General features: G+C 48.0%; 1 protein-coding gene and 1 long non-coding RNA gene across 2 annotated transcripts; both read right to left on the bottom strand.

Moving 5' to 3' along the window:
* Positions 1–32,790: 32,790 nt before the first annotated feature.
* LOC122369447 (piwi-like protein Siwi) lies at positions 32,791–35,576 on the bottom strand. Its single transcript, XM_043344210.1, has 2 exons — positions 33,980–35,576; positions 32,791–33,948 (listed from the first exon to the last, which is right to left on the bottom strand). Exons 1-2 carry the CDS (start codon positions 35,459–35,461, stop codon positions 32,791–32,793), a joined length of 2,640 nt encoding a protein of 879 aa, XP_043200145.1. The 5' UTR covers positions 35,462–35,576.
* A 1,354-nt stretch (positions 35,577–36,930) lies between these two features.
* LOC122369446 lies at positions 36,931–71,172 on the bottom strand. Its single transcript, XR_006254400.1, has 3 exons — positions 70,716–71,172; positions 70,230–70,347; positions 36,931–37,881 (listed from the first exon to the last, which is right to left on the bottom strand). It is a non-coding gene; the product is annotated as an uncharacterized LOC122369446 (long non-coding RNA).
* Between the last annotated feature and the right edge of the window lie 917 nt (positions 71,173–72,089).

The following is a 72,089-nucleotide window of genomic DNA, read 5'->3' as shown; positions in this document are numbered from 1 at the left end:
GTCAAGGTATTTTGCCGCTGCACTTGCTCACCATGCGAAAAACGGCAGCTTGAAATAGAATAGCCGTGTTCTTTTGATCACAGTATGCTTCAACAACAGCGCCGAACGCAAGTTGGCCCGTTAAATTCCACGGTTACTCGCATGTGTGATAGATAGTTCATGAACCACTGTCGAACAGTGCACACCTGAACACTGACCCGGAGCAGCGTTCATAGACTGTCTAGGAATTTCAGCAATTTTAGGCATGTCCTGCTGACGCACATCAGATGATGTCACATCACAAGAACAGTCTGTCGATGAAATCGCCTCTGCAAGGGAACATGTACTTCATGGCTCATGCAGAGGTTCGATACACGACGAAAAGACGAAAGTATGACGCTTTGCTATCAATCAATGACTGGTAGACTTTTGTTAGCAATCGTTCATTTCGTTGTTAATCACGACAGCACAACAACTGAGGGCATCGCAACATCTTACAAGCCCCATATAGTGCCGTTAGCAGATATTGTACCCTTGAAACAAAGATAAGATATATAGAGAAAAAACGTAGGACATGATCGCTTGCCTTTTCTGAAACGCCATAACTCCGTGAAAATAGCTGTTATAAAGATGCGTCGTTCGCTCTAACCATACCACAGCCACAGACCACTTCTAGCGTTGGACAGAACACATTCCAATCAAAGCAAGTAACCTAAGATAAAACACGCATACTAATTCCCAAAAGGATGACTCTAGCCATGGACATCTCTAAATCGAGTATGCCCCAAGTGTATCGGCTGACTGCGCGTGAACAAAGCGACGACTTGAGAGCCGACGGTAGGCCTTTCCACCTGCAACAGGTCCCCAGAAAAGAATCGTGACTCGGCCGCCCATCTCCCGATCGCCGTCATTACGTCTCTGTCTCCTCCGTCTATGTTCCAGGCGTGGGTGCGCCCAGATGCAAGCTCCGTCTTCTCCAGAAACTTACGGGACCAGCGACAAAGTCTCCCAAGTCTCCCAGCGTCCCGTTTGAGACAGCTCGCAGTAGCATCTAGAGTAACAGACCACCCCCGCCTGATGGCGACACACCCCAACACACTCATCTACTGTTCACGACAACAACGAAAGCGGTCAAAGAAACTCTTTTCCACGTAAAAAACGCCAAGCTCCGAAAGAACTCGAGTCACGAGAGCCAGCCGCAAAACAGCCACTGGGGGTCTTCGAGAGAGCGACCAAGCTGGAAACCGTACGGAGTTCTTATCTGGGAGAGATAAACATCCTAAGCACTCAGGCACGACTCGTTGCTAAGGAGCCATGGGCGCGTAACAGTACGGACAGCTCGGCGAAAGCGGTTGCTGCTTACCAACGCCAGCTGTGCAACCTTCGGTTATAAGAAATGGCTGTACTAGGGGAGAAGTACATATATCATGACAGATCCCTGCTGGGCTGGCCTGTGTTACCAAGGGGACACCTCACTGTTGCTATTTTGTGGAGGATTCTTAGTGCAACTTGAAACAACATCGATGGATGCTTGGTACTAAGAAAGCTTACATAGTAAGCATTTGAAGTAGCCAGGAAAGAAGCCTCGGGAAAACTTGAACCGCTTTGAAAAGAAAGTAAACCGTTAACGTCATTAGTTTTGCGATCATGCTCATCTATCAGTAGGCACGTTGCAAAGTGATGTCCCAAAATGTTCGCCCAAAGTGATGTCCCACCTAATGGGCCTCTGGGAAAACAAAACGAGCGAAGATAAACTATACAATGTAGAGCAGATAACTAGTCGTATTGACGTCAAAGTTGTCCCTGATAGCTAATAAAAAGTAAACCGCACATCCCTGGAAAAAGCTTGGTTCCGCATCGAGCAACAAGCAAAAATTGGGATCTTCGAGAACGCGGATACCACGGACGTCATCTCATGAGATCAATCTATTCAGGAAGAAAGGAGAAAAGGACCCAATAAAATGCAACGCTTCTTTCGGATGCGTTCAACAATGGCCGTCAGAGATTACGCTTCGGCGACAGGGCGACATCCCGTTTGCATCTGAATGCCAAGAACGACGGTGACTTGGTTTTGAGTCACTTTGGCCAAGACTTTGGCAACGTCAAGGCCCCATATCTCGCCATCATCGTAACAACAAAAAGGAATCTTGCCACGCTCCATCTCTGTTCGGAAAGCTTTAGGTGTGGCCAGTTCGAGGTTTTCTCAGTACAAGAGAGGTCTTCTGGGGCAAGCCAGTCTCGCTGTATCGTTATCGCCACATAACGCTACGAATGATCTAACTGTTCAGTCCAACCAGAGGAATTATGACCTTCTATAAAAGGAATCCTGTAAAACAACCAAACACGTTACCACAACGCTGCAAGATCGTTGTCGTTTTTCAGTTCACACACCCATTTTTCTGTGCAGTGTCACCATAAAGAGATGCCGACATAATATGAGTACCACGCGAGCCACTAAACAGAAAAGCCGGCTAGAACGCGTGTTGAACAGACATTTTTAATCTCCAAAATCGCCGCACAAAGTCCCACCTGGCCAGTCTTGCCCCCTCTGCTCGTGCATAACGTCCTATATCGCTTCACCCTCCCCAGGGCCGGTGAAACGCCTTGTTTGGCGCAGTTTCAACCACTTGTTCAGCTTGCCCTACTCCTGGTACTGATCCGCTGCCAGCAGAAGCTCTGTCAGGCTGAGCCCTCTGACACAAGCTTCGCCGGCAGGCCGCTTAGAGAAAAACGCAAACAAAAACTGTGCCACACCTTGAGTAAGAGCACGTTTAAGGCGCCTTATATACGCTATTATGGCTTGTAAAACCCCCTAACGCGGCACGGGAACAGATTAAGACTACCTGAAGTTGATCCTTGATATCGCCAGATTGTTGATATCAATTCCTGCAGAATTAGATCATCAGCCATTTGAACAGGCTTAACATTTAGTCTAGCCCCTGTTTCGGCTTCCAAGACGATTTTGGGATCACGAATCACGAATGGGTAGGTCCACGCCATATCTATTAAACAAGATTGCGGTTTGTTAGCTGTCCAGGGAGCACAGACTAGGCTAATTCCAATCCAGCGGAATTATCGTGTTAGGGATTACATTATTCGGTACCATGGAGTGACAGGCCATCACGGGTCCAAGGTTTGAACGACTGACGTCATCTTTACGTCACTCGAGATGACGTTAGGTCAGATTCCAAAAAAGGCATTTTTGAGGTTGAACATTCGAAGTCTGTGAGCTTGCAGCATGTAACCAATGTGATCGATACGCATTGAATTTTCATAAATCGAAACCGGAACCAAAGAATCACTGGAACCACTCAGATGGTGGTTCCCCAAAGAACACGCCCAAAAAATGCCGATGACGCAAAATGACTCAAACAACGTCACGGATTGAACAGGAAGTAGCATCATCCACGTATATCCTCTGGACCAATCAGCTCGTCACACAAAACACACTACCGGTGAGCTCCACTTACGCGGCACACCGGTGATGACGTCATAGTGACGTCACCCCGGCCAGCCGCAGCCGCACCCAGCACTGACCGTACAACCCAATGACGTCACAAGCTGGGATGTGGGTCGGCGACCGGTCGGCTGACGAATTCGGCATCGCCCCAGGATGGCCCGGCCAGTTTCGGCGGTGTAATGACGTCTTCACGTCTAGGAATAGGCCAACTTTGCATACCGGGAGGTGGTCTATAACGCAGCAGCTCAGAAAGTCCAGAATAAACTGCCAGTGCCCAGAAAGCGTTCGTTACGATGTGAGTAGCTCGAAGCGGAAGACGGTCACCAGCTTGGAATCGAGCGATAATTTGTGTGTGCCACATGAGAACTCTCATCATGGTGCAAGTTATTAGACATCCCCCGAGAATTCAGCATCATGAGGCAGAAACATGCAACGGCAAAATGCTTTCGAACAAAACGGAACATAGAGGTATAAACTATCATGTCTTAGAGAGCCACGATAATCTAAAACACTTGACATCGAGCTTTCAGACAGCTTACCCCACGCTCCAGCTAGCAGCATCAGCAAGAGGACAACGTGGACCAATGATTAAAAGGACCATGGAGAGTCAGGAGTTGGACCAGCAGAAAAGAGGTCTTAATTTTCGAAACGGGATAACGTTTTTCTACACAGATTCAAACGCCAAAACGGTGCCGTATAGACGTTCTGCCTCAATTACGTATTACATCCCGTGACTTCACGAATTTCGCTAAATAGCAACATAGAGAATTTCTGAAATTCGACCACCAAGCATGTATACACAATGGTACAATTCGTAACGAAAAAATGCCAACCACGCCATGACACAGCAAATATGGCCTCAATTCAGCGAGTCATCACTCTAATAAAATGCATAAAGAAGACAGATGACAGGAGATAGGCACAAAAACAGTTTTGCATAGGGTGATGTGAATAAATTCATGTCAAGATCCAGCGGTTGCCCCAGGCTGTTGGCAATGCGATTTCTGTAAAATTCATGTACAGTTTAGCCTGAAGAACAGTGAAAAATTCTGCCCAACATCATAGCACGTGCTCCCATGGGACTCCAAGGTGACAGCACTAGCATGTATCTGGAATACGGAATTGTATTTATTTGCAAAATGTATATAAATCAATATCAAGCACCTGGTCTGAATCGTTTCCCCTTCCCTCAAAATTCAAATTAGCATTAGCGTAAGCTTGCATCGTCCGATCTGTTCAAGCGTTACCAAGTTCGTTGTGCTTAAGGTCACACTCACTTCTTTTGTAAACATTAATTCTTAACCATATGATTAGGCAGTGTTAATGACTATTAATGCCGGTGTTAAGTCGTCAACGCTCAAAGAAAGGAAGCCGACTTATGAGAAAGATGTATGCAAAGTCTTGGTCATGTCTAGGCGATCCACATGCTTATTGCTTAGCATGTTTTAATCGTGAGGTCAGTGACCGCATGGCTTGGTTACTGAGTGGAGTATTTTCAGAAGGGCATGGCTGCTACCGTATTTATCTGGTTTTGTACTATAGTCGCACCATCGGTTAATATTTTTAGAGAACAAAAATGAAATATTTTCGAAGTGACCATATTTCAAATAACGAAGAGCAAACTGAACCATTTAAACCAGATAAATCAGAAACCAGAAGAATCATCTCTGTCTCATGCTGTAGTGTCTCAGGGTGAGCGGATAATTCAGACTTCTTTTCTCCAGGTTCTAGCGGAGGCACTGCCTCCAATTTTACCCGACAAGCAACGTTGTACGACAACCGACACTAGGCATCGAACAGAGATTACACTGGTAAGAGCACAATGCTCAGAAATTTAGCTCGATCCTGGGAAAAGTTTCCGGGACAATGGAGCAGCGAACATTAGCAAGGAAAACATTTTATGTTAACATATATGCAAACATAAAATACAGGGTACAGTCAGCTGAAGATGACCCAGCCTTCATTCGGTGAGTCAATACTTGCCTCTTAACCTCAATCGATCATATTGGAACAAGTAAAACATATAAAAAATAAACAACACAATCGGGGGAGCAGGCTAGCATCGCTGACAGGTGATGTGGTCCATTCAAACGTAGAGGAAAACGAGCCAAAATAATACCCACTTATTGGTATCATCCACTGACTTCTGAAGGTAAACCATGTTCGATACCAATGTAAACACTGAGTTTTCGGGGAAGCGCAGGATACCTACAAATGGCAGAAGCATTATAACATCTCAATCACTGAGTGTTATACAACCTACGTATGTTTAACATAGCACCAAACCCTAATTGCCTATTTATTGTTTTATGCTGTTACCAACCAGAACCGAAAACTACGAGAGAAACGAGTGACAGAAGGAAGGAGAGCAAGGGCAAGAAAGATAACAGAAGAGAGAAAGACATAAATCCAATATATCAATGACAGTGGTGAAAAATGGCAATCGTTTATTTGATTTACATGATACTACCGATGCTATTCTTGAAGACAAATCGAAAGCTCAACGTTTCTTACAAAAGTCGAAAATGATCAACGCCGGGCGCTAACCGCACCTGTAGCGAACACCGGTCGCTGACATTACAAAACAAATAGTGTGCACCTGCAGAAATCGCTAACAAGAATAAAAATGAGCTATCTCCGATCCCAGCTGGGTGCCAGCGACCTTCGCTCTCTGCCAGACGGCATGACTCTACAACTCGCGCTGAGTATGCCCCCGCAGTAATTGCATGCCTCTTCACATACCCGATGGCGTGCTCGCCAGACAGCATGCCCGTTGCCGAGGCGATCAGTAAGTAGTTGACGCGGTGCACCGCGATATATTGCACGTGCCAAAGATCGCATAGCCAGACTGCATGTCAGGCATGCCATGCATATTTAGCAGATGATCTGAAATGCTAACCACGAAAGGCAGTTGGGGGAAGGTCATCGGTTTTAGACTATTTTGGAGGTACGCAGCGCACCTTACGACGTAGCTGGACGGGCGATCTGAGAAAATACAGACCGAAAAGGGCACAGGTTCTCACGTCACAAGTGAGGAATCACGGGGTCGCAAAAGTTCCGAGAATTAATGTTACGCACAGGGCGAAGTCCGAAACAGGAGCACAATCATGATTCTCTCGTGGATACCTTAATAATGTTTTGATAACTCACGAAACCGCATAAATACCATATGCAAAATGACCTCTTCCAGCATTCCAGAGTCCAATCATACGCTCGGTCACTGACACAAGTCCAGCCTCGCGCAGTTTTTCTAACCACCTCCACTCGGTGGCGCAGAAAGTTCTCGAAGCTCCGCGGCTGTTGACCGATTAGTGTGGCACTCTGACTCAGCGGGCTGCTTTAGCGGTCAGCCAGCAGAGGATCCAGCGGTCACACGGTGTTCGGTGAGCCTCGTGCGCGGCCGGGCATCCGGACCTGACCGGCAGGAACCGGTAGTCGCAGATACCATTCGTCGACCAGTCACAGAGGTGGAGGTTAGAGCGTCCCCGAAGACCGGCTCGCCCACGCCTTTGACCGCGACAGGGTGACGCAGCGGCACGAGCGAGCCGGCGAACAGGAAAGGAGAAAACAAAATATTCAAAATATTGTGAGCTGAAAGTATAAGCAGGGTGCGCAATACTGGGGGTTTACCTTTGATACGATAGCTGGTGCGTGTGAGAACAAATGGGCCGCCGCGATTGCGCTTCGATATGTGGCCAAGGTTGAATCTAAAATGGTCAAACGTCACTATTTTTCGAACGGTTTTGGAGCGGGGCCGATCAGGGTGATAGCGATGGGCCCGAAATATTCAGCGTCACGATCGCCTTGGCGCGGAGGTAAAAGCTCACCGAGTTCTTAGCTATACGTGGCATCAGAGACAGCAGGTTTAATACAGTGTACCGCAAGGAAGCGCCATAGGGCCGGCGCAATTTGTCAAGATTGTGATGCGTTATGAAAAAGGATGTGATTGGTCGGCTCGGAAATGGGTTTCACACAGAGTGCAGTGTACGAAGTAAGCGAGATGGGAGAAAGGTAGCGAAAAAAATATGTTTTGAAACAGTTGAGGATCTAAGCGTAAACACATTTTCAAAAGGGAAATATGTTTTTTTTGCGAAAGTATCTTTAATTACAGTGAAACAGCTGTAGGTTGTTTTATCGTCAAAAGGTTGCTTTCATTGTTCAAATAAGATCAAACGGGGAGATAAAACATATCAAAATAAACGCTGTTAAATTTGTCAAAACAAACGGGAGACAATGTTCAGCAATCAGCTCTCCTAAAAATATTTTCACATACTGTCATCAAGTGACGAAAGCTGAAGAAAATGCGGGAGAGATACACAGGATTTGCATTCTTCTTTATTCCTCAGAAACCTGTGTAAATTCTCCCAATCGCATGTATCGCGAAAGCACTCGACATACCCTAAACCCTGTAAAAATCTGATGTCCTTGCAAAGGCTGCCCTTCCTCTTCCCATATACTTACAGACGAACCTAATGGCAGACAAATTAGCATCCAGGATGCACACAGGACAGGCTGGAGAGATGCTTTAACGTCAAACAAGGGATATATACCTCAAGGGGTCTGTCATTACACTAACGGAAACGCTTATTACGGAGCGAGCGAAGCGAGCGTAGTCTTTCCTTAGATTAACGGAAATTTCTGAGTATGAGCGGCCGGCCGGCCGGCCGGCCGGCCGTGGTCACGCTTTTGCGAGGCTTATATCTCAGCGACCACTTGACCGATTTACATGCGGTAAATTTTGTAGGGTAGCCTCATTCCTTCTACCAAGTATTACACTATTCCCGATGCATGTGGGTGACCCCTTATGCACGTGCCACGTGCAAAACGAAGAGGTGTCACTTTTGTAATTGTTGCAATATCTCGGTAACTACTGGGCCGATTGCGCTGAGAGTTGGCATGTAGGTAGGCACCTACTAGGCAATGCATATACATGTGCCAGAGTTGGGGTGCTGCTGCACGTGCGCACGTGCAGGGGTCGATTCCAGATCTCGAGAACGGCTGGACCGATTGCGCTCAAATTTGGTACACGGCTACGGAGCAGTTAGTAGGGTGCCGTGCACAAGTCAGTTGGGACCCATTTTGCACGTGCGCACGTGCAGGGTGCCGCTTCCAGATCTCGAGAACGGCTGGGCCGATTGTGCTCAAATTTGGCACATCGCTAGAGACCGGTTAGTAAGGTGCCGTGCACAAGTCAGTTGAAGGTACCCCCTCGCAATTTCGCACGTGCAAGGCCCACCCTCTCGCTCGCTCCGTTAGTCGCCACAAAAGGCGTTATACTGGTCGGGTACTTGTACGACGTCTACTTGATGACATTTATTTAGCTGTTTTTTACAACAACAAAGCATTCTCAACCATTTTGGGATCAAAAGAAACATATGCTCAGTGCTCCTTTTGAGAGAGAAAAAAAAAACAGGGCCCCACAAAGCCTGCTTTCAATCGTGGGGTGTCCAGCTCCCGGATGCATTCGCATCACAGTATTATGTGATCCGAGTTTGTAGCAAGCGAGCCATTCGCTTCTCCATGCCTCCGGTGAGAGAACCACCACCGCCACCTCCACCGCCGCTCCGTCGCTATTGCCGCCATCGCCCCGGGCGGTTCAGTGTGTGGCGGTACAGCCTAACCCCGCAGAGCGTCGCCGAGAGACGGAGAGGGGAGTGTCAGCGACTCAGCAGTCAGCACCAACCTTCCATCCAGTGGGGTTTCTAGACTCTCCCCTAGACTAGACAGCTCCCTAGACTAGACTCCCTAGACTCTAGTGGGGTACCTAGAATAACCTCCTATTTAGCCCGTGGGAAGATCAGTCATAGTTAACTTATGTCAAAAGGAGTCAAAACTATTCCACTGGGAAAAGTTCGCTCTGTTATGAGCCCTTCTCGTCCCACTCATATCAAACGGTCAAAGAATGTACCTAATGACCTCATCTGTTACAAAAATTTGTTCCTGCGATTCTATAACCCGACACGGTAAAACATTGCGCCGATTTCTGAGAGCTTACCAAACCAAACTATTCCAATCCAAGTCGTTTATGCAAAAAAGTTCAAACAGTTTATACAACCGTCTCAGCTTTTGCACCAGCCTCGTCTGTCCATCGCTCCGGTCCTCGTTTCCTTACAACTCCCTCCCTCCTCCCCACCCTCCCACTGCACCCGCCAGCCCGGTCCCCACCCCTCCCCTCCCCATCTGTCCATCTACCCGTCCTTAGCTCATCGCTGCACTATTGCAGTTGCCATCCCGATTCTGAAAGCCACTGGGCTAAGGTCACCGGTCACTAGGTTAAGGCCACCAACTCGTCCCTGCCGAGCTAAGTTCAGGGAACTGCGGCTCAGGAGTCTGCACTGAGACCGAATAAGGACGATGTCTTTGGGTAGCCTGGCATGGTCGGTCGTACGCTGCTAGGGCGATGTCATCAGATCAGCACGGCGGAGAGATGGCAATCAGGAGGAGGGGAGGGTGAAGAAAGGCTGGAGACGAAGGAGGAGACAGAGAGGTAAGGATATGGCAGAAGAAAGGAGAGGAAAGAGTTACAGGCAAAAGAATAAGAGGAAGAGAGGTGACCGTGTAATAGAGAATACCTAGAAAGAAGAGCGAAGCCTGGTGCAGATAGAAGAGTGAAGAAATCAACGAAAGTTAGAGACAAAAGAGAAGAGCCAGCAGACGGAGGTCGCGTAAAAGAAAAACGGTGTCACTGCAGGCAAAGTTAGCTGAGTGGTTAAAAGAGATACAAAGAGCCTTGGCTAATGACAGGGACAACACCAGCCAGATTTGACCAGCACGGTCAAGTTAGTCGATATAAAAATGCCATAAAGGAGTCTGTTTTTAATTCTATGCTGGATTGGTGACCGTTTTTCCAAAAATTGTGGTGATGTAATGGTAATAAACTACGTAAGCTTGCTTCCTGTCATATGATGGCGCATGTGAGTTATCACAAGTGAGCGAAAGGGTGGATGAACTTTCAAATAAATCACTGAATTAGAACCAGTTACTGAGTCTTGAGTGTAGTGGGTTTGTCAAGGTGTTTTAGGAAATGTCAAAACTACTTAGCAATGACGGCGCAGAGATTCGACAATGAATATGTCCTTGCCGTGCTGCAACTTTTTTTCAGCAAACCGCACGTGCTAAAGAAGTAATGGTAATACATGTTGCTTCGATCACGAAACTCAAGTGACCAAGACGAAAAAATGCGCTCGTGACCTTCAGGAACAATAATTCGTAAAGCACCGAGCTAAACGACAACAAAACGACAAATGACTGCAGAAAACGAATGAGTCGAAAGTCATTCATCATCTGCAAAGTAGTTCTCCCCTCGCCCTCCTTAAGTGACCTCTATTCTTGGACACAAACGACAAACATCCTATTTCGTAACTGAAATTCCACATCATCCTATTTCATAAATATTAACTACGGCATGTCCTTTCTGCAATCAAGCCGTCGTAGCCCCTTCACGACATAGTGAGTTGGGACTTCACCCAACTTATTGCAGTTCGCAAAATCACGCAAACCACCACAGCAAAGCACAATAACACATTAACCTATTCACTTACTCCTCCAAATTCTTCCACCAGTCCGGCGTTGTTCGTAGTCGCGATTTATGAGGCTGCCCCGCGCACCAGACTACGACTAGGTTGCGTAAGTCCCGGTTACAATACCGGCCCGAATTTGGCGCAGGGCATCCATCCAACGCGCAGCACGCACCTAGAAGCGTCGCACATCGTCTGCGCGGCATCCCGTGCAAATACACGTGACTGTTTAAACGTGCTGTTTGGAGGCGCTGTCTGCTTAGACGTTTATCAACTTGGACAAAGCTCTCTGCTTTGATAAACCCACTTACGTCATTTTATTAAATTTATTGGTAGGGTTCCATTGATTAATTTTAGAATGTTTATGTCATTCTAATTCTTTCCCATGCATCGCCATGGGTCCATGATGAAATATCGAAACTATTAGTAGGGTTTAAGCCCTGCCATGAAACGACACCAAGGGACACGCCTGTCTTCTTGAACTCGTCCTTCTGTTTCAAAGAGTTGTCGCTTGGACACACCTGTCCGAGCACAGCTGCCTGTGGACCTGTCCATTGGACATCTGGCGTCCCACGCGATACAAACGTCGGGTAAATATGCAGACCACCAGACGGCATGGGTTGTTCGACAGGGAACACCTGTTGTGGCCAACCGCGTGCAGTCCAGGTGGTGCCCGGGTGTCTACAAAGAGTGGGTAATGGTTGTGTGAGACTGAGAGATCGCGACTGGTGTGATACTGCAAATGGCTGAACTAAAACGAACAAAAACGACCGTACTAGAATTCACCTATGAGTAAAAAAGTCAGAGTTTAGGCGTGTTCAGGAAGATGTGCTAGGATTGGGATGGGTGTAACAACACAAGAGTATCTTAGCCCTCGCCCTGGCAGGGGGGGGGGGGTCGATGCGACCCCCCCCTAAGGTTTTTCGAAGATAGCGTAAAAACGGCGGCGCGCAGCGCCGCCAAATTTGGCAAAGCCTATGGGGCAACCTTTTTACATATGACCTGAAAATTTTAGGTCCGGGTGACCTTGGGTCAGGTCACCAGGTCAGAAAAACCGGTACAAGGTCATGGTCAAATTTCAATTTTCTTTTCGCATCTGTCCAACTCACAGTTTTGAACTGATTTCCTTCAAACTTTCAGGATGTGCTAAGTTCACCGAGTTGTATAACATATAGTTCGGGTTTCTTGAGGTCACCGACCTGAGGTCAGTTAGAGGTCATTACGTCGTAATGTTAAGTCTATGGGAAAATACTAAATTCGGAAAATACTGGAGATATCCGCTTCGTTCTATCACTTTTGTGCTTTGAAACCACAGTACTTAACAGCAGGTCACTTGGTGCTTCTTTTTTTGGTGTACTTATCCATGGGTCAGGTCAAATGAGGTCAACTGAGGTCAAATTACGTTTTTGCCAATAACTTGGCACATCATGACGCTAGAGCTTAAAAAATGGTATCATTGTGTTCCTGGTGATCAGCCGAATCGAATGATATGCGATATGACGCAATTTGGTTAACTTTAACTTAATTTATTAATTTAAGTTTCCTTAAAATTTAAGAAAAACTTTAAGTACACTTAAGCAAGCTAAAAAGTATATCATTCGACGCGCCTTGACGTGCTGAGTTCACTGGCGCTTTCCTTTTTGCTCTATCTTAATTAGATCAAAAGTTATAAGCGAAACACTTTTGACCTGTTTTTAGCGAAATTTTTACATTTATGCCCCCCAAAACCCCCCTAAATATTGACCTAGAGCAACCAAATTTGCACAGGGGCGAGAACTCCAGGCATAGGCGGTCCCAGGGGGGGGCCACGGGGGCCATGGCCCCCCCCTTTGGTGCTGAAAGGTGGGGCCATACTATCTTTTGGCCCCACCTTTCAGATCGAACAAAAGTCCTAGAAAATCTTTTCGTATGTTTCATTTTCTTTCTTGCACCATCAAATAACGTAAATTTCACTCATGAGTGGGCTCAGTTTCGCATTCTGTCAATTTGGCGGTCAGCGTCGCTGGCACCGGTTCACGAGTATGGCCGGATCTTACACGGAATATCAGCGTGGATTTACTTGAGGCTCTCGTAGGCCCAGCAATGGCTGGCATGAGACCCTCTTCGGCAGTGGCGGGTGGGCCCTGCTAAAGGAGATTGGCTCTAAGACACTAAAGTAAGACCTCATGGGTTGGTGCTGTGCACCTCAGAAGCCCGGTGGTGACGCCGTATGCCGGCTTGGTTTCGTGGGATTGGCGTGGGACCTCCGGGGCCTGCATAGAGTTTGCGTGAGCTAGTATGTAATCTCAGAGGCATGTGTGTAATGTGTACACAGTGGCGGTCGCGGGGGGGGGGGGCTAACAGCCAATGGGCCCCCATATAGGTGTATGGGGCCCTGGCAATTATTCGATCGTCACGAGGCTCAAAAAACCCACGCCCAGCTATTAATATAGCTCCCACACCGGTCTTTGAGCGTCTTACACTGACCTCTGAGGGAACTTCAGTGGCGTTCAAGCGCCCACGTTGACCGCTAAGAGCCTACATCAACCTCTGAGGCCCCACATCTGGTCTATGAGGGGCCCTAACCGGCCTCAGGGGCCCCAACCGGCGTCTGAGGGTCTCACACCGGTCTCTGGTGGCCTTATTTCTGTCTCTGGTGTTCCAAGACGAACCTTTAGGTGCCAATGAGGGCCCCGCACTGGCTGCTGAAGACCCGATGCCGGCCTCTAAGGGCCTGCATTGGCCTCTGAGGAGGGCCCATCTTGGCCTTTGAGGGCCCTCTGCTGGCCTCTGGGGTCCAACGACGGCTCATGCCGGTCTTTTAGGGCCCCACGCTGACCTCTGAGGGCCCATGTTGGCCTGTAATGAGTAAGGACCCACATTAGCCTCTGAGAGCCCAACTCGGTCTCTGATGGTCTCAAACTACTGGCCTTTGTAGTTTGCAGGCCCTGTACTGGTCTCTTAGGGCCTAAAACTGGCCTCTACGTGAAAACATACATGGGAGGGTTTCTGAAGATCAGAGGGCTCACGCAGTCTCCGGCACAGCCTTACGTTGGTCCTGATCGAGATTACTTTACGTCCTGATGGTCCCGCGCAGATTCCCTCATATTTCGACGTCGGGACCCCATGAGCCGGTGTGGGTCCTGGGGCTGGCAGAGACTGATGAAGTCCTTAGGGCTCAGGGCCAGTCTTTTTAGCAGTAGGACTAGGCAGGTTGAGTGAGCCCCAATAGAGCCGTTGCGAAGCCCCGCGGAGTCACGCGCGGCCCTCAGATGCCAATTTTGAAAGCTCGGAACCTGTGGGGGTCTCCAGAGGTCGGTGTACCTACGCTCTCCCGCCGCCACACAACTAGGTACCTATATGGGTAAATGTCATAGTCTGAAAATGCTCTCTGGGTTTCACATGCTTGTTCAAAGCAAGAGGTATCTGTACTTTTCGGAATTGTTTTATAGTGGTAAGGTCATGAATCCGCGTGCCTGACCTTCCAGTATACCTAATAGGTATACTGGAATACCTATGCTACACCGATCCGCGTCATGGTGCAGTGGCCCGACCGGTGGAAGCACCGTGGGACGGGAAATGGAACTGGTGATTTTGCCTTAAATTGAGCTTAAATATTTCACGTAAGAATGAGATGGACGAAGCATAAGTAATGCCAACTGCGCGGCGCCTCGTGGACGTAAAAAAATAGCCGATCAGCCCCCCCCCCCTCCGGTGACGGATAAATGTTATGTCCCGCGAGTGTGACTTTGGCCCCCCCCTTTTGCTAGCGGCTGCGACCGCCAGTGACTCCAGGGGGCCCACCTGCCTACCAAATTTGGTGTTTCTAGGTGCCATAGGAGCCAATCCCGAGGGGGGGTCGCATCGACCCCCCCCCCCCCCCCTGCCAGGCCGTGTTATGAAAAATGCCCTGCCAGGGCGAGGGTTAATTAACGTATTCGATGTCAATGATTAAATAGGAAGGAGGCGACGAGAGGTTAAGTTGCTGAGGGAAAATAGAAAGGAAGATGTGAGAGAGAGAGAGAGAGAGAGAGAGAGAGAGAGAGAGAGAGAGAGAGAGAGAGAGAGAGAGAGAGAGAGAGAGAGAGAGAGAGGGAGAGGGAGAGGGAGAGAGAGAGAGAGAGAGAGAGAGAGAGAGAGAGAGAGAGAGAGAGAGAGAGAGAGAGAGAGAGAGAGAGAGAGAGAGAGAGAGAGAGAGAGAGAGAGATAGAGAGAGAGGGAGAGAGAGAGGAGTGAAGAGAGAGTGAGATAGCAGCGAGAGTGAAGTTCGTGTGCTTAAAGGCACGTTAGTGTGACGGACGCTGATGGCATTTCTCAATGTCTGTTAGTAAAGATCAGCCGAAATGCATGAAGTCATGATACCTTACCTAAAAGATAACACAGATCATATTGTCATACATCTGCTTAAAGTTGAAACTCATATTATTTGGAAATCGTAAATTTAAGGAAGAGATCGCCTGCACAACTGAAAATAACTGGTTATCTCAACATATCCAACAAACTGTTAGTCATATGAATTATTCACCACACAATCCGCGCAAATTCATTGTAACTCGCCGCATTTTTACACCAAAAGCTAGTTCTTTACGACGATTTAGCGGCTTTTACACCGTGCCGCGATGATGTCAGAGGATTTGGGCCGCTTTCTCAGGCGTTCGTTCGACCAAAAACGCCGCGCCCATGCCGCAGATAAACACCATTTCGCAAATTGTGATCCTCGGGCCATGCTCGTCGCATTTCGGGGCCATGTCTGCCGCTGGGACATCGGAGGACACGGTGATTGGGTTACGCAACATGGCGGCCGGCACGACCAACATGGCGTCGTCTGTAATGCACGCATCACGATCAGCTGGCTAATCGACCGGGTACAGACGGGCGGGGTGTAGACGCCGATTCGAATTTTATCATCTTTGCGGTTAAATACCATCTTCAAAATACCATCATTAATAGTTGTCATTTGCCCCATCACGACATAAAGGAAGACTGGAGCTTTACCATCTTTGTTATTTATGGCGAAACTTCGGCCACCAAATTCTATAAATCGAAATTCGAAGTAGGTATTTATGTCCGACAAGTAAACAACGCGACTGTGCAAAGCTGCTATCGTTACTCAATCTTCAACGTAGCTGCTTGAACTGTGCATCCCTGTACTTGCGACGCAGTTTACACCTAAACCTGCATCTCAAATACGAGCCCACGTCTCCAAGTGCACCAGAGATGCACAACACACGTCCGCATCCGCAGCTGGGACGACCGCAGTGTTTCACAACCCGTGCTCTCCTCCACCAGCGAGACGCCGGGCCTAGTCCTGCCCAGATTTCTCCCCTACCCCTACCCTCCCCGATAGAGAAAGCCGGCCTCGGCCGAGCAAAATCAGCAAAATTCTGCACGCCAACACAGTTGAGCAACGAAGAAACGTACGGCGGTGCGGGAGCGTCGTGTGGCGGCGCGGCCGGTTCAGCTGCGGGAGCGGCTAAATGTTGGTGTCTCTGAGTCTAGGAATCTGTCTAGAAACACTGAAGGACTCGTCTAACATGTTATCATGTGTGTGTGGGGGGGGGGGGGTGGAGAGGAAGGTGGGTAAGCCCCGTAATTAATGATCTGTACCCTCGTTTGAATAGAGTTGAAAAGCGTGCAACGTAACGCCAGGCTGGCACGTTTCCTTCAATCCTGTAAATTTTGAATTGCACAAAGGCTCCGCAAGGTTAACCAGAGATCAGTGATCATTTAGCTTGCCCCCACTGAAGATCGGTCAGCCTCCTCCCTACGGCGATCGTGAAGGCATGTTGTCGACCTAGCATGTTCTTCGGGAGAGAAAACACCACGATCATAGTTCACGAGATCAGGGGGCTGGGCGGTCTGGCGGGTCTGGTTTCGTTGAGCAATATGAACTTGAAGGCGCGGTACTATGGGGAATGTCATAAGATCAGTCAGGAGCCAGTTTCACATTACCTGTTTGGCGTCTGGATACCTTGACGGGAAAGTGGACACGGGTTGGGAGCATAACCCAACACAGCAACGAAAGCAGTTTCACAAAGTGGGATTTTTCTCAAAGCGTTGTTACCATGTGCCCCACCAAGAACCCTCGGAACCTCGGTTAGACCAATTTTCTAAAAAAAGCAATAGAAATTACCTCAAGTACCCCATGCTGTGATAAGGATGTCTTAACGTTGTCTTATCAGAAAACTTACCTTTCCAGTAGGGCATTTAGTTGTTTGCTAGGCCATATTGCCGAAAGAGGCATCAGCTATCAACAATTTGTTCTGATACAAGTGCTGATACGGTAGCTCGCAAAACAAACATAACACAAGTAGTTATCAGACTACTAGCGTATAGACTACTGTTTAGTGCTCTCGTATAGCATAACTCACACGGCGACAGTCCCCTCCTTCCTATCTATCTACAACGCTTGTAAATGAGATACAAAAGCAACTACTCGTCAACACCAAAAGAGGAGGTCTGAAGTGACAGGACCACCTCTCCACCACCCTTCCGCGGCACCTGCACAAGTCATTTACCGCCTAATCCCCTCACACCCTACCTTGCTACTGCCTACCTTACCCCTCTCTTGCCTACCCTCGCTTCCGGTGCGACTAGCCAGGCCCATCCCTCGATGTGATTTAATATCATGACGATCACGATCTACACATCAATTGGTGGCGCGACACATGTTGTTTATCTCACAGTGACAACTGCACCTTCCACCTGGGACCTGGGACTGGTAGCAGGGTAAGGAGCCTGCAACAAGACTGGATGCCTGCGGCAGATCTACAGTAGAAGTGGATACTGAAACGGACCACAAACCTGCACTAGGACTCCGGACCTACCAGGAAGACCTACAACAAAAGCAGCAGCGGTGTCAGATGAAAGCTGCCGTGAAAGCAGTCCCGTCTGTCCTCCAAACAACATGAACGAACGAAATGAACGCCTGGTGGCGAAATGTCGCCTCACGCAACACCCTTCGGTTGACGGGTGAAACGTGGGGTACGGGGCTCAGGAGTCGGCGAGCTGAAAATCATGAACTTTACATTGCGTCTGCAAGACGGAAAGTACTAATTTGAGATTATCTGGCTAGTGCTGACTCGATTAAAATTGACCGCGCGGCCCGTCTAAGGTGAATAACTATTCGGACCAAAACAACTAGAATAGTTGGGAAGGTGATTTCCAAATTTACAGGGTAATTATATATGTAGTAAGCACCAGTTAACCATTTATCACGCATGACTGCAAAAAAATATAAAAATATTAATATTTTTGTCGCACATTGCGTCTTGAGAATGCATTGCTAACTTGCACTCTGTTCACACCTGAGCTAGTACGTGCAGTCTCCCATGATAATCAGTAGCAGTCAAAAACACAAACTTATGTTTTCTCGGTTTTTCTTGCATGCCTCAAAATCGCAATACGAACGAACACCAACCCAAATGAACACGAGAGCATGCATGACTGCCGCGTATAATAAAAACAACGAATAACGCCACTTCACGGTAAAACATTCCATTATGAAATGTTCTGCACGACTGTGCCCGTTGCCAACGTAGAGTGTGCTAATTTTCATACCTTCTCAGGAAAGATGCTCATGCGGTCTTGACCATCTCTCTCGCCAGCCTTCAATCCCCCTACCTCACCCCTCCCCCTTTACCCAGCAACACAAGCAAACGTTACCGACCAGAAAAGTCCGGATCGTCACGGGACAGTAAGCTCCAGACTGCGTTGTGTTCAATGGACTCAGACGCTGAAATTGGGGTAAAGTCCGGAGTTTCAATGACAATCGAAGCACAGCATTCAGAACTGCATTGCAGTTGCGGACGATGAATGGCAATGGACGTTGGACAATGAACATTGGAAAACTGAATGATGGGTGAAGACCAAGAAGAGTGTAAACTTAGCGGGAAGGTATCTGCGATTACCAATAAATGTGAAGAGTTTGCATCAGAACGCACCAGACGGCAGAAGCTTTCGGCAAGCTATCAACTATGTTGTCGCACTCTCAGATCTGTGAAGTAAGACGTTGGTCGTCTGTCGTTTCTATAGTCATGAAATGGTTGAGACTTCATATCCTAAGGCATACCTATATGGCACTAGGAGATGTATAGTCGGTCAAATATGTATCTTTCCCGGCCGCCAAGTGGCGCTACGGTCTGGATTCGATAGTTGGCTGAGCCCACACCCCAGCTGCCCTGGCGGCTCTGGCGGCCCTGTGACGTCACGCGCGGGGGGCGGAGCTACACAGCGGCCGGCTGGAGAGTGACCGCAGACCAGCACTGGACGGCCTCGCCGCCGGGTGCTCCGGCGGGTCTGGCCGGGAGAGGCGAGCAAGCGGATGCGTTAGGAATCTAACGAATGTGAGGGCAGCGCGATGGTCTAATGATGGCTGTGCTTTCATGCGCCGTGTAAATTGTAGACTGAGTGCTATGAGATATCAAAGGATTATCTGGTGTTTCAACAGGGGTCGCTGACCTAAAAATTAAGATGGTTGCTCTTGATACGATCGAATGCTTGGTGATATGATGATTAGCGCAAGAGAAATATTTAATCGAATTATGACCGGTTATTTTTTGATAAAGCAAAAACTTTTTTCATTTTTTTTTTTTTGGCATTAACGGGAAAGCGTTAAGCCATATCTACTGAAAATCTTAACCTGCGCCGGGCCGGGGGGGGGGGGCGATTTGCGCCCCCCCCCCCCAGGTTTTTCGCAGATAGCCGAAAAACGGCGGCGTGCAGCGCCACCAAATTTTGCATACCTGTTTTTCCATCTATTGCGCATACTGTGTGCGAATTTTGACCTTATATGACTTAAGGTCAGGTCAACAGGTCGGTTTGAGTGACCTAACGTCACAAAAAGTTTGAACTTGCACCAAAGCTACAACTGTTAACCGATCGATATGAAACTTTCAGGAGTTAGTAAGGGTGACAATATCCACAAAATGTATGTCTCGGATTTTTTATCTATGACCTGAGGTCAGGTCAATCTCACAACCTCCCCATTATAAGTCAATGGGATAAATTTCAACTTCATCTGAATGCCACCCGATCCACACAATATATTCAGGATCATGGTGTTGCAGGTCCCTGGTGGTCATTCTACCGAAAGATGTCACCGGTGACCTTTGGAAGGTGTCGCTAGGTCATCCGAGGTCACCTGAGGTCACCAGCGGGGGTTTTCTGCAATAACTTTTGAGTGAATAGAAATAGAGACTCCGTTCGACGTTTATCATGTTTGTCTGATCAATGCGGATCGAATGATATGCAACATGACCTATTTCAGTCAGGTCATGACCTTGACCTTAGGTCAAATTTTCAACTTGACCTTTCGAGGTCACATGATATAGCTTTCGATGCGCTTTGACAAGCTAAGAACGATGACGTTTGAATCGATCCTTTATCTTGTCTGGATCAAAAGCTATTTAAGAAAAAGTATCAGAAGTAAAAACGTTTTTTATCGCTCTTTCGAACGCCGCCTACCGCTTGTCTCTACGACGCTCAGGAGTCGAGTTAGACGGGGGGGGGGCGTAAAACCGCCCCCTCCTAAAACCGCCTGTTGTGTTACAGATAGAGCACCGGCCCGGCGCAGATTAAACGTTTTCCTTGATTTTTTTGTCGTTTCATAATGATATATTTTATAAAATTTTAATATCATTATATCAAAAATAGGTAAATGTATTAATAGCGCTATGGCATCGCGAGAAATCTGCAAGGCCAGCCTAGTCATGACGACCAGCCGGCCACTCGCTAAAGAATAATTCTCCCCTTTTCAAAAACGGTGCAGTGATACGGCATCTCAAACCTAGAGCGACTACACTCAAGTTCAAGCTAACGGTCTCCACTCTCCAATTCAGATACCTATCGAAACCTTTCCGCGACCCGGTGCTGTGGCTCAATCAGTGGGCCAGCTGGCCGCAGACCATACCCGCAGGGCATGAACCTTTGACCATATTAGGTCAACACGCCGTGGCCCCAGCCCGCTCGCCAGGTCCGCGCTCATTGGCCGACGCGGCAACCGCACAACCTGTCCCCTCCCCTCCGTAGTACTCGCAGCGGCCGGCGGATTCAGCCAAGTTACCGACCTGCCCAGCGTGGGGAGGGCCGGCCGGGAAAGATACATATTTGACCGACTATACAGTTGACATTTGAAGCTCCCAGTTTTCCCAATATGCCTATGAAGAAACATAAAGAGAAAAGCCACGAAATATACCACTTGTTAGGCTGAGTTGATAGCGAGGAGACCATAAATATCGTGCAAACAAAAGGTCGAGTTAATGTGGCGAGTGACAGCAGATAGCGGATGTGTGAAAAAAGACGAAGACGTCGGGAGGCCCACCGACTGTAGCTCACCACAATTATATTTTCAACCCCCACACATCCATAAAATTGATATATTTTCTGTTAAAATCACCGAGCGTACTGGCTATCATCATTTATCGGCCCGGCTTTCATGCTACGAAGACACGAAGTCAGCCAGGCGAAGACGCCTCCCTCAGTTGTTTGCGGGCATGCAGTCAGTGTTACAGTGCGCACGGAACGAAGCGCCCGCTGCCAGCGTTCCTGGCCATTAATCAAGGATAACGTATGTTAATCCACCGCGCTTAGCATGCATTTCAAATATCTAAAAATAATTATCACCCCTCACTGATCGCACTGAACAGACAAGAGGCCTTCAGACTGTCCGAACTTTCGCGTCGGTGATGGCACGAAGTTCAGTTGCACAAACGGCCATTTTTGGGAGATATTCGGAGGTTTTTTAGTTCCCACGTTGGCCTCAGAAGCCGGGCCAACCCCCTGGGTCGCGTCGACCCCGGGTTCGTCTTAGTACTCACGCCACCACGGGTACGAGGTGGTTTGAAGGCACGCTTCAGGTGCATGATTCGCAACGAAAAACGGCAAAGTAGAGATGGTTTTAAATCAAACCCAAATCGGCCCAATTTGAAAGTTTTACAGCCAGTTGAGCTAGATCAGAGGCCAGTTTTACCAACAGAAAAATAGCAGCCCGGCGCAATTTTTCTGTCAAAAACCAGCCGACGAGTTTCACCAACCAGGCGAAAAAATATCCGCCGGCGTGAAAAAATATCAGCCAGAAAAATAGCCAATGAGTTTCACCAACGGCAAATGCGGCATTAATGGAGTGTTATTTTGCGCCATTATTTGTAGAAAAACAGCCCAAAAAATAGACGGGGGACCCCGTCTATTTTTTTGATGTCGTGTTGGAACAATTGGCCTCATTTGTTACTAATTATCGTGATTTGCGCTTCCCAGTTGATATAATAGTTTAGTATCATTCATGGCCAATTTGTAAAGCATCTGGGCTTCAAGATTAGAAGAGGAATACTGATGATATTGCGTAAAGAAAGAGCCTTTGTCACCAGGCAGGACCAAAAGAAACCAACAAGACGGGTGTTTGGTGTTGTGGTGTTAGTTTTTTCGTTTAATATTATCTTTTTGCTACAAGCACCCAACAGCAAGATGATAGAGCATTAACTAGTGGTCATTAACTAGTGTTCATTAACTTCCCTTCATTGCTCGGACGGAAGTTGAAGTGGAAAATAATGATGGAAGGTCATTTTCGAAAATTGAAGGTGCTTGAAGAAATGCTGGAAGGAGAGGCAGAGAGGGTAGGCTCATTGGACTCAAGATTTTAAATAAATATGTCACTGTTTTCACATATTCAGCTACATTTGACATGGCAAGGCGCCAGCTACTGATACCACTACTACTTTTGGGTGGAACTTGCTTGAGCTGTGCGGAATAGGGAAGGTGCATTGACATTGCTAAGACCGAATTGGCAAGATTTTCAAGATAAATGACAATAAATTTTTAAAAAGAAATTGAATAGCATGAAAGAAATGTATAAAGGCTTGTTTTTGAAGCAAAACGTGCAAAGTTTGTATGGTTGCAAACTCGAACAAACTTGCTGTCACAAGATTGTGCCACTGAACTCAGCAAGTCATGCTGCCAATATTGAAGGGAAAGAAAATAATAGTAATGTTGTAAAATGTAAATGAATCCATAACTGTTGTGTGTGCACTGTGCTGATATTGAATGCATGTGTATCTTGCATGCTTGAGTCATGCAGGGATCATGTTAAAACTGGCTGTAAGTATTGTGAGTTAGTTTTGGAAAATTGTGGAGGCACCAGGCAAATTGCGGCCAAAATGTTATTTGTTCACCTCAGCGCTGACCTTTCTGCACACAGAGTTTTCAGATCATGCGCCGAAATGTTCATGCAGCCCGTCCGTTACACTGGTCATGTTGACAGTGACAAGGGTTTTTTCCCAGTCTCATGTTGAAATACAATAATAATTCACTTAGCTTGATTTAGCTTATGTTTTTCATGCCAGTTCCTAGAATAATGCAACAAATATTTTCTGTCATGTGAGAAATATAATGACAATATGCACAATTGCAGGCTGTGGCATGTTGTGAGGTTTTTCCTTGTTTATTGCTGAGGTTTTTCCAGTATCTGCTGCAAAAATGGTGGTGAATCCACCGTCGTCCGACGGTTTCGATGACGCTAATCATCGGCGAGTGTTGCTGTGATGGCCGACTGAGCGCACAGCGGCAGCCGCCGTCGCCAATAACGACAGTGAGGACACCTCTGAGTCGGACGGAGACGCCGCCGCTGACGATTTCACCGTGCTGGACGAGGTGGAGCGCTCGAGCCGACAGGCCGTGCACCGCGTGCGCTGCCCGACTGGCTGGCGCACCCGCAGCCGATTGGCGACCGGCGGCCGGCGCCGGCCAATCTGCCGGCGCTCTGCCCCGAGCTGCGCGCCCGGCTGGCCGCCGAGGGCATCGAACAGGTGTTCCTGGTGCAGGTGACCGTGCTGCCCGAGCTGCTGGCGGCTACAGAGTCGCCGCTGCCACCGGCCGACCTCTGCGTCTCGGCGCCGGCCGGCCGCGGTACGACGCTGGCGTTTGTGCTGCCGGTAGTGCAGGCGCGGCGCCGGCCGCCGGGCGCCGGGTGCGCGCGCTAGCTGTGCTACCCACACAGGCGCTGCCCGTTCAGGTGCCCGCCGTGTTCCGCCAGTACGACGCCGACACGCCGCTCTGCGTCCGGCTGCTTGGTGGAGACACAGTGGCACGAGGGGGCGCCAACTGGTGGCGGTGGGGCCGCGCGGCCCGGTCTCCCTGGCTGATCGTGGTGAGCACTCCCGGCTGGCTGATGGATCACATAACCAGCTCCGAGGGCTTCTCGCTAGCGCACCTGCGCTACCTGGTGATCGACGAAGCCGACCGGGTGATCGAGATGGCCGAGACGGGCTGGCTGAAACTGGTGGAGCGGGTGGCGGCGGCCACGGCCCGCCGCCCTGCATCGCCGGCCGGCTGACGGCCGCCGCCGTCTGCGCGCCTCACCTGCCGCTGCAGAAGCTGCCGTTCTTGGCCACCCTGTCACAGAACCCGGAGGCCGGAGAAGCTGGAGCGAATGTCGCTGTTCCAGCCGCGACTGCCGGCGGCCGGCACGGCGGCCGCCGCCGTCGCACTGCCCGGTTAGTTCGTCGGCAGGTTCACCACGCCGGCCGAGCTGAGCGAGTCGTTCAACGTGGTGGCGCCGCAGCCGCTGAAGCCGCTGGTGATGCACCATTTGCTTCGACAGCCCGACTGGCGACGCTCCCTCGTGTTGGTCAACTGGAACGAGGTGGCGCACCAGCTGGAGCTACCGCTGTCTGTGCTGGGCGCGCGCGTGACTGAGTTCTGTGGGGTAGTGCCGGCGTGCCGGCGGCGGCGCGCGCTAGGTGAGATGGCCGCGCTGGTGTGCTCGAGGCTATAGCGCGCGGTATTGACGTGGACGCCGTGGACGCGGTCGTGTCGTACGACATCCCGGCGCTGTTGAAGACGTACACTGCGTGCGTCGGACGGCGCGCATCTGCCGGGCCGGCCAGGCGGTCAAGCTAATGTTGGAGCGGCAGCGCAGCCATTTCCAGCGGCTGATGGTGCAGGCGGGCAAGGCGGGCGGCCGGGTGCGGGAGACGCTGGCGCTGCTGGACGAGCTACGAGCTGCGCCAGTACGAGGCGACCTACGTCAGTGGATTTCCACACTAGCTTCTAGTGGATCGCTGTTGTTTTTTATGCCCATTGCTCATGATTTATTTACATTTTAGAAATATTGCAATGTATAGGTGTATGCCTTGCCATCAGCCTAGAAAAGTTAAAGTAAGTAAAGCGTTTTAGTTGCATAATGTATATTTGTTCATGAACACGGATTTAACATGTCCTAACTCCCAAATATTTCGATATTAGACCCGAGTTACAAACCAATCGAAAGGCTTAGACGATCATTTGGGGCGTAGCCAGACGGCTCGGCTGGATGTGAAAGCCGGCGACCAAGGTGGTGACCACCCGATCATAATGCAGAGCGGTCTCCGTCGGACGATTGTGTCCGCGCGCAACGAATGATCTCGGCACACGCGGAGGAGTTCGGCAGGACTCTCCACTGAGCGGTACTGGGCGCAGTCGAACGACGGTCGACGACGCTAACGCAGGTATTGTTAATTTGTTACGACTTACGAGCTGGACCAGTGTAGCGGGCCCGGAGCGAATATTCTTTGCTGTGTGGCGTTCCTTCTTCTCGACCGGGCCCGGCAAACGGGGCCTGCATATCGGCTAAAACCACCTAGCCGGGCAGTCTGACATCCACCTCGCCGAAGCAGAGCGAGCGACCACCCTCAGCCCTGCGATGACCGCGGTGCAGTTAATCTGGGTAGGTATTTTCCTAAGGTAAGACACTCGCCTTGGCACAATGCTTTATATAGGCCTTGGCGAGTTCGTTAGCCCTCTTACTCCCGCTAGAAGGTGCTAATGCAGTGCACGCGAAGCCGCCTCGTAGCACCGCAGTTCAATCGCTCGGCTGCGGAACTGTCCGTCGTCCGTCCAGCTTCAGGTGGCGTCTCTGGGAGCAATGTTGACCGCTTCTTTGCCGCTCTTTTGAAAGCTAGGAAAGAGGTGCGGCTCCCGAATCTGTCGGGAACGGGACTCATAGGCGGCGGAACGGGTAGGGCACCGGGGCACCGTGCCCCCCTTTGATTTTGACATTTTAATATAAGCACTATGGGCGTTGCATGGAAGAATGGGACCAAAAGTCGGCAGTGCCCCCTTAAGTCGGCAGTGCCCCCTGTTCCGCTGCCACTGGAGTGGTCCCATCTAGTCCCCACCTCATAGGTGGAGGTCCACACATTGCGTTCTCGGTCTACACGATGATTTTCTACAAGGTGCGACTAAAAACAGACAAAAAGGTACATAGCAAGTTGAAGGTATTGTAAAAATTAATATAATAGGCTGACAGGAAAAAAGATCCATCTTAAATTTGCCTTAAATGCAAGCTTCCTTACGTCACCTTTATGAATGACGTACCTACGTTTACAATTTGGTAGTTGTCTATTGATTGGCTTTTGCTAGGCACCAGAATGTTAATATAGATATGAAAGTTTATAATGCTCTACTTTGTTGTTATTACTCTTGAAAATAATGTAATAATTTACGATTATAATATTTCGAAATGTATATAGCATTTGCATCAGAAATCACGCTTCAATTTGATTGAAAACATGCTTTAAATGATTTATTAATCTCCTTGACATATCGTAATTTGATATCGTAACAGAATATCAGCTGACTACCGGCGACAAATAATTTCCGTCCGAAGTCGGCTGGAATTTTTTGTTGGTGAAACTCGTGGCTGTGTGGCGTCTATTTTTTCGGCTGGATATTTTATTTCGGCGGCCGGCTGGTATTTTTTGGTAAAACTGGCCTCAGAATCTGCTTTGCAATCGATTAGGTTAAATACAATACAGAACACATGAGACGATTTATTCCATGTAAATCAAACTGGATTTAGACCCACACGCGACTCAATAGTCAATAGGCCGCCCTATTCGTGTCAGTTTACCACACCCAAGGGCCACTTAATGCGTACTTTACATGCTAAAGCTATCAATACAAATAAGCGATTTTACTCTCTGCCGCTGAGGCTCCCCAGCTGCCGATTAGAGCTTCGAGCTCCTGAATTCAGCTGCCAGGCTGCTCAACTCCCAAACTGAGCATCCAAGCTCTCGATTAGTGGTGTCAATCGGTTACCGAAAATTTCGGTTACCGAAAATATATGCTGACCGATTTGGTAATCGGTCGGTCAGGCCCCCCAAAAATCGGACACTTTCGGTCACCCTGCCAGTGAAACCATTTTCAAAAAGAGAAAGTATTCCATTTTTGCCTAGTTAAAATGAAATTTATTGGGATGTTAATGATAGAGTTGCAAAATTTCCCCCAAATGTCAAATGCCACATTTTGGCAACTTCATTAGCCATCCCACCCAGCAGGCAGCAGCCACCCATTGTCCAACCACAACTACAAGCAGGCTGATTTTGACTCAGTTGGCCCCACAAGTACACACAATTTTGAAACTCTATTCCAGTCTAACTGTTAAATTTCACCTGTAATCAAAGAAGTATTGCCTGCAAAAATCATTATACAGTCATCAAAAATGCAAGGACAAAAATAACTTGAATTACTGAAATGTGTTTCTGAAGACTGGACAGTTAGCACTTAGCACTTAGCAGTGATCACATTTACATTTCACAGGTGTTCTACTATTCCACATTCTCCTTAAATATTGCAGGTACCAACCAAATGTTTGAAATCTAGATGACCACAACATTAAAACATAGGAATCTTGACAAAAACTACAGATTCGGCCCATGTCCAATTTCTGGAATCTTCCACATTCCAAACACAAGGAAGGATTTCGAAACAGATGCGCCATAACAGAGACTTTAAACCAGCTGATTAAGTTGCTGCAAAAAACGTTTTGGATTGTTACATGCTGACTCGTGAATTATTATTTTTTGATGTAAATGATCCAACACGATATTTAATTCTAATGTTATCAACATTGTGAGTGTAATCCACTACAAGAAAATTAATTTCCCTCCAATAATTCTACCAAAAGGGCATATAAATAAATATTACGTCATCATCATACATCCTTTCGTTAGGGAAGAGAGGATCTTAAAAAGTCAATCCTTGGTTCTTCTATTACTTTTGCGCCACTTTGGCGCCACTTTGTATTAGTTTTGTCTCTGCATATTTTTTTTGTTTTCTTGTAAAGATAAGAAAAACAAGAGATAAGACCAGTATAACGCCTTTTGCGGCGACTAACGGAGCGAGCGAGAGGGTGGGCCTTGCACGTGCGAAATTGCGAGGGGGTACCTCCAACTGACTTGTGCACGGCACCCTACTAACCGGTCTCTAGCGACGTGCCAAATTTGGGCACAATCGGCCCAGCCGTTCTCGAGATCTGGAAGCGGCACCCTGCACGTGCGCACGTGCAAAATGGGTCCCAACTGACTTGTGCACGGCACCCTACTAACCGGTCCCTAACTGTGTACCAAATTTGAGCGCAATCGGTCGAGCCGTTCTCGAGATCTGGAAACGACCCCTGCACGTGCGCACGTGCAGCAGCACCCCAACTCTGGCACATGGATATGCAGTGCCTAGTGGGTGCCTACCTACATGCCAACTTTCAGCGCAATCGGCCAAGTAGTTACCGAGATATTGCAACAATTACAAAACGGACACCTCTTCGTTTTGCACGTGGCACGTGCATAAGGGGTCACCCACATGCATCAGGAATAGTCCAATACTTGGTAGAAGGAATGAAGCTACCCTACAAAAATTACCGCGTGTAAATCGGTCAAGTGGTTGCTGAGATATAAGCCTCGCAAAAGCGTGACCACGGCCGGCCGGCCGGCCGGCCGGCCGCTCATACTCAGAAATTTCCGTTAATCTAAGGAAAGACTACGCTCGCTTCGCTCGCTCCGTAACAAAGTGCCTGTTTATGAATTTTCATTTCATTTTTGGGACAAAATTCAAGCTCAGAGCTACCTAGTACCTGCCTTTTCAGCTGGATTTTCAGTGTCAAATTCTTTGTAGGGTATCTCAGACCACATCTCAAGGCTCAAGGCAAGTTTCCAAGCAGCTTTGATGTGTTTTGTGGTGTGTTGATTCCGCCTTTTCTCCTAGGGAATGTTGTCATGAACATAGGTACCTATTACCAACCATTTGACTTACTAATTGATCGTGCTTTTGCAACATGAATGAGCATTCTTCCTTACATAGACCACAGTAGATTCTTGACAATTCTAATTAACCAAATCTGTGAAATGCTGAGGTCCATGTGTTGCTACCCTCAGCAATGTAACTTCTACCACAAAATGTATTTTGCAGTGGCTAGGGATTGACTGAACTTGGACTGAAATGCCATTTCCCATTATTTTCCATCAGAATTTGCCAAATATTTTAATTTTGGGGTAGAGTAATAGCAAATAGAATTTCGGTCAAATTTCGGTCAAATTTTGGCTTGGGATTTATCGGTCGGTATTCGGTCGGAAATTTTCCCCAAATTTTGGTTTCGGTCGCCGTCGGTATCGGTCAGACATTTTTTTGGAAAATGACATCACTACTCACGATCCAAGAGCTACCGAGTTCACGGACCACGCTGATGAGCTCCCGATCACGCAATTCATAGCTGCAGGTCTAAAACTCCCTGGCTCCGGATCCCCAAGTTTCCGAGCCCAGCTCCCTCCCGGTCCCGTCTCAGCCTAGTAGGACGGACCGAGTGGCGACCTGCGCGCACCTAGCGGCCGACTGCCGAACTAAGACGCCCTGCCGGCCAAACCGTCTCCTCGCGGTCAAGTAACCAACCGTGTCGTTCGTTGACATCGCGCAGTTCATGGCTGCTGCGTGCGGCTGCGCGTGATGCGTGCAGACGGTGTGCACCCTCCCCCTCCCCTTCGACCCTCAGTGCTACAGCGCCCCCCCCCCCCCCCAAATCACCAGCCCGTGAAGTAGAGATGCAACTTCGGACGATCAAACTGACCCTCAGCCTCCCAGCACCGTGCTATCAATTTCGTGGTATACAGTGCACATATTCGAAACCTTTTCAGTGTGTTTTAATCTCGCCACTAAAAGCCATTTAAAAATAAAAGGTTAGAAATTTGTTCCGCAAAAACCCGTCTCCCTTGACCTCAGCCACGGTGCCTGCAATGCGAGGTTCGAGTTTCGAGCACATCGCTGAGCATATGTGTCTGACCTTTGTAGTACGCACTCTGGCATTATCAGCTAACATTTTACACCGGGAACAATTATTCAGTCACTACAACCTGAGCAAGAAATTTCAGCACGATCAGTGATCAGTGATCACCGACTCCCCATCATCTTACCAAGCGTCTACACCACAGATCAGGAACATCTCCGCTTTAAACTTTCCACCCTATCCTATCACGCCTTACTACTTCATCCCCCTCTTCATCCCTTGCCGCCTCAACCCCTCCCTGCAGCTACCAGCCATCAGTGAGCTGCGACAGCTCTCCTCAGCGCTGGAAGCCACTTCCGTGAGCTGTGATCCGTTCGAAGCTTACCGGTATCCGAGCCGCAGCCGGAGTGGATGTATGATTGAGCTGATAGCTGACAAAGCTCCCCACCAGCGATCGGGACGTTTGTGAGCGCATGGGGCTGGGAGGAGCCCAGGAAACGCCTCTTCAGTATGGACTGGGGACTCCCCAGTGCCTTCAATTGGCCCCAGGGAGGCCCTCCCAGTGGGGAGAGCCCCCTGGTAGAACCTGGGTACGCACCGGATGAGGACGTGGTTTTACGGTAGTAGGTGTTTGAAGGATTGGTGGTAGGGGCGATAAGCTTTGGCGGCGGTGCAACATCTCAAAAACAGGTGTGGATGTTTGAGGTTTCAGGACGTGTAGCTTACCACTGCAAGGTCATTAGTGCTTATGACAGGAGGGTCTTATGACAGCTACGGGAAGGCCGTCATGAGGCCTCAAGTGATTGCTGAACATGGAAGAACTGATTGCGGAACATGTGAGTAACAACGTCAGAAAGACGCCGGTAACTCCCTGGAGATGAAATCGAGCCAATAAGTGCGATCGGCAAGTCGCTGACTCACAAATGTCACGGAAATCAACCTCTACTCATGCAACTTCAGAAAAAGATACAAAGTGTCCCACTCAGAGTTCCGAGAAAAGGATCAGCTAGACACGGAAGAGTTTTATTAGCTTGGAGAGTTGATGCGTGAACCCTTCAAGCCACTGCAGCTACCTTCAGGGAGTAGGTTTAGAGCAACTCGTTGATGAGTTCCAGCACGTGACAACGTCGCAGCTTGGGTACTCGCACTTACAATTCATGGTAATGCTATCAAAAGCAGCATATGTATGTTACGGTACTGCTGCTGCAAAACTAGAGAGGACAACAGCAGCCAATTGAACAGCCAATAACCCGATAGGTCTTGACATGCCCAACAAGTCTTTCGCGCAATGTTGACAGAGATGGTGGATACCGAAATCCCGGGGCCTGAAACGGAATCGGCGAACCGGTGCCAAAACCAGCTTTTCGGCAGAGTAGGATGAAAACATTTCGTTTTCGGCGCCTCACAGGCCACACGATCAAACCAGTTTCGTTGCAGTCATAGGAACCACTTTCGCGGTGCACAAGACTCGGAACGAAAAATCACGGAACAGGAATCGAAGCGACGCCAATCCCAAAAAAAAACTCGTGATCTCGTCACACCATTTACCAGTTTGAACTTCGTCTCAGCATCATCATTTCTTAGCTCAGTCATAGCTGACGTCAGCGACTTTCCGCAGTTCCCGCAGTTTTGGACGTTGGGGCAGTCCGTGTCCCAGGGTCGGCGTACGCCCGCGACCTCTCCCCCTCCCCTCCCCTCCCCGAGAGGCCGATTCATCCCCGGTCAAGCCACATTCTACCAAGATGAGTACCTGATTGTCACTGCCCCGCCACCAATGCCGCTTCTGCGCCACATGGGCTACATGCGCCTGACAGAGGTCAGGGGCACCGTCTGGAAGCTTAGAGCGGTCAGAGGCTCGGCAGCTCACCCCGACAGCTGGCTGCTCGGGTCAGAACAGGTGAAAGAGGCGCCCGACACAACAGGGCGATCAACCCGACGGAGGTGGGGTTGGAAGATCGGCAGATGGCGGAGAAGAGGCAGACAGCTGAAGGGTAAGCTGAAGGGTGGAGGAAGGCAGGAAGTCTATAAGCGAATGGAAGCTGGGAGGCGGACACAGCAGAATGAATGTCCGCTTTAAAGGATAAAAAAACATTCATTTTTAGAGTAACCGGCCGGTTCTCAAAGCAAATTAGGAGAACTGCGAACAATTGATTTTGCATCATACAATTCGGTCGGTTCTGGGCGATATGACACGCAAACAGTTTCGTAATTGACTGTCACGTGGTCACACGAGGATGTAGGCAAACCAGGAATGAAAACCAGCTCCTATGACCCTTATGACAAACTTAAAAAGCCAAATCCTGAAGAGCTTCTACTGAATCCTTTTCGCAGTCAAAAGAACTAAGGGGAAATGGAACAGAAAAACGCTAAATTAAATCATTGATAATCACTTAAAGATATCGCTGACGCGCTCAACAGGATACCCATTTTTTTTTCACGAAAATATTTATTAGATGAACGAATCTTCTCTTGGCTAAGAGCAGAACAGCCGCCGCCGAGTGTTATCCCACACGGCCACGAACACAGGACGCTCCGCTAGACCAGCGCTACCCGCGCCACTTCTCAGTCCAGGAACATAGCAAATAATCCACATCAGAAAAGCTCTGAACCCTGCTGCCCGAGTGCTGGAGGGGGTACAGGCGCGACACCACTTGGCGGATGGCGGAGCGCTCCGGCGGGCTCAGGCAGACCTCCCGCGGATCGGCCCGAAATATTTACACACAGGGAGACAGACACAGTGCTGGCGGCCCGGCGGCCGGTTGTACTGGGCTGGGTGGCCGTCGAGCGCCATCGGCAGGAATGTGCACCGACCGCTCTTGGCTGCGCTGTCCGTCCTACAGGAAGAACAGCTCGTTGGCCAGGTCCAGGTGATGCTGCTGGTGCAGAGACTGGCCCACCAGGAACGCCAGACGGTGGGCGTAGTGGCTCGGCGCGGGCACACGCACCGTCGACGAGAGGTTGAAGTACATGTGCGCCAGCTTGTACGAGAGCATCTGCAGGTGCTTGGGCATGTAGCTCGTCTCGTCCAGAATCACGTTGTACATGGTGGGGGTGACGGTGCCAATCCGAGTCTTCTGCGAGATGAGGTAGAAGTCGTACCTCTCCGGACGGGTGATGACGTCGTCAACCACAGTGCCCGGCGGCGGGTTGTCCACGCCGCCGCCTCTCCCCTGCGCGAACACGCGCGTGTTGATGTTCTTGGTGACGATGATAAAGCAGAGCCGCGTCGGGGCGTTCAGCTCGGTGATGGCCGCCTTGATGCGGTCGATCTCATGCTGGTGCACGTAGCGCAGCGATCCCTCGCCGATGCCGTCGCGGTAGACGATGACATTGGTCGGGAAGCTGCCGTTGATCTCACGGTAGCGGCACATGGACAGCATCATGTTGCTCTGCATGTGCGAGCAGATCTCCTCCTTGTCCTTGTGGATGGTGGCCAGCGAGTAGTACTTGCTGGCGTTGGCGTTCATACTGGCCACCCAGGCGCCGGCGCTGGCGCCCTTGTGCTGAGACTCGTGATACGTGTCATAGCCGACGATCATCGATCCGCTCATGGGGATCTTCACTTCCCAAGGGACGCCACCCAGTTTACAGTTCATCTGCAGAGCGATCTTTGTGGCCACGCCGAGCGTGTTCTTGTTGGTCTGGATGAGCCGGGCCGTGACCACCTGGGAGGGCACCGGACGGCGCAGACACAGCAGCTGCTTGATGGCGTCATACTTGGTCTTGTCTTTGCTGGGGATGATGCACATCACTAGCTGCGCCTCCGGCGAAAAGTTCTGCTCGATGGCCTGCACGTAGCCCTGGACGCGGTCCTCGCTCACCAGGATCTTGCGCGGCTCGTCAATCATCATGCCGAAGTTGCGCGCCACGTTCTTGACGCTGGTCAGGCATTTGGCGGCCTGCTCCTGTGTGCGCGACGTGTAAAACAGCAGCCAGCGCGACAGGTTGACGTAGGAGCTGACGCCGGTTTTGACGGCGTCATTCCAGGAGCCATCGCGTGCCTCAGTCTCCCGGTTGGTTTTGACCTTTTCTCGGCAGGACGCGACCGTTCACCTTCAGTAGCTCCCTGGAGAACTTGAGGCCCCAGAAGCTGAGCAGACTTTTCACATCTTCGCTGCTGTTGAGCCGGGTGCTGAACTGGTGCAGCTTCTGGGCCCGCTGTTGGGGTGGCATGTTCAGGAAACCAGACAGCTCTTTCATCAGGTTGTTGTTGTTTCGCATTTCGTCAGAGAGGCCCGTCATGTTGCACAGCTCCGGCACCAGCCAGAACGGCTCAGTTTGGCCCTGGCGCATCTCGCGTCGCTTGGGGTTGGACAGGAGGAGCGGCTGGTCCATGCTGACGGTAATGTTGTGCTTCTCCTGGTAATACTTGGCCAGCGGGATCTTGGTGCCCTTGTAGTCGAACTCGGCCGCCGGCGTCTTGTCCCACATGATCTCGTCGATTTTGTACATGCGCAGATTGTGTCGGCACATGACGATGCAGCCCAGCAGCCGGCGCTCGGCGGCCGCGCGCGCGTCGCGTGGGAACTGGCGCTGGATGCTGCTCAGCTGGTTCAGCACGCTGTCCATGCGCAGCACCTTGTGCGACACGCTGACGCACATGAGCACGTTGTGCTCGAACTGGTTGACGGCCGCCCCGTATCCGGGCCATATCTCCAGCTGTCCACGGTCGGCCGACTGAGCCTGTTTCATGTCGAAGAACTCCCTGTCCTGTTTGCGCAGTTTGGTGTAGCCGATCAGACTCATGCACTGGTTGGTGATGATATTGAAGATGTTGATGAATTGATGATCCATCGGCGGCACCTCGTGAGTGAACTTGATGAGAATTCGCACCTTCGATCCGTCAGACTCCTTCACGCTGAGCAGCTCCAGCTCCTGTTCTGGCAGCATCCTCTCCAGGAACAGCATCGTGCCGTCAAAAATGTAGTGCTGACCCAGACGCGCTTGGTGGGCACGCAACAGCTTCTTCCGGAAGCGCGTGTTATCCTCGGGCGGGTCGAAGTCGACGCGGTACTGCTTGATGGACCATGACGTCTTGTCCACGACGTTGAAATAGTTGACCATCAGCTGGATTGGAGCACCGATGCCACCCACCTTGCTGACTATCTTCTCGGGGCGTGTGGTCTCCATTTGGCGCGCCTCGCGCGGGCCGCCGTCGCGCCGGCCGCGCGTGGCGCCGCGGCCCACGCTGGCGGCGCCGTTGCCGCCCGAGCTGGCCTGCGCCTCGGTGCTGCCGCCGACGCTGCTGCCCACCTGCAGCGCAGACATGTCGCGCACCAGGCCGTCGGCGGTGGTCGGCTCGCGCGCCGCAGACGGGTGGTGGCTGGCGCGCGTCGGTGGTGCCGCGCCCGTCGGAACTGCCGACGCCCCCACAGTCGGCTGCGCCGCCTGCACGGTGGCCGGCTCGCCTGGTCGCCGGTCGGCTCCCGGCTGCTGCTGCTGCTGCTGACTGCGGCCGCGGCCACGGGCGCGTCCGCGGGCGCGGCCAGTAGGTGGCGGCTCCATGGTACTCTTTTCCCACCAACCTTATCTTCTCCACTAGCAAGGTATATAACGACACTCCCACCTCGTTATCCGGTCACCTGGTTATCGCACTACGAATCTCCCCCCTGAACTACCACAAAATCTACCACAAAGTCTTGACATGCCCAACAAGTCTTTCACGCAATGTTGACAGAGATGGTGGATACCGAAATCCCGGGGCCTGAAACGGAATCGGCGAACCGGTGCCAAAACCAGCTTTTCGGCAGAGTAGGATGAAAACATTTCGTTTTCGGCGCCTCACAGGTCACACGATCAAACCAGTTTCGTTGCAGTCATAGGAACCACTTTCGCGGTGCACAAGACTCGGAACGAAAAATCACGGAACAGGAATCGAAGCGACGCCAATCCCAAAAAAAAACTCGTGATCTCGTCACACCATTTACCAGTTTGAACTTCGTCTCAGCATCATCATTTCTTAGCTCAGTCATAGCTGACGTCAGCGACTTTCCGCAGTTCCCGCAGTTTTGGACGTTGGGGCAGTCCGTGTCCCAGGGTCGGCGTACGCCCGCGACCTCTCCCCCTCCCCTCCCCTCCCCGAGAGGCCGATTCATCCCCGGTCAAGCCACATTCTACCAAGATGAGTACCTGATTGTCACTGCCCCGCCACCAATGCCGCTTCTGCGCCACATGGGCTACATGCGCCTGACAGAGGTCAGGGGCACCGTCTGGAAGCTTAGAGCGGTCAGAGGCTCGGCAGCTCACCCCGACAGCTGGCTGCTCGGGTCAGAACAGGTGAAAGAGGCGCCCGACACAACAGGGCGATCAACCCGACGGAGGTGGGGTTGGAAGATCGGCAGATGGCGGAGAAGAGGCAGACAGCTGAAGGGTAAGTTGAAGGGTGGAGGAAGGCAGGAAGTCTATAAGCGAATGGAAGCTGGGAGGCGGACACAGCAGAATGAATGTCCGCTTTAAAGGATAAAAAACATTCATTTTTAAAGTAACCGGCCGGTTGTCAAAGCAAATTAGGAGAGCTGCGAACAATTGATTTTGCATCATACAATTCGGTCGGTTCTGGGCGATATGACACGCAAACAGTTCCGTAATTGACTGTCACGAGGTCACACGAGGATGTAAGCAAATCAGGAATGAAAACCAGCTCCCATGACCCTTACGACAAACTAAAAAAAACAAATCCTGAAGAGCTTCTACTGAATCCTTTTCGCAGTCAAAAGAACTACGGGGAAATGGAACAGAAAAACGCTAAATTAAATCATTGATAATCACTCGAAGATATCGCTGACGCGCTCAACAGGATACCCATGAACCCAAAAGCCCATCCGCCTCTCTAACTAGGGAACTACAGAAACCAACGTTTTGAGAATACCCCAACAAAACTGCGCGGCACTTCTACCATCAAAAGCTGCGAGTATGCGGAACGGCCGAGGAAGAAGGCGGAAGCCACTTTGTCGGCACCATAAAAACGTTTCCGCTTTGATTGTTGATAATGGTTTATTACCGGAGCTAATTAATGCGGAATTTGGCAGTTGGCGTCAACTGCCAGCGAAATGTTTGCAGTCACAATAGACAGGACAAGTTATCTATTAAAACCCCTCGGTCAGTTCATTCAAACTGGTTTTCATTCACGACAGGCCGAACCAGGCACTGGCAAGGTATAGAGGTCCTCAAATGCCGCCGCCGTTGGTGAAATCCAAGCTGGTTGTCATTCATGGAAACGCTAAGTGAGGTAACGATGAACGACGGTCAAGGCACAACGCGCTCCTAGAAGAAGATTTCACCGCAAATAATACAGCTCAAAAAGGCACTTTTACAGTCCCGTTTACATCTAGAGCGAACTTAAGATGTGCCGAAACTCCTTTCAGATGGATAATCTTGACAGAAGAAAGCAGATTGCCCTTCCTGTGAAGTTCTGCAACTTAAAAAAGATTAAGCATGCGCTAAGTGCAATGCTCTAGAAAAAATACCGCACAGTGCAAGCATCCACGCCAAATGAAAACATCCACAAACAAGGCTAGTCTTCCAGGCTAAGAGGATCTAAACCGCACCATTTTTACACCATCTTTCTTAGAATAACCGTACGATTCACCCAGCACGAAACTCCCGTTCTTCCAGTTTCACACACACACACAAAAATCCTAAAAACGAAACCACTCGCGACCCCAGGAACCCAATCCCACCCTTGAGACATCCATGGCGCACAGGGCGATCGGCGGCTTCTGCGGCGCACCTGGCGCAGCGTGGCGGTCACGGCGCAGCGATGCGGCAATGCCGGCGCGGTCAGTGGCCGCCGCGCCGAGGCCGGCGCGCTTCGTCGCTCCAGCACAGATGCCGGGTGGCAAATCGACCAGAAAACGCAGCACTTCCACCAGAAACGCCAGACCTCCGACGTCGGCGACTAATGCTTCAGACCACGCCCGATCCGGCTGCGAGGGTTCGGGGAGGGGATGGAAGGAGTGGTGAGGGAGTGGTCAGGGGGTGGTTAAGGGGGTGATTAGGGGAGTGGTTAGGGAGTAACAAGGTAAGCGGAAGGGCGGGAGTTACAGTGAGTGGCGTTGGACACCACCAGAGTTACTTGAAATGCAAATAATCAGCGAAGAAAAGGATGGGAAACGAAATAGTCTATTAAATAAATCAAACGAGGAATGTAGCTATGTACTTTTGATGTTATGACATGAATAAATCGGGGGCATGCCTATAAAAGCAGCACAGACAGGCCTACAGACAGAACAACAGACAGATACAGACACACAGGCAGAGACACAACAGACAGGCAGACAGTCTCACAAACCGACAACAGATAATAGTGACAGACAGACAGACAGGCAGACAGACGTGCCGCGTTCCAGGTCAGTTGTTTATCTACAGACGCCGCCATGTAATCGCAGATCATCCGGTCGCCATCTTCAGTCCACGAGCGACTGTCGGCGGCGGGATCGGTCGCATCTCTGGATCAAACGTGATCCTCTCCCCCCCCCCAGCCCCCCCCCCCCCCCTCCTCAGGTGGGTGCGCCGGGAGCGTGTCCGGTGCGCCAGTCATTTGCCGCAGCCGCGCAGAACTGTGGTCTGACAACGCGGGCGGTCAGGGCACTCCCAATGTGGAATGTATGGGATTCACAGTATGCACGGATATCGAAGATTAACCCTCTAATGCCCACACATAGTTCCACGGTTCCAAAAATTAACACCTTGTGACATATGACTCATTTTGGGTCCCTTGTTCGAAATCTGATGTCAAATATTTTTTCGCAGTTCAAATTTCGGAAATAAATTTTGTATCAGATATGATACATTGGGCATTCCACTTGCTAATTTTTAGTGGTATCAGACCACACAGAAGGAAGTGAAGACATAGATGAGAAAATATATATTATCAAAAATTTCAGTGATAAAAGTGGCAGTTACAATGTGTAAAATGCCAACAAGACATCCTTTACTGTGCACCTTTTATCAGAACATTTTCTTAATATTTCATTGGCATTCTTCTTGTATCAAAATGTCCTTTCAGTCGGTGCTTACTGCTTAGGGAACAACGCTAATCATAGGCATCTATTTACGAGTGCCTTCTATTCCTTCAATTTCCACGATACAGCGCGTTGCACTTGTGCAATTTTTTCATAATTCAGACATGTGGGCCATGCTTCTCAAACGTAGATGCGTTATGCATACTTGATATAGAAATGAAGACATTACAGTTGGCTCGCGGTAAGTGGTTGAAGTGAAGCAGTTCTGATGCAAAATGCTGGACAGCCTGCCGACGGACCGGGATCAATGCCAAAGACGATGTTGGTTTATCTTCACGATAGCCGGACAATCCCTGGTGACTGAAACCCTCAGCCTGTGAATCGTCAGTTACTACTTTGACTGGTCGTGCGGTCCTGATGTCATCAGCGTCAATACAACAGCCGCGCACTGACCAGTGCAGTAACCGTTGTACGTGTCAGACAACAAAGGTACAGGTAACTGTGTACCGATCGGCAGGAACTTGCACAATGTTCATTGACCTCATATGGAGGTGAGCATACGCATTACGCAATGCCGTAACTTTTATTCTTATGGTCAGTACAAAAGTAGTATCCATGTTTTAGTATAATCCTTTTTGTTTAGTGACACTCAGCTACCATAGTTGGCGGCATATGTCAATATATGACAACAAATGATATACCTGGCAGTGAAAATGCTTGCCAGGTGTCAGGCACCTGCTGGAACCTGGCAGCAGTGCATGGTTGCCTACTTCTTAGATAGGAAATCAAAGGAACCACGCCCTTCGGTCCTGAGTCTGTCTTCATGGCGAGCCCGTTTAGCGAGCTTCCTCTGAAGATGACGATATAGTTTTCCACTCCACATTCAATCTCTTACTACTGGGATGAACGGAGGAGATCTGAATCGCAAACAAATTGTGAATCGTTCTCCAATATGAATGAAAAATGCTGGCTGGCTGCTAATGCAAGTCTTCATCCATGCCCAGCTAACACATAGACCCACAAGACATAAATAAGCCCGTCCACAACCCCTGTTGGAATATCGAAATTGTGCAAGAGACCGCTGAATCCTCCTGTCCCTAACATCAAGTCTCAATTTTTGGTTTCACGAGTATAAATGCTCGCACGGATGATCGTTCCTTGAAATCAACAAGCTTGTCATCGATAGCATGTCATTCCTAACGTGGTTTTAGAAGATATGGTCTGCTAGTGTCCTGCAGATCAAAAGGTTCACTATTGTCATCGTCAAACAGTTGCAAAACCATATTCCTACGAGCGTTAGAAAAGTCGAGATGTATGAGGCATAAGGCCACTCATAGAGAGCTAGATGTTAGAAGATTGAGAAGGATGAGAGGCGGCATAAGCGTACCAATATCGTTATGATATTTTAAGTCTGGAGCGGAATAGTCTGGAGCATCTGGCGCAAGAGGTGCGAACTTCACAAATTTATGCATCTTGTACCATCGTCATTTGCAATGACTCACAGGCCATTGCAATGCTTATCACCGGAGAAAACTATGGTATTGGCACACCGTATGTTGCAGCGGCGAAAAAATCATAGAAAATATTGGAGTGCTATGCCCACTGTATCATATCTAGTATCCCCAAAAATAGGGGTCCATATCTTTGACCCTGAAATAGCTGCGATGTTTTGCAACATACTATGATATATGTTGAACATTTGTATCACAGTATACCAAGTTTCTTTCCAAATAACTAATTTTTTTGTTTTCTAAATGCTTAAATTTACACTTGCATCTCAAATTGACTTTCAGCAAAGGACAAACTGACCCTCTTCAAAATGACCTGGTGGGAAACTGAGATATCATTACTTAAAAATTTTGCCACCAGGTGGTTGCCAAGACGTACCACTTCTGATACTGCAGGGTTTTCAACAATTTTCACCTCTATGATTAGCAGGCGAATTTTCTGCAAATTGACTTACAGATATGATACCGGGGGCACTAGAGGGTTAAATGGATGTTCGAGATTCCAAAGACATTGGAAATAAACAAAAGAAAATGTGATTCAGCGGGTTTTTCATCCCAGTTCATGGCTGTATGGGACGCATATTTAAAGTTCACTTCCAAGGACGGCTTGTTATAAATCAAGAAACAGCAAATGGTCTGGAAAATTATGAACCTTTGACGTTTCGCGGTGAACATCCACTAATATTCGACGAAATCGTGTTGTTCTTTCCACCACGATGGCCCAATTCTCATCCCTATTCGTGCATATTTCGGTAACAAAGCAACAAATAAACTCAAATCCAGTAGCGCCCATCGCAGGTGTTGCCACAAATGTTGCACATGAGTACGTGAGACGTGCCTTTGGACTTTGCTGAGACGGCAAAATGGCATGTTGCGACGATCGTAACAGTCTAGTATTCTGCAACCGAAACTGACAAATCTCACCAGAACACTGTTACTATCTGACCAACAAAAACGAATGCATGGTCTGAGGTCCCGCACAACTACAGGTTTTTCATAGGAGTGCTCAGTCTGAGCAGGAGCTTACACACGTTCGAAAAGCATGAGAAACGTGTCATATGATTCCCAGGAATTTCATAATTTCAGCAAGAAGCTAATGCGCTTTGAAAGAGAAATCCAATAGTCTGAGGAGTAGGTTGAAAAATCGCGGCATGAATGGAACCATGAGGATTCCGATCATGTACTCCTGATACCAACACTCCTTCCAGAAAAGGAAGCGGTCGATCCCCCAGTCCGCAGAAATGGTTTGGTCCCGATGTGTGTTGACCACTAGTATCAAAGCATGTTAACAGCGGAAAAACAGCATTCAAAGTAACACTGTAGCATGAAAAACAGGAAGTGACTACAATGTAAACATCGCTGATGTTATTTAAAGATAGCAACCTTGCACAAGATTGTCCATCAAGGTAAAGATCAGAAAACGCAGCCTTTGCACAACGCACGAAGCGCGATTTGTCAGATAAAGGGCCTCTTGGTGGTCCTGGTTCGCCCCTTCGTCATCCCTTCTACACCTTCCCCTTGTTGTTGTTGTTGTTGTTGTTGTTGTTGTTGTTGTTGTTGTTGTTGTTGTTGTTGTTGTTGTAGGTTGAAGTCTCATCGCCCTTCCCCTCCCCACTCGCCCATCCTTCCCCTATTTCAGCCTCCGCTGGATCAGCCGTCCCATCGCCTTCGGCTTCTGAAGTTCTGAACACCATTCCCCGGTTTGGTCACATCCAGCATCATCCGCGCTCACTGTACGGACAGCGTCCCATTACCGCTCCACCTCGGGCTTGCCGCTCCTCAGTCCCCCCGGCTTCCCCTTCCCGCACCCTCAGCGCACCCCTTCTTTGCCCTGCCCCACCCTCCCTCCACAGGTCTGTCCGCCCGTCACCGCAGGACTGCACGGCGGCCAGACACAAAGTGGTCTCGCAATCATCGCGGACGATAACCGGAAACCGCCGGCATGCGGTCCCAGACACCGGAATGCCGCGACGTTAACAACCACCACCACCGTCGCCACGAGTCGCCACGAGTCGCCATCACCGAGAGTTACCGCCGCCACGACGCCACCACGACGAGTAACCGTCAGCGAAAATGACATTACGACCGCCGGTGAAGCGCCTCAGTGCGCCGAGTGATGACCATTGACTGCCGCCATCACGACGAAGGTGATGGCGTTAGGAGAGACTGTGGTCAAGTGATGGCGACTGTGACGGCGGCGGTGGCGTCAAACGAAGGGCGAGGCGGTTGAAGAGCAAGGACAGACACAGAGACCACCCAGAGTTGCGGGTGTCACTGTCCGGGCATTTAATTTTCGAACCGAAAATGGCCGTCAGTCGGGCTGAACAAGACACCACGAATGGGGCCTTGCCACGAGAGAGGGTTCGTTCGAGCGAGGAGGATCACACCGTGACGGAGGAGATTCGTGACGCTCGTGACGTCTGTAACGCCCTCCGTGACATGCCAATGACGCCACCTTGAAGTTGCGCCCGTGATGTACCTTGGGTGACCGTGACCTGGGTGACTGTGACCTGGGTGACCGTGAACTGGGTGACCGTGACCCATGTGATCACATGCCCTCACGAGACATTACCATGTCCTGTGACGTTATTGTGACGCTCGTGACGTCTGTGTGACGTCTCTGTGACGCTTGTAACGCCCTCATGACCCTTGTGTGACGCTTATAACGCCCTTTCGACCCTTTTTGACGCACGTGACGCTTCTAGGCGTCGTGTGCCCCACGACAACGACAACCTCTAACTCCTGTGGGACCGTTCACGGCCCAGCCAGACTCTCACGACCATCCCGCGCCTCGACGGACCCTTCGTCTCCACAGCTCCCACCGTAATCAGCAAGCGACACGCCAGCTTCCGGCGTACCTGGCCGCCGCTCGTTGGCGGGACGATAGCTCACCGGGGTTTGATTTTTATTCTCCCCTGCCGGGGCGCCAGGGTGTGCTCGGTTGGACCGTAGGCGCCAACGGTGTCATTTCGCGTCTATCGTCTCTTCCGGCGCAGACGCGGCAGTGTTCTCACGGGCAGGAAAATGGTCGACACTGCTCACCAAGAGCGATAAAGAGGCGCAATAAACGCCGCGCAATGATATCCCACTTGGCATGCAATTCAGGCCCGGTGCGGTCACAGAATGGGTTTCGGCGGATGGGAACGCTACCGCTCGGAAACGATTTAAGAATTATTCAATGAAATTTGCAATGATAATGTACAGCTTTGCCGGGTGGTAGTCCGCACTAAAACGAAGTGATTCCAAATTAAACCGAAGTATATTAAATAGCTTAACCACCTGGGTACGCTGAAAGCAATCCGCTTAAAACGGGTGTGTCCGCCATGAGGTCACTGGCCGTTCATAGTTCTCACAGTTTCAGTGGGCTTTAATGGTAATTCGAACCACCCGGGGGATAAGAGCTGTCGCAGTCCCATTCAACTACAAACATATTTATATTTACAGCTCTTATGGACTATGTCTAAAAACAACACCATATTATTATTTCTTAAGATGTTTTAATTTCAGGGTGTTAACAAAAATGCGTGAATAGAGCGTCAAATACCCCATAAAGTGGACCGCAATGAAGTCACACTACGCTTGCCGATGTAACACTTACGGGTGCCAAAGTGTAGTGGTTTTCGGTGCTCCATTTTCATCCAAATTTACTCAATGAGGCTAACCTAGCAGCCTGGACCCGACAACCAATCTACAGGGTGTCCCATAAGTTCGTTCTCACCTAAATTTTACGTTTTTAGGCTCTCTTGCTTAACCCGCGCCCGGCTGGGGGTCCTGGATTTCCACGCCCTGCTGGGGGGGGGGGGGTGTTTGAACACCCCCCCCCCCTTGTAACTCGGCTCCTGGGCCACGTAGCGATACGCGGAAGGCGGCGTTCGAAAGAGCGTCAAAAATAATGACGAAATCACTTCGGTCAATTTTTTGGTCAGGTCAAAGGTCAGGTCACCAGAGGTCATTGAAGGCAAAATGTCGCCGATTTCCAGGTCGAATGTCAAAAATTTCCAAGAAGCCAACGCATAACTCGGGAACCAATAGAGCTACAGCGCCGCGGAAAAGCGCATTCGATAGCCCTATTAACGCCCTTTCTGAGTAATTCTCTCAGATTTGACCTAACTTCAATGGTTTTGCCTGCAGGGGGCAAAAACTGCAAAAATAGCTGATTTTTTCGGAAACAGTTTTTCTGCAATAACTTTTGACCCAGGCCTTGTACGAGCTTACTTCTACCGGCATCGTGTTCCTCTCGTCAAGACGCATCGAATGAACTATAACTTGACCTTGCAAGGTCAACTTGAAAATTTGACCTCAGGTCAAGGTCATGACCTGACCGGAAAGGGTCATGTTGCATATCAGTCGATCCGTATCGTCGAACTGAACACATCTAAGGCGTTTTCATCGCTCTAGCATGCCTCTATCAAAAGTTATTTGCGAAACACTGTTAGATACCATTCGTGACCTAAGATGACCTCAGGGCATAAACAAGGGTCACGGACACCATTTTCATGTTCTGTGTGTCTAAACCACTTGTAATTCGGTGTTTGGGAGTGTTTATAAAATCTTTCGTCCAAAAGAGGCGCATTTCAATTTTCTCCCATTGACTTCCCAGCCAGCAATTCGCTTGGGCTGAACTGTGGCAGGCGTCGGGCAGCTTGGGCTTAGCTTGGGTTTGCCCACTTTGATCAAAACCAATGTATTTTTTACTAGTTTGGTAATATTACTAAGTGCTCGAGCGAGGAACATATTGAATATAATTAGATAAATAAAAGAAGTTGACCTTTTCCTCGACATCAAAAATGTAAAAAGCCGAATAATATATTTTAAAAAAACGGTGAGCTTTCGGCCACTGGCCTTTATCAAACCAACGTGATAACAAATTGTTATCACGTTGGTTTGATAAAGGCCAGTGGCCGAAAGCTCACCGTTTTTTTAAAATATATTATTCGGCTTTTTACATTTTTGATGTCGAGGAAAAGGTCAACTTCTTTTATTTATCTAATTATTTTTTACTAGGGCTGAGCTGGGGCATGCCGCAGCTATGCCCACGTGCGGATAGCAGTAGCTCAGCCCGACATCTGCCCGCGCATCCAAAACAGGCTTAACTTGGGCGGAGCGCGGGCTGATCAAGCTGGCTGTGTCCTTCGGCTAACTGGAGTAAAGCCGGAGCTTAGCCATACTTGTTCGGCTGTTCGCGCATGCGCAGTTCTGCGCCAATCATGTGCAGCGTTTGTGACAGTCTGTGCGCTGTGCGACGAAACGACACACCGGTGTTGGGGCATTTGGTGGTTGATGTTTGGGCGCGTGTGACAGCGCGGAGAAGGGATAGTGCTCACTGCTCTTATCAAGTGGACTGGCATGGAGTTTTACGGTAGGTAAGTGTATTGAATGGTGCGCTTGATCGTATGTAAACGTCGTGATTTTGACTGAGTTTGACGCCATCAAACATGAAGCTGAATAGCTGTTCAGCCTGGCGACTTATACCCTCGCTGAGAAAAGCTGCATTCCGTGCCTTTATATTTTTGTGAAATACCAGCACTTCTGAACCAGGAAAATGAAATACAAAACACAAATATTTATCTACTTATCACCGAGCACGCTCGTCGCTCATTCTCTGTCCGCATTTAAAATCAAATGAACATTTTATACGGATCAATGAGAAGTGTTTTACAGTATTAATGCATCAATAAGTTATTTTTCAAGCAAACATGCAATGTAAATTAAACCAATTAACCTCTTTTTCAGGTACGTACCATTAGAGCAAATGGTTCCAAAAAAAATGGAATAGTTATACAAACCAGGACCGGGTGGACGCCGCAGTCGCCCTCGCCAAGTGGTTTAGCGGAAACTGCCTGCTTATAATTAAGTAGGTATACCTACATATACGGAAACTGCGCCGAAAGCTGGCCGACCACCTACTGCAGATGTGTGTGTGTGGAGGAGCCAGACGCCTCCAAAGCTCCCATTCACCAGAGTGAAGTTCCTTATAAACGATTGTTTGCTTATTGCTTTATGTCTTATAATGAGCGATTACTTGCTGTCCTTACTTTATGCTTTCAGTTGAGTGTTTAACCAAGTATTATGAACGGGGAGGGAGACTAGCGGGCCTTGTGATTGTTTTATAGTTTTGATGGCGTTTTTTCATGACTCATGCCATATTACTGCTGCAGTTTGCAGTCCACTGTTTCATGTATTTGTGTTTCATTTGGCGTGTCTGTAGTCGTTTGAAATATACATTCAATCAAAGTCAACCACTACTTTCATTTTGCAATGCTCGAGCCTCGATGACCGGTTAACAGAGCATATGAGTGACCGTAACAATTTTAAATATGCATTGAAACCGCACAACCTGCTGAAAGTGCATTGGCTGCTCTTTGCTACTTGATCCAGTGTGAAGCAAAAGCAAGATGAAGTCAAGTCGAGACTTGAGATAACAGGAGCCATCACTCGAGCCGAACCCGAGCAAAGCCACAGCAGTTTGCAATGTATAAACCCCATGCACTTCTATGGCTTAAGTCGGGATAGACAGGGCACACAGAGTGGGCTTGCCGGAGTTCAGCCCGCTCGGGCCCAGAGTAATCTCCATTATATAAATGGATTCACTGCTCGGGCTTAAATCGGGCTAACGCCAATCGTCGCTCAACTAGGGCTAAACTACGGCTGTCCGGAGCTCGCAGAGCGGGCATACCTCCGGCAGAGCATGGGCTTTAGTCGGCGTATTTGTGTCATACGCCGACTTTAGCCCAAGCCCTAGCCGACTTTAGCCCGACTAAAAATCTCGGGCAATCCGCACTTGAGCCTGCTTGGGCCCGGAGCAAAATTGCTGGCTGGGTTATAATGGGGAGGTCGCAAAATTGACCTGACCTTAGGTCATCGATATCAAAATTCTGAGATATACATTTTGTACATGCTATTGCTCTTAGCAATCGCTGAAAGTTTCAAAGCGATTGGTCACTCGGTGTAGCTATGACAGACATTGAAACTTTATATGAGGTGAGGTCACTTCAAGTGACCTGGTGACCTGACCTTGAATGACCTTGGTCTGAAATTTTCACAACATGTGTAAAATTGATGTATGATAAGGTGTACCAAAAACGGCGGCGCTCCGCGCCGCCGTTTTTGAGATATTCGCGAAAAACCACAAGGGGGGTGTTCAAACACCCCCCCCCCCCCAGCAGGGCGCGGGTTAAAGGCACGCTGAAGTTGGTTCGTTACTGAGCTTACGTGGTTGCCATGGCTGGTAGAAATATGCTCCACAATAACTAATTTCTGTAGACAAAATAATTTTTGCTAGAGAGCCCGTTTCCTACACAGACGGCTAACGCCGCAACATAGAGGTCTCCAATACGGGTACGTCTCGGTATTTAGTCAGCACGTGACCATTCGCGACGATTGAGGGTGATTGAGGCCTACCAGTCTGTAGACAATGTCCATCGCTAACTGGACGCACAGTCAGCAAGTGACACCGATGATTTGTCGGGAGTCAATCATTGTAAGTTTATCCTCTTTTTTGTCACCTCTCAGGAGTGAGCCATGTGGCCAAAACTGTGTGGCGCCAAAGTGGCCATCAAAAAGGTCAAAGGGTTAGAAAGTTGGTAAGCAGACTTTTCAGGATGGATTACCAGCTGTCTAAGAGTGTTCTTTCGGGATACATAACTCAAGGTGACTTAAGCGTTGCTTACCGGAGGGCTCAAAACAGTCAAAAACGTCTTAAAATGGCCAAACATGAGTTTCGTTATGCCTGAGGCTAAAAAAAAAAAAGGGCTGAGGACATCAACCAGGTCATCTGGACTAACTAGTCCACGTTCGAGATGAAACACCCGTCCAAACCCGAAAACAACCCCATAAGGGAGAAGGAGGGGGCCTCCGTTTCGTCCCGTTATGTTCCTATGCGAAAGGCCAAGGTCACGGTATTGTGGGGTTATAGGCGTCCAGACGCTGACCAGGTTGCGATTGGTGTCCCAGAAACAGCTTTGGGAAGCATAATGTTTTTCCAAGAACATCTAGGAGGAGTTTCAACCCTCAAGCTGAACTCGAACCGCGAGTATGAACACATTTATAGAGTAGAAAATGGCATCCGAGAGGTCGTAGGCCCATCTTCAGGCAAGACAGTGCATCAGTGCACAGGTCAAGCCAAGCTTAAAAGCGGTGCAAGGAGACTGTGACAGGCGTTTGTGGCAAGACCACATGCCAGGCACCTCATCGGATCAAAATTTCATAAAAATTTGTTGGTTATGCTGAAAATTAGGCTCGTCGAAGCGTAGCGCTGTTCCAGCCTCGAGGAGCTCACGGCGCATGTCAAGTCAGTCTGGGTTAACTTTAAGCCTGCTATGCAGCCAAACATGCCGGTTGGCATGCCGCAGCATGTGTTCATGTGTTTGCCTATTAAATGGGGAGCACATTGAGGGGTCACAAGTATATCAAAACGCAATGCACTCTGTTTCACATGCAAATATAATGTGAGAACGAACTTATGGGACACCCTGTATAAGCACAGAATCTCCTCCCAGGTTGAATGAAAGACAGTATGCACATTGCACAAAGGAAAACCAGTGAGGACAAGTAAGGAGTGTCTGGACTGGGATAGTGACAGAAATGAGAGGGAGGGATCGCCAGGAACTGAGGAGGGGCCAGGGTCAGCGCACGTCAAAGTACCATGCACACCCACTGGTACAAGAAGAATGTTCACGAACACAAACAGGAAGAACGGGAAGGAAAGGACGGACGGAAGACAGGCTGGTCTCGGAGCGCGGCGACAAAAATGGTTATATAGTAATGGGGAAGTGGGCACGGTCGTTTAGGAATGAAGCGATACCATCGCCGGATTAATTAAAGGGGAATACCAGTCATTGACGGGAAATGTATAGAAGCGGCATAGCGACGCATCAAAGGGAATTCAGTCGGTTTAAAAATACGCGCGTTGTGTTAATTTTTGGTATCATTGTCCATTGAGACGTTGTTTTAGCACCTGCCTAGGAGTAAATACCCACAGTCAGTATTTCCAGACCTTCAGGATACCCCAAAAGTCCAACATAGCAGCACGAATGTACTAGCCTTGCTCGCACAAATAGCATCGCGCAAAGGCATTTCAGAGGTAAGTAACTATAAAGTCCATTAGTCTAAATGCCCGCTTGATGGCAGTGCGATAAGTCAATTCTCCACGCCGGCAAATAGTACCCAGTAATACCATTATCAGAGTTCACGGACCAACTATTCCCGCTTTGATGTTTGTGAGAATCGAGCGTCTAGTGTAAGCTCTGTGAGAAAACGCCATGCGTCTGATGCGTGCTCCAGCATCGCGACAACATATCACAAAAATTGCCACAATAGGCAAGAGGGGATATCCAGGTGACAGGTCAGAAAAAGAAATTTCATGGAACGGCAATGCGGGAGGTTGCATTTCACACACAAACTTCAAAGCGAGGACACACGCCGTTGGGAAATTTGGGAATAGAACTCCTAACTAGGATTCTATTGAAAACATCACAATCATACACAAAAGCATGCCGACACAAACATTCTAAAGATACAAATCACCAGCGATGCGCCTCCTGGCCCGATGTGCATGAGTGGCAAGTCAAAAGATGTGCGAAGAATAGGCACGACATAAACAATCGCTTATGAAAGGCTAGTTATCAATTCAGACATTTTAGAAATGATAGCCTAAGTGGGGCATTCCCACAAAAGTACTCTAAATCCGTTCACACTGTCACGTTAATAGAAAAGAACCTGAATATTTATTCTAAAAGAAAATACACCGAATACGGCTATCGATATGTGAAAGTAGACCATATGCGTCATTTTATAAAGACGGGATTTACCCACCGAAAAAGGTCTCCCTAAAATTTAGAACGTCCGAAACATTTTACACCATACGAGGTAAACTACGGATAGCAACACACAGGCGACCTCCAGAAGCCATGCCAATTTCTCAGAAATAATTGCAAAACGTCGTACAACGTCGGCGCACGATGACTCAAAAAAGCACGGTCATCTGGAGCTAAGAAGAGAATTAGGACCTGCACGAGCGAGCGAATACGTCTGGCATGACGTAACGTAAGCGTGGGCTTAGTTCAAATCAGAGCTGGTTTAGTGACTGCAGTCAACAACAGTCCAAAGATCACGTTAATAGTAGATTAGATCGTCTCAAGACGAGCAAATATCGCCATCACGCGACTTATCACTCAGAAACAAGAGGGTCATCAGAGCCACAGCGGACGGGCCCGCCAAGGTTAGCTGTCAGATCCAAACCATGCCTCTCTGATCACTAAATTTTATACAATGGTATGCTTTTGCCATATAATCACTACGAAACAATTAGATTATACGCTTCCTAAACATAATCAATCAATGCCCAGTGGCCGATGACTATTGGTTAGCAAAAAGGAAAACAATCACGCGAACTTTGTGAATGCGTATCTACAGCATCAAAGCTACCGTGGAAATAAGCCATTTGCGCTAGCACCTTACGATTTTTCTACTCCCAACCACTTGATCGCCTCCTAGAATCCTGCTACCGATAACATCAAAGCGGAGCGCTTTGAACACGAGTGAATGCATCATCAGCACGAGCCCCACCACAGGAGACCACATCTGCATCCCTACTCCCCTTCCTGAATAGGTATGAGGCGAAGACGTCCCACTTCCATCGGGGCCACGCTCTGAGCCTGTTACACCACTTTGCACCCATGTGTTAGTTTACAACACTTCGACGAGTTACTATTTAGCACGAATAACGAAGGTGTGTGAGCCGTTAGGATAGTCTATATTGACATCAACCTTGTGTAAAAATCCCTGGCTAGGACAGTCTACATACTACGGACTTTGAGACGATCCGTTAGAGTCGTCTCAAAGTCCGTAGTCCGTAGTCCGTAACTTGGTCCGCTCGACCAAGACACACCCGCACAGAGAGACAGCTAGACCAGACAGACAGACAGACAGCAAGACTTACACCAGACAGATAGACAGTCAGACAGCCAGACAGCCAGACTTACGCCAGACAGACCGATAGCTCCGAAGCCAAGCCCGCCGTCGGGTCGTCCGCACCTTGCTATCCCGATTACCATCAACACGGTACCTAAGTATCCGAGCCCGACATTCGATCAGATCGCTCTCAACAAATGCGGCATCATTTGTCTACAAACGGCAATGATTCTCAGCCATTACAGCACTTTTGATGTTCGATCGAAATCATGCCTGTCAAAACAACAAACTGGGGGAGATCACCGGAGCTAGAGTCAGTGCTACTATGCTTCTGTGCGGCCAGGGAGTGTCTTGTCAGGTGCATCAGTCTAGGATTGGCTGAGGAGGGTAGGGTGAGCCATGACAGGAACCGCTCCCATCGACTGATGACCCGACAGAGGACAGTCGCTGGGTGCAGTCACACACGCGGCATGAGGGTGGTAGATCACAATCAATGGGAGACAAACCTTACGAATGGATTGAAGCCAGAAGCGCTCAGCGACAGTGCTTCAAATGTGTTTTTGTGTGAAGGCATGCGTCGCTTTTCCTAAGAATATAGTGATGAGCCAATAACAGTAACTACAGCACTAGAGCAGCATAAATGCAAACGATATTAAAATGACGATTTGAGTGTTGCCTTCACTCGAAATGATAAACCTTATGACACTGTTTCATAATCACACCAAGTTTTGCAACAAGCGTGTATCCATCCCTTCCTCGTGCAATATGTAATGATAGGTCGTGATCTAATCTACCAAGCTCCAGTGCCTGAGAATAATCCCCGGAACCAGGGTTAGTCCACAGATAGTAAAAGACAGATTGAACAGACCACTCCCATTTCCACTCCCTAAACCTGGCAGAAATGATTGATAGTTTCCTCTGTTTTGGTCAATGGCTTGAAGACAAGTTCATTTAATCCTCGTGAGCGTTATGAAGTTAAGTTAATGGTGGCCTGCAAAGACAGCAACGCTCGATGCTGGAAATGTAAATCAGGTGTTGGTTTGGGAAGCTAAACAGAAACAATTAGCGGTCACTTTAAGTTGATTTAACTTTACAATCTATAAAGAATGGAAGAATGCAAATGTTGTAATTTGTGCATTGATCGGGTGAAACCCCAACCCCCATGTTAAAAGAAGTTATATGTCTTGTTTTCAATGCAGGTTTTCAACAGTCAGCGTGAAAATTTGAGGCACGAACAGGACTTCATTTAAAATCTTTCAACTCCGTCGAAAAAAGCATCTCATTTTCGACACATCCGTTAAAGGTACTGGCCAGTGGTCAATGGTCAAGCCTCTCTCAGCATCTTAATCGCCTTCCATAACAGCCAACTGAGCGTCCACATTCAATTCACATTCATCGCCCCACTCTTCTCCATCCCAGGGCACTCATGAGGAACTCAATCAGGATCCACTCACTCCCAGGGCACTCAATCTGCGACAGAGTGCCGCTGCCAGACACATTCACCTAACCGTCCAGTAACCATGGTGGTTACCGGTTACCGTGTAACCGTGGGAAGCTGTTAGGTTTGTGGAGGCAGGTGCACATAAGCATGTCAAGCGTCTCACGAAACGACCAACAACAGTCAGCCGCCAAACAACATATATGGCAATTCAGTCGCCGTTAAAAGTGAGCCGTGCAAGAGTGTCGCGATTTTTCCCAAAAGACTGCTGAAAGAATGACAGTCAGGCACAGTGCGGCGACTGAGCATCTAAAACCTGCAGAAGGCAGCACACGCGAAAACGCCACATCGTATAACGCAGACGAGGTAAAGCAAACAAATGGAGCAGGCCTGATAAGCATTTTTCCAAAGGACTCTTTATCAATCAGATTACTGGTACCTCTCGGACCAAATTAGACCAAACAACATCATTGTCTAGCGGAATGTCTCTTCCCCCCCCCCCCCGCACACTTTGTCTCAGAGGTCATAACTTTAGTCTTACGGATGTTCTCGAAGCCATCCCATAAAATCGTTGTGTTTCAGTTTTGTAGTAGGTATCGTCTTTGCGTCAGTGTAACAATACTACACAGATGAGTATAACGTGGTTGAGTACAAATCCAAGTAGTCATAAAAACGTTGTAAATCGTTAACAAGGACAACATCTTGCCCTTAACCCAACTGATCGCCTTGAACCAATGTTCAGGACAAAATGATCGAGAAGCATTTTCACGAGGACTCCGAATTTCTAGCTTGAATGACACTAAAAGTCATGCGCAATTACTTATTACATTCGAATATTGCATCACTCAACGCTGCAGTCATTTGACTAGCATTATCAGGAAAGAACAGCAGACAAACGATCATTCTCAGAATCAAGGCGAATCACTGATCATGAGGCGACATCTCAATTGTTTTGTTGACAACTAAGCATAGGAAGAGGAAGACTGGGCCCAGCCCATTCGGCAAATTACATGCAAATGACAGAGATGTTACCTGCACGATTAATGTCATTTCCTCAAGGTCCCCCCCCCCCCGTGGGCACTTTAATTGGCTCCGAAGGCCGGAATTCAAATCTTGTTCGCCTCTAAATGCGCAGGCGAGGTAACTAGCTTCTGAATTTGGTAAGGAACATTCACAATAAGGGTTGCTACTATATTGGTATAGATTGGAGTACGATGGCATCAGAGTTGGCTGGATTTAATTTAGATGAGACCGTCTACACTGTAGGTACGCCTAATCACGAAAGTAATAATAGTTAAAGATTTAAATGTATTAAATGGATGAATACGTAAGATACATAAGCCATCGTAAAGTGAGGCTTATAAGGCAGGGCGGATCATTTTTCACCTTATGTAGCAGGCAATGCCCAATTTCTCAATAAGCTTGTGCGAGAGACACCTGTCCAAAAGGTCGTGGAAGGGCGATGAGAGATACATAAACAGGTGGAGGAACGTAGGTCAAGGATCAACACTGTCACTTAGAGAACTGTGCGTTGGTGTGAGTCCCTGAAAGTGCGTTATGGCAATGAGGAATGATCGCGAAATCTTAGCCAGAACCAAGAGGAAAACGGAAATACAAGTGCAACATAAAAAACAGAAAAGTTGAACAAGTATTTGTTGCATCCAATGATAAGGCAAAGATGCGAAGGACATGTAAAACTTTTCCTGTTCTTGTCTAGAAAGGAAAAACGGTGATGGGACAACTGTCATAATCGTTATCAAACAAATATGAAATACCTATATAAATATCTAGTAAACTTGAAAACTTGCAGGTCATTAGGGGGATTAATGCGGGCTTATAAAATAGCTAATGATTATCATTCGGAATAGATAATTACGTCCGCCAATAAATGTCATCCTTGATGAGCACGATAACAAATTTGTGACGTCATTAAGACAAACTATATTTTCCCAGGAAACTACATATATTACTTTTCACATACCTACCTATACCCCGTAGACACTTCAGAAAGTCACAACTGAAAAAAATCAATAGGTAGGCCTCTTCTCTTGAAAATGCACGCCAGTCCTGCCAATCGAACACGCTATTTTCCATAGATGGTGGCGGAAGCCACAAAAGATCCCAACCGCTGCAGTCAGTCTTTGAGAGACCGCGCGTCTCGATCCGTATTCGATGAGCGTGCTGTGGCCGCGCGAAGCGTTTGGGCACGAGAGGATCTCCCGACGCGACCCTGAGTTCGACACGCTTGGTGCCTCGACCAGCGGAGGGCGGGGCTAGGGATCGAAAGACGCATCGGGTCTTCGTGAGGAGCACCGCACGGCATTGGCTGGTTACTAGGCAACGCAGACTCGAACTGGGATTAGTGCTGGGAAATGGATGAGTTTTGTGTTTAAAAGAAATATTTCACCATTCACAGACATTTCATTGAGATTACTTTAGTTCATGGCCCAGAATACCAAAAGTCATTCAGACATTTGCGGTCTTCAGACCAAAATAATCGCAAACGTTTCATGAGCGGCATTGTCTAATAACTGAAGGTTGAATACATTCAGGTATACTCAGCAGCAGTAATATTTCAATTGGGTTACTCAAAACATCCGAGCTGGTTTCATCCAAGAACTCAGCATTTGGAGATGGATACTAGCCAAAGTTCCTCAGAATCTTACAAATCCTTCCAAGATACAGCATTACTGTCAGAAGCGTTCATCGCTGAATGAATTCCATACGGCGTGTAGTGAGATAGCATGCATCTGGGGCTCATCCGTTTTTTTTTTTCTGTGCATGCCTTACACAGCCCGCACAAGTACGTGAAGCTACATATTCTGCTATTTTCGGGGTTATTGAGCACACAGCATTTCAACAATTGTGGAGTTCGCAGACTCTATTCCCGCAAACATTCCACACAAAAATGTAGCGATGTTCTTATTTCTTTTTGGTATATTCTACCATGCAAAGCTGATTTCCAGTCAGTCAGAGCTACGAATCGAGAACATAACCGACATTCCTGATAATTTTGTTTTGCTTTGCTGGTGATTAATTGTTCCAAAGACACCGATTTTGGTTTCTATTCGGATTCCTTATCAATTGAATCTTATTCAATACTTCCCCGCCTCAATACAAAGAAAGGAAAACATAAGAGCGGCTTCCAATGATACCCACAAAACTCAGTTTCCAATAGCAAGCAACAAAACGCGTTGTATTCTACGATGATGCAAACAAAAAAATACCAAACAACCACCAACCGACAACAAAAACCCATGAACTTCAGAACAGACAAATTGTCCAAGATAGCCCACTTGACCAGGACACCCCGATTGTTCACTTGACCTACCCTGTCACACACATTGTCATTCCCCTTCACGCTCTTCAGGCGGGCAATATATCTGCGTTACCTAACCACCTGCGGGCAGAAAGGACACCCCAGCGAAAGTCGAGCGCCATTATATCGCTTCAGGCCAAATTCTCTCCCTGGTCCCCCACGCGGCCAGTCGCCTGCCCCGGGCTGTTCAGTGTTACGTACTTTCATTCACGCGACCACCCCCAGGCCAGCGGCGCCTGGCTGTTGTTGCCATGGTAACCACGCACAGTTGGCCAGGCGACGAACACTGCTACGATGCAGGTTGCGGTCGTGAAATTCAGGATCAGAGGACACGAAGATAAAATATTTGACATCGACGTGGCCTGGGGACGGAAAAGTAGGGTCTTCTGCTGGGACTTTTTTTCACAATCATGTTTGATATAGGTACTATAACGCAGCTATCTCCCTCCATCTAGGGGCATGACATTAAAGTGAATCCTTACATTAAAACGGCACGTACTCAGTATTGACCTTCCCCAATGCAATTATTATGCTTGGGATCTAGGCACGCGAACTGAACCGGTCGAATGATTTCTGATGACATCAGCTTATCTTTCGACGGGGGCAAAGTCCCTGAGCGCAAGAGAAGGACAATTTCATTTGGTTTACCCCACGCTGTTCATCTTAAATAAGCATGAATTTCCAGAGATGCTGCCTTCAATGTTTCGCCAAATTCAAAATGCACTAATACTACCACAGATTGGAAGAATTCCACACTCCAGAGGTTCCAGCGCAACTTAATCCAGGAAGGATGAGCTGCGTACTCTCCCAAATCTCAAAAATGCACGTGCGCGCGAGCAAAAAAAACAGCACGCACTCAGCCAAACCACGGGCGCGCCTCAAAGTACTCCGCCGTCTAAAGCTGTCGACACCAGTCATGTAACGCATAATCCAGCTCCAGCGGTCAGCTCATCCACACACGTGGGCGAGATAATCTGCACCGAAAAAGGTGCGCCACTGGCCATCAGAACCCCGCGCCCCGGGAGCCGCGCGTGCCGAGGTCGTAGCAGCGGTGCTGGGAGTGGCCCTTGTGGCAGTCAGACCGTATTAGAGCGGATGAGAAGAATCACTGGCGACAGGAGGGCAAGTGGGCGCCGCCGAGCGCCCGCCACGCTAGTGTGCATTCATTGAGCACGTGCAATTGCAGACCCGCAAAAGAAATACCGAGCCGACCGCAGCTCCGCACGAATTTGGGGAAATTTTGTAATTGCGGTGGAGAAATGGCTTATTTAGGGGAGTTGAATCTATGTATGTAAAACCAGGTGCAAGAGGCAGTGAGGAAAAGTGGATGCGACCAATAAAAATAGACACAAGGTTTCCAGTCAATGTTGAATGCTGCCAGAACTACCGTTGCGACCGCGCGCTTTCGTGCGATGTTTTGCAGTTATTATCGTACATTCTTAGCGGTTTGGGAATAGTCTTCTTTTATTGAGAAATACATAATGCACGTGCATGATGCGATACTGAATGAGAGCCGGCCTTCAATATATTTTAAAACAAACGAACCGTTGAATGAAAAAAAAATCACTTGTAATTTGAGACCTCAGTTCAAGTTGAGGCCAATAGTGTTTCGTAAGGAGCAATCAGCTAGCATTGAGAAAGTTAATTCAGAACCAGCTTTTGCTAGTTTTAGATCCCGCTTCAAATAATTTGTGAAAAGTTTCGAACCATAGTACGGCAGAGAAAACCATTCCTATAAGGCTGGGCTTAGTTTTGATTTCCGACGACAAAATCTTACCAGAGGGGGAATCGGATGAGAGGACTATGGAGGCGCATGTCAAGGCAAGAGCAAGCACGCAATTCATGACCATAAAGCGAGCTTAGCACGTGATGTAACTTAAGCATACCCGCTCACACGAATAAATAAATGCCAGCTATTTTACCAGCACGATCTTTTCCCCAAGCACGCACCCAGAGCTTATGTAAACTGCACAACTGCACAAAACATCAGATTAGGCTGTAAACAGTTAATCAAGATGGGCATGAGATAGAAACGGTGGCGGTTACATGGCAAATAACAACCGAGCTAATATCATCAAAGACAAAGCGCCGCGCGGTTTCAGAAGGGATGCAGCGGTCCAGCTATTCAGAAGAAATGACCAAAGTTCACAAGAACGCTGAATTATTTATAGGTTTCCGTTAGTCAACTGAAGGTCTTTGAGTTAAGCGTGCGGTGGGTATTGTCAGTGGCTACTTATTCAATATGTTGTTCAGCTATCGCACTAACAAGAAATAAAGTAAATGTGATCTGTATTAAACTGATGCACTTTATTTAGCCGAAAACTGCAATACATGTGCGGTAAAACGTAGCACAGCATGCTTTTTATCACGAACAGGCATGCCATTGCAGTCATCGATTCATGGCGGGAATTTAGCGAGTCCTGGCGCACTAACTAATAAGGGTAATTACAAAATTCAAGTAAAGAATCTATCAAGAGTTGAACCTCTTATTTTTATCCAGTAATTGCGATCGTGCTATTTACAAGCAGCTTAACTTCGACTCAAATCAAATATCTAACGGCACGGAAGCAGAACCGTTCGCCCTTCAGTGTCCTCTCCAAAACAAGCACCGGTAAACAACAAACATAACTGTCCCATCTGCAGGGATTACCTCCCCTCTAACTTCCGACATCCGACATCCGCACCCCTCTTAATCCCTTCCCCCGGCCGCGGTCAAATAAATCAGCAACAGGGAACTGATGACGGCGACCGCAGCGACCCGGGCGCCATCCGTCATCCGTCATTGGCGTCATCCGTCACCAGTCGTTGGCGTCATTACATCTCAGAGAGGATTAAGAGGGCGCTGTACCATTGGACGCTCACCTGTGAGATATTTTCCGGTGTCATGGAAAGTTGACGCTAACCGCAGAACGTCCAAAAAACAGTCGATTGAGCGGCCGTGTGGTCAAATCTGTGTGGGGGCAGGTTACTCCAGGACAGCGGTATTTGAGGTAGAGGTGAAGCGCGCTTTACAAGTTGAAGTGTTGGTATGATGTGTAATGCATTCACTAGCGGATACAACTACAACTACACACATCACTAGCCTTTAGTAGTGAATACACAATCACATGACACATATGTTCGAAATCTCGCGGGTGTTATGCAGCGTTTTGACCGAAATAATAGCACACAGCTGAGTAAGAGGCGTATAAATGACGCTAGGCTGCCTTGACAGACAGAACAGCCTTTAAGTACTTTAGTAAATGGTTTATCACGTATTTTAGTGTTCCTAATGCCAACATTGCCTTCTTTTAATAGTTCAACTCTCGTTGCCTTTTACCCTACTACATATAAAGCCAAAACCGGAACAAACACTATACAGACAGCTCGCATAATAATAAACGACCACAACTATGACCCTGAGAATCACATCATACATCATCTCCAAAGCTGAAGTGCCGGACACTCGGGGTCACACAGGCACCCAGCTCACCTCAGACCGGAACTCAGCCCCCCCCCCTGACGGCCGGCCGGAAGAACCCCCCCCCCCCCCCCGGAACCACACCACGAGGTCAGCGAGAGGTCACACCAGGCAGACAGTACGCATGCGCGGTGACCTTGGGTGATAAGGTGAGGCCAAAGGGCGTTGGTGACAAGCTGGGATGTTACTGGGTGGATCGTGAAAAGGATGTGGAGGCAAGGGGTTACGTGCGAAGGGACTTCGACATAAGTTATGGGATTAACTATGTTAAACGGCTTCAATGTGGGGTTTAAAAGCATTATCCCGCATTTTGTGTGACCATACTTATGGCTTATAACGATATAGCTTTCAAGGCAAATTAGATATAATTTCTGAAGAAAGCATCAATGAGACGAAATGAAAGAGCAAAGAACCTTACCGAGAATGATCCAATAACCACCGACACCTGCGTGGTAGTATTCAAGCGCGCATCATATGGAGATAATGTCTAAATCGTCACGATCAAATATATTTTTGGTTAAGGTCACACGTGAACAAACAGCCCCACCACACAAGGACTGTCTGAGATCATGAGGCCCATCATAAATCACATCCTTCCTGTTCGCTATGTCCTCCAATCGCCTCCAAAAGGAACCAGCTGACTGCCCCCCCCCCCCTCCCCTCCACCGACCCCTAACAACAGCACCCCTCCCCCGCGCACTTCCTCCCCTCGGCGACCCTGAACGAGAGCTGCCATCTCCATCTATGGACCGGAGGGGTGCCGTCCACTGGCGCGTCCGCCTAGTCATTGAGCCAGGGTCGCCGTCCAGCGACATAGCGCTGGACTGACATTGACCTACATACTGTCCTCATCCTGGACCAAACGTGCGTGTGGAGCCCCGCACCGGCGGAGGGGGAAGGGGAGGGGGACCTGCGTGAGCTGAGGGAGGGGGAGGGTACCCTCCAGGCGGTTTGGTTCAGGCTGCTCGGTGCTGACCTCAATCAGAGACGATCAACGCAAAGGACGGACAGGAGGGGAGTGTGCGGGGGACGATAGCCCGGGGAGGGGGTGGGGGGAGGGGGGTGCTAGCCGCTGATGCAATAGCAGTGTCGAGCCCGCGCACAGCAACAGAGCGCGGACGCGAGGTTCGCACAATGGGTCCCCTCTCCCCCCTCCGTCCCTCCTCAGGTGATGTCCGCTCCCCTGCCCTGAGGACACAGTCAAGGTCCCCCCGCCACCACAGACGGAGGGGGAGGGGGAGGGGGAGGGAGGTGGGGGATCCATCCATTCAGAAAGGAAGGAGTCGACGAGGTGAATCACAAACTCCCGAGTAGTTTCTGGGCCACTACCGAATGTGATGTGGAGGTAAAAAATCTTGTAAAAACAGGATCGCACTACAGTTATCTATCAATCTCGCCAGTGAAACCATCATAGCTCATCATATCTTAGATAACTCCTGAGTTACGTCAGTCCTGTTTGACAATGCTCCTTGTTCGATTTTAAATGTTGTTAAGCCACGCCAAAAACCACTGCGTGGTTTGCTGGCCGAACGGATGGTAAACTAAATCACTAGAGCGTGCTTTCTCACTAATGGAAAGGGTTTGGAAAAAACATTTACACGGACACTATTTTCAGCACGCTTCATCTTGATCCCTACCAAATTGTTTATAGAAGTGTGAGGGTAGATACCCAAGACATCCCTATCAGTGGCTAACCGGATTAAAACCTACTCTGACATGTAACAGACACGAAATAGCACTGAACATAACATACGTGTCATGCAATATAAACAAAATGTAAAACAAAATGGCAGCCTCAAAGCGTGGGAAAGGCCATCTAAACATGAAGGCGAAAGCAAATGCAAGTGCCGTATTTCTGAAGAAAAAAAAATGATGCGAATCCGTCAACGCTGCTATAAATACTATTAATAATAGCTCTCCAGATTATTCAGCAGTCAATGATCATCTCAACAAATGACTGTCCGAATCCATGTCCAGCTTTACTTGCCAATGTTTGATGAAAATAGACAGGTTGACCGTATAAATGCAGCAAAGACCTTTCTTTCATCGTTACTCTTAATCGTCATTTTTCGTAAATCGTTAATCGTTATCAAGTTAAAATTAGGGACATTAAATGCCCGACGTTTCGCTGTATTCGCCTTCTCAAGGGCGACAAACATTTTAAAAAAGTTGCTATATTTTGTGAAAATGTTGCTATTTTTTGCGTGCAAATCACGGGATCACGGAGAATCACGACAGATCACGAGGGATCACGAAGAATCACGACGGATCACGCGGATACCGTCGGATCACAGGGGACCACGGGATTTTCTCGGCTCGCGTGACTGTCTGTGGCAGCGGTGCCAACCGCGACTCTCTGAGCTCCCGAGGCCCCGTGCCAGCCTCTGTGGTTACTTGGCCCGTTGGAGAGGAGCCGTTGGGTTCTGTGGCGGACCACCGATTATCGAACGCGGTCCAACACTCGGTCCGTCACCCCGGTAGCACAGCTACAATGTCTCTGAACGCGGAACAAGACGCCAACACCGGCCAACGGTCGCAGCAGGGACGGAAGCTGTGGTCGTCGAGGGCAAATCCCCAGCTTGACCGGGCAAGATTGAGAAGGCGGAACGGCAGTCACCGGCGGTCAACGCTGGATTATTGGAGAGAAAGTTGGGCTGCGGAGTCAATGGCTGGGGTGCAAGCGGGGAAGTGATTAGGGCGGCATTCGATCATGACATTGAAACAGTAAGCGGCTTACCGGCGTGCCTGCAGAGCTGGATGGTATTTGCATTTATTGGTTAATGGTTATTCAGTGAGTCGGGTTAATTAGCAGGTGCGGTGCGGTTTTTGTCAATCAGAAGCTGGCAGATTTTGTCAGCCAAACAAGACCGGATTTCCATATCACAAGTCATTACCTATCATTTCGCAGGCATCAAAGATAGCGCATGTTTTATGAATGATTGTATAATGTTCGAATAATACCCGTTTACAATCAGAAGTTAGATATTTTGATAAAACAGTGAGATCGTGAATGTGTTCAAATCATACAAATCCATATCGTAGCTGAGATATATTGTAAACTTATAAAAAGCATTGTGATAGAAAAACTAAACATATCAATACCAATTTCCTTAAGTATCTAAGGGTACCTATCAGTCCACTAAAATTCATCCGTGGCAGTCATTCATACAATTTCACACATCTCACACAAAACCACACATAACCTCCAATCACTCTCGCTCGCTACCATCGCTCTACCCAACCAATTTATAGCCAAACATCCCTCCCCCCCCCCCCCCCAGAGACAGGACCGTGGCAGCTTTCGCCGTGACAACAGACACCGAATCATGTTCAGAGGGCACTAAATCGAGAGGAACACGCATTTCGGCGACACCTTGGCGCCACAATCGTCTCGCGTCGTCCAAAACTGTCGCCAGGCGCCCGTCCGGCGAAAGGAAAGGACGATTGAAAGCGTTATGGCACCACAGCGGGTGGCGAGAGAAAAGGATAGGAGAGAAAAGGAGGCAGGCAACAGTAATAAATACGTTTAAAAATTATATACAAAAAGATGGAAGCATTCACGAAAGCGTTTTGAGGGAGCGCGAATGTCCATAAACATAACACTCAAGCCTCGAGCGAGACCAAAAAAAAAGTGAAAGAAAAAAAAACACCAGCATACCTGCCATCGATCACGATAGGGAGCACTACACACGAACCAGGTGCTCCGAGCACCGACGAAATCCCTCGAAATCGGTACCAGTCCGCTGGAAACTATGCAAACAAGCCGCTATTTCTTATGGGAGCGCACCCATCTTGCGGCTCGCACGTGCAGTTCCCGTGCGCGCGCGCGCGTGCAGGTCGCTGAAAAACTCTTGGTCGCGCACTGGCAGGACCAACTACCGAGCGTTGGCATCCCGCATAGTTGGAAAGCGAGTCAGTAAGACATCGGACGGTATTGCTTATTTGTAGTACGCCCAGCTGGAAGGTACTGCATTTCTGCACAGTGTTTCATTTTCAGCCTTTTTGGTGGCAAATCACACCTAATGGGGAAAATATTTTCATCCCTAAAATATGAATGACCAACTTTACTTCATCTCTGAAAAGAGTTTCATGTATTCCCAACAGCCAGTTCACTTGTCACTTGACAGTTGATGCACCCACATCCTTTTGTTCCACACCCTGTCAAGATCCTGACATGAAATCCTGGTTTATCAGTTAGCATAAAAATTGGCATTACACCATTTTGCAAAAATACTGCAGTTATTTACTTTCTTTTTTTCATCCTAGGATTTTTTTCTTCATCGGCACACCCAACCAATATCCAATTTTAGAACACTGTTTCTGCAACTGCTGCAACATAAATTGCAGCATGACCCACTAGACAAGACACGCAAAAATCAAGTAAAATATTCCCCTTCCCCTACCAAAATCATGAACCAAGCAGATCTGCGACCATCCCTGAAAATGTTTTGTTGCGCTCTTCTTATAATCGGCATTCGGTAGAAAAAAAATAAAATCTTACACACGTCCTCAGGGACCCGCGACTCCTACTGAAGTTCCAAGGGCGGATTATTGTGGTATTTGGCGATCCTACAGGGTGTCCATTACCCGGACAGTTATTTTCTGGCTAAAAGTACGATTGCGCTCGATTCTAATGATATACAAGCATCATACTTTTATAAGACATCTCTTAGCTATCGAGCTTGGGGACTGTGTGCTTTTGGTGACCGGTAACGACTCGAGTCAAGTATTATCCAGAGTCAAGTAAAAGTAGTCCTTTTCCGTTTTCAGCTTAAGCAACTAATAGGCAACCATAGTGAATCAACTCCCGTTTTCAACTTTGTAAACGGACTTTCGGCATGGTTTTTGCTGGAGAGCTTCAGCAGCTCATCTGCAAACAGTTAGGATTGAGCAAAGCGCAATTATATCAGCTAACGAAGCCAGAGAGAGCAAGAGATAAACCTGATTGACAAGCTTGGGCTCGGCCAAAAAGGGCCATGCACCAGTTGTCAAACGGGTGGTTGCTTGTCATGGACAACAAACGTCACTGATCTAGCTAAAAACTAGCTAAACGATAGATCAGGATTATCTAAAAAAACATCAGTCTACTTTCCACCACTATCTTCGCAAAATTTTGGAATTTGGGGTCCCTCGCCTGAAAAATATGCGAAAACTACGGGAAAAGCAGCGAAAATCACCACAATTCATCCCAAAAATATAACATATACAACAAAAAATTATATTGAAGCACACTTTGTGGTCTAACGAAGGTATTCTGTCATTTGAACCGCCCGAAAAAGGCGTGTGTGAGCGTCAGATGGCTACAACGCCCCAACAGCAGAGACGGCCAGGCACCCGTCGAAAATCAAATTGTGAGACATTTTGAGCCACCGTGGACTCATTCGGCTTGATATGATGGCCCAAAGACAACCGTTATCACAGAGTACTACTGCGGTAATATTCTACCAGTAAAAAAAAACGGATGCCGTAAACCAAATGGCCATGAACGGGTTTGTTTTGGAAACCAAATCTGTTGGAAGTCAAAGGTCCCGCCATGTTCAGACATGGAGCTTCTCCACTTCAGATGTAAAAAACGCGGCAAAAGTGGTGTAGGCAGCAATTTTTGTTTTGGGGGATAATGCCTAATGACCTGGGAACACTTTGATGTTAAGTTTATCTTATATGATCGTATTATCCTCCAGCAACAGGTAAAAGAAAACAGGCCTTCACCCAGTTTCGGGAGAGCCGTAAAACAACTGAGACCAGCAATGGCTGGCATTTTCAATCATTGTCGGCTGATCTTGTAACAAGCGTATCTATTGCATGTGCTATTTCACAGCCACCCTAGTTGGCTATATAGGACGATAAAAAGAAAAAAGCGCAATCATGTTTGCCTTATTTTATACGCTAATTAACAATGTCCGGGTAATTCTGGGACACCCTGTATGTCGTTTACCCGGGAGAGACGTGGATTATATGAAGACGAGGCCGAAAGATTGCATGTAGATTACGATAGATTTGGCTCCTTGAGACAGCGGGAAGGGCCAACTCGCACGAAAACAAAAGATCAGCTGACTAGCTTAAGTCGGGACTTTTTCTTACTCTACTTACTACAGTCTTGACTACCGAAGGTAAGAGCTATATTCAGAGTGCAGACCACTAACTAACTGAATAAATCAGCACTTATCAACACTAAAGAAAAAAACATTCGGAAGGAGCCGATCGGCGTGAGAATCAAAACCACAGTTTCAATCAATCAATACGAACAACTGAGTTAAATCTCAGACGGTCTGAAACCACACCAAAGGCATGTCATCAATGCAAAACGATGCATGCAACGGAGGCTGGCAATGCAGACTTGCTTGCACACTAGCATAAATGCCATCATAATTGGATCTAATTCAGTATAGCACGCACTAGATGCGCACAAAGCTACACCGGTTTTGACCGCTCAGCAATGCTAATACCTGTTCAAAACCAGCCATGCCGAGCATTTGCCAAGATCGTTTTCACGTGCTGTAACCGAGCGATTTTTGGAAACACGCAGATCACGAAGCGTTCTATGCACCAATGCAGGCTCTGAATTTGAGGCGCACGCGACAATGACTTGGCCCTCGCAAGCGGTGATGCTTTGGAATCCGATCTCGTCAAGGCCCTTAAAAATGGTCGAGGGATCTCATTGACTTTGAAGAAGAACTATGCCGCCTCTTAGCAATTATGTAGCTCATATAGCTTTAGCACGTATTTCTTCAGGAAAACGAGAACGCATCTGACATTGCAAACAATCTGAGTCCCGGTAGAGCACTCATCAATGCCGGAGGTTAACTCCAACAGCAGAGAAACAACAGACACGTATTGAAAACTGGCATCGCCGTCATTGACAAAAAATCAGTCTAGTTGTCGTTGCAGCCAAACTCATTTCCTTGGCATTACTTCAAACTGAAAGAAACTAACTTGGGTTGAGACCTGAGGGCATTTACAGAATTTTCACCATTCAAAAAAAAAAAAAACTCATACTTATTTGTGAACGAACATGAAGCGAAAAGTAAAGAAACTGTGTAAAGCGATTAAACGAGGAACATGACAGTTTTTTTTCGAGAAAACGACGAAAATAACAGCAAACTTTTGAGAGTTTGTTTGTTTGTTGGGGGTTAGGGGCGCGCCGACCAAACTTTTGACTTTTGAGGGTCAAGACAGGTAAAATACACTATTTGTCTCTTCCTCATCCCTAAAACTATTCCTCAAACTATTCAGTGATCCCATATGGGTTGAAGGCAAAGGTATCAGGCACGCAGACTGCAGTTGCCTTCGAAAATATGGAGTTATCAGGATCCTCGTAGAAAGGTCACCGGCTCAATTGTCTAAGAACATTAGCTCCGGCGCCAAAAGCCGTATTCGTCTGCAAAAAGTTGCAAATGCAGCGTTATCGTCCTATCTTCTGCGCCGAGTTGCAGCATTCCGACAGAATTAGCTATCCTGCACCACAAAAAAGGCACGCAGCTTGTCCCTAAAACCAAACAGCCAATAAGTACCAAAGTTATTTTCGGGTAACGAGAGATCCAACAGTGATAATTAGTAAAACAAGAAAAACACCAATCTTTTGAAGGATCTCGGAGACTTCTACGGTACCGACAAAAGAGGAAAAAATCGACAGCAGCGGTCGATGTCGTTTTGGGGTGGTGACAAACCTTTCGGCGGCACTTTGAGGTTCCAGAACGCCGCTAAATGCGTGTGAGCACCGCTCCACTCATTAGGTGACACGCACAGATGGTACGGCACGAGCACGTGAAACAAACGCCACGCGACACAAATAACACGTGACTACCCCACACTGCACTATAAGCACTGTACCTAACAATGTACTCTAACACTGCACTCTAAGTTGGCAATGTAAGTATGTAGTCTGGAAATGCGCGTAAGCGGGTAAGTTTGCGGCTGTAAATTATGGATAATGGATACCTTTCGCCTTTGGAAAATTGTTCGGTGATTGTTTACTAGGAATTACGGATCGTCAACAATTCGGTGTTGTGTTTCAGATTTGTTCGGATTTATTCGTTGAGAAGTCGAAAATCTCAGACTCAGAGTTTAGACAGCCAAGCCACTTCTGACATTCGCTATGGAGCGAATTTCCGTCATTCGGTAGCCATCAAGTAAAGTGTCAGCATAGTTAAACCACTCGCCTGAGGTCATCTTAGCCTTGCTTAGGCTGCTTCCCGATGGAATATATCACTATCGTGTCAGCTGTACTTAACATTCGTGTCCTGTAAGGTCCTGCGGCCACCAGACCAGCTGCACGTAGTTTTATGCCGAGTCATAGCCCAGATTATTCAACAGCATTATGTTGCTCTGCATCGCATTGGTACTGCATGTTGTTGCTTCTAGACACTTACAACTTTAAAATAAAAATCATCTGTCGAGACATGAGAGGAAGGGAAAGGATGTCAATATTGGAATAGGTAGGCAGACACTGAGTTAGGGTACATATTAACATAATGGTTACAAGATTATGCTCGCTGGCACGTTCGGTGTAATCTTATTTAGGGAGTAGGTATATGTTAATACGGTATGCAGCATCCATTACATACAGCAAATCTGAAGACAAGGCGCACAAACGAATGCCTGGTAAATATAATGACACGAGACATAATAATATGTATTTGTCTGTTTTCATCAAACTCTACTTTACCTTGCGATTATTTTTTTATCACTATTATCTTTCCCGACGTAGCATGGATCATTATCTAGGTACCGTGGCTATTATAGCGTTACGACATGATCAGACGAGAAAAAGATCTACACGATCTTCACAAACAAATCGGTCATCTCACCGCTGAAGAGCAGCCGATGGTCCCATAGTTTGGATGATCAAGAGTGTGTGATCAAGTGATCAAGTGAAAAGTGATCAAGATCAGACCATGGTTAGAGTCACAAAAAGATCGCATGACAAATTAACACAGGATGTCGGACATTTCAGGTGTTTGGGAATTTAGCAATCAGCCGCTAAAAACGTGCTCAATTGGACCACTGTCGCAGAAAAGCGACAATCGACCCGGGTCGATACGACGGCCGTCGTATTTCTCAGTTCAGATGAACCATTATCCAATTTCATTTTCCAGCATCCCGAAGAACTCCACGAGTGAAGATCATAAACATCGACTGCACGGGTGCTGATCTGTTTTACATGGTCACTGCGGGTCAGTATAGCTTCAGGCGTTTACATCTCCTGCCACCTAGCGGTGAGAATTGTCAACTAATCTTCGGGCGCAGCAAAGCTCTGCACCGTCTCGGAGAAAGCTTTCTCGTTGCAAAAATAAAGATTTACCGTGATTTGAAAAGGTCTTAATCCAAATTTCATCCTCCAAAGAGCGAAAAAAATATATAAAAGGCCAAAGGTGTCAAATGGCGACGGCCGAGTGTCGACTATAATGAAGACGGAATCAACGTTCCTTGACAGATGGCGGTAGGATCGTTTTTCCAGATGTCGCCACCTATCGCGGGTACGATCGACAGCACACCTCTAGCCGAAACGGTGCAAACAGCAGTACACCTCTACTCGAAACGGTACAAGCAGCAGTACACCTCTACTCGAAACGATACAAGCGACATTGCACCTACCAACAGTACCAACAACAGTACACCTCTACCGACACGCTAAAAACGACATGGCACCTACCAACAGCACAAGCGACATTGCATCTACCAATAGTATGTACAAGCAACAGTGCACCTACTGACAGTACAACTGATAGTGAACCTACGAACAGTAAGCCCACATAGGTACGATACAGACGACAGTACACCTAAAGACAGCACGAGTGCCAGTGCACCTAACAGTGGCTACAGGCAGTACAAGTGACAGAACGCCTAGACTCGGAAGCTCGCAAACTGTTACGGCAATGCTCGGCAAAAGTCATACCAAACTTTTCTTATAATACTGCCTAATTGAAGATGTGATTGTGCATATGCATGCTAAAGCGAGTTTTACTCCAAAAAAAATAGCATGGCTTGTCACTCAGACTAATGTTTTAGCCCCAAAACTGTTGAACTGTAGGATCCTTGATGTTTTGACATTGTACCAGTGGAAATATGCTGTGTCTAGTCGGGAGACACTGTTTCTATTGACTCCTCTAGATTTGAACTATGTATAACTAAAAAGGTGAATGTTTTAAACAGCTGCAACTGTTCTTACTGACAAGAAAATAAAATTAAATCTGGCCTGTTTAAAGGGAATGATTCTCCCTGCTCCATAATTGCCTATATCCACTACCTATGTGGAGTGATCAGTCAGATAACAAAGCAAACTGCAAGACCAGAAAATTGAGCAGAAAAACAAGTGCTGAGAAAAGAAGTTTAGAGGGTTGAACGTCACAAAATACCTGCTAATGCTTTGCGTTGGGTAGATAGGTACCAATTAATCATCTATTGAAAGGGGCAAACATTGGAGACAAGCACTGCTACTACAAGTCATACCAACATTTTCTCATCCCATTTATTTGCTGAAGTTATTCATTGGCAGAATTGTTGGGTCACTGGATAGCAGATGGCCATGGGCATTGGATAAATATAAATTGTTGTAATTGTAGCTGTAAGTACTGCAACTTCTGCTACACCATCACCATGCATCATTGCTGAGCATGCATATGAATCAAGCACAGTCTCTTATCTAAAACCCAATGATCTGGCATTGGGACTCACCTGCCCACAGCGCCGGGAAACTCCCTCGTCAGCCGGGTCACCAGGTACACTATGAACCACTCGTCGTCCACACTGTCTGCGTAGCAGGTCCGACCCCACAGGAATGGAGGAAGCACATCTGTGGAGTGGAAAAGATGGATGTGATCAATTATTTGCTGCTGGAATAAGAAAACAGTACCTGCATCAGACAATGAATGAATTCTTTTCCATTGTAGGTACCTACCTACCCTTCAAAGCAGGATAGAACAATTTTTCTGAGAGGGATGATGATGATAGTGGTGGTGCTTAAGTACAGATTATTAATGGCATACAAAAATTAATGACAACTCTTTTGAATGCGTAAGTAACAGCAGCAACTCTGATATTATTGACACATTATGGGCTATTTTAGGTTGGACAGTGCGTAGCTTCAAGCATCGTTTATAATTCATAGTATTAAAAAACAGTTGGATTGAGCCAAAGAAGGCTGTTCGCCATCATTCATACCTTTTCCACTTTCTGCACTTGAGCAAGCTTTGCCACTAGGCACCAGCTGGAACCTAGATTCAGGAGGAACATGAAGGGCAAATGGCTCATTCTGCCAGATGTATGCCTCAAGATCACTCTGCACAGTACTCATGCATTTATCTTTGAAGTCTTTCAGTCGCTCATGAGCCTCAACCTTGGTCGAACAGGAGGAAAGTTCAGGAAAAATAAAATATTCCACAGTATTGTCATCGACGTCACGTTTCCAGGCCGACAAGGAAGAACGCGATGCAGTCGCCATTGCTCCCAAAGTTCCAAATCGACTTCCCAAAATGCAACGATATCACACGAAAAAAGCAATCAAACTAAGGCACTGCCCAATCAATTCAGAACGCAAATAATAAACATCAATATCAATATAAACCGTGCAAGCCTAGGCCAGAGCAGGGCCAGAGAGCGCGCCTGAAACTCTGCGCTATAAACGAATCAAAAGCGTCAGAGAGACAAACAAATTGACAAAGAACACACAAACTAATTACTTAACAGATCATATAATGTATTTTCTCTCTGCACTTATGTGGGCTCAATTTCTGTATATTTCCAGGATTTTGAGATCTGATTTATATTTATACACAGGAAAACAAAACTAATATCATTTTTAATTAAAGAGGTGTTTTTTAATCCAAGGAAATCCGCTTAACCCGCACCGGGCCGGGGGTGTTTGAACACCCCTGACCCCCCCCCCCTGCGGTTTTTCGCAGATTTCTCAAAAACGGTGGCGCTCCGCGCCGCTGTTTTTGGCCCACCTGTTCATGCATCTTTTCTACACATGTGAAAATTTCAGACCCAGGGCTCTCAAGGTCAGGTCACCAGCCACCAGGTCACGTCAAGTGACCTCGCCTCAGAAAAAGTTGCAATCCTCGTCATAGCTACACCGACTGAACGATCGCCTTGAAACTTTCAGCCATTGATAGGAGTAGCAGTACCTATGTGCAAAATGTATCTCTCGGAATTTTGATATCGGTGACCTAGGGTCAAGTCAATTTTGCGACCTTTATATAAGTCAATGGGAGAAAATTGAAATGCGCCTAGCCTATTTTTGACGAATTCTGTTCAAAACCCTCTCAAACATCGGTTCATAGGTACCTAAATGACACACTGAATCGGAAAAATGCACCTGGCTAGTGGCTGTGATTCCTCAGTGTGCCCCTGAGGTCATCTCAGGTCACGAACGGTTACCAGCAGTTTTTGGGCTATAACTTTTGATAAGGACGTGCTAGAGCGACGAAAACACGTCAGATGTATTCTGCTCGACGATACGGATCGACTGATATGCAACATGACCCTTTTCGGTCAGGTCATGACCTTGACCTGAAGTCAAATTTTCAACTCAAG

Source organism: Amphibalanus amphitrite, unplaced genomic scaffold (genome assembly GCF_019059575.1).
Source record: "Amphibalanus amphitrite isolate SeventyFive unplaced genomic scaffold, NRLGWU_Aamphi_draft 001036F_arrow, whole genome shotgun sequence".
Classification (NCBI taxonomy): domain Eukaryota; kingdom Metazoa; phylum Arthropoda; class Thecostraca; order Balanomorpha; family Balanidae; genus Amphibalanus; species Amphibalanus amphitrite.
The sequence above is the reverse complement of the archived record's forward strand: the minus strand, read 5'-3'. Positions and strand labels throughout refer to the sequence as shown.

Coding starts and splice junctions, on each gene's coding strand:
- LOC122369447 (XM_043344210.1), bottom strand. CDS start 35,461: ATGGAGCCGCCACCTACTGGCCGCGCCCGCGGACGCGCCCGTGGCCGC. Junction 33,949..33,979: donor GCGTCCTGCCGAGAAAAGGT/CAAAACCAACCG, acceptor GAGGCACGCGAT/GGCTCCTGGAATGACGCCGT.